Raw genomic sequence first — 72,089 nt, 5'->3', positions numbered from 1 at the left:
ATTTTTTCATAGTGTAACGGCAAATCCTGGGAGAAAAAACCTATCTAATTATGAAAAGAAAACCAACCATTGAGTTGATTCAACTCAGCATCATAGTCGTACCTCAATAAGGTATCTAGGTAGCTAACATGTGGTTGCAAGCCTCTTGCTTTTCTTGTAGCAACATTCGTGAAGCTGTGGGATTGTAGTCCGTGATTGTGAATCACTTGCCCAGCAATTGTAGCTATTCCTTGATTATCCACAAGCCAAGCATGTATCATCCATTTGTGATCAAGTCGCTATTCATGTTCAAAAGTGTTTCATGCGACATTCAGAGAGTGATAGCTTTGCATTAGTCACCATGAGAGCTACTCCCACTCAGTGTAGTCCACCACCTTGATCATGAAATCACCCCAAGGCATCTTCCATTGTTCCCCATGTTTGATTGGGTATGTATAGAATGTAAACCCATTGCTCATAGTAGAATGTATCATATCCATACAAAGATCAACTTGGCATTAAGCATGTTTATGCTTTCATGGAACATCATATGCACTTGTTATTGTGCATGAATCTCATTTTCATAATAACACACACACACACACACACATGTGTGTGTGTGTGTGTGTGTGTGTGTGTGTGTGTGTGTGTGTGTGTGTGTGAGAGAGAGAGAGAGAGAGAGAGAGAGAGAGAGAGGTGACCTATTGTCTCACCTAGTGTGTTGTACCCTACTGGGGCAAAGGTGGGTACACACACATAACTATCCCTTTTTCCTTTTGACCATACTAGTTACTTTTCCTTCCCTTATAATCCTTCGAAAACCCTTTTAAACTACCTCTCCCCAGAATTGTTCCCTCACTCTCTCTTTACCCTTCTCTCCCCTCTCTTTTTCCTTAAATTCCATGTTTACCATCATTTTCCTATTTTCTCCTTAATTTCTTTAAAAAATTTTACTTATATCCCTCCCCCTAAGTTCTCTTATTTTCTCCCTCCTATTTTTCCCTACTTTTTCCTAATTTCCCCCAACTATTTCTTATCTTCTTCCCAATTTTCTCCTTTATATTTTCTATTTTTTCTAATTTCCTATCTTCTGCCCAATTGTGGGCCTCTAAAGGAGCAAGATAGCTGGCACGGCAATGAGACAGTCCAGGTAGCTGGACAGCCAGGGAGTATGAGTAAATTAGCAGGAGAAGGCAAGGTTTTTAAAGGATGGTTAAGGCTGGTTGAGGATGTTAGTCGGGGGGGTTTGGGTTAACCGAGGGAGTTAGTTAAGGAGATAAGTTCCGTGTAGTTTAGTTTGAGGTGTGTAATAAAAATAGAAAAATAGGGAGAAAATAGCTAAAAAATAGGAAAATTAGGGAGAGAAGACGGGGGTTTGGGGAAAAAATTAGGGAGAGACAAGTTAGAAGAGATGAAGGAAAATAAGAACCATGAAAAAATGAGAAAGTAAGGAAATAGAAAAAATGAATAAAAGATAATTTAATATAAGGAAAATAGTACAATTAATTAAGGATAGATTGTAGAAATAGAGAATAAATTGCGTAGATAGGGGAAAAGAAGGAAAAAGTAAAGATTAATAAGAAAAAATTAAGAGAAATTTAAGAAAAGATAACTGAGAAAAATATAAACAAAATCGAGAATAAGAGAAAAAAATTAGAAGAAATTTAGAAATTGGGAGAAAATTCAAGAACTTAGGAGAGGAAACTAGATACTTAAAACAAATTAGAGAAAAAGAGGAAAATTCAAGAAGAAAATAGGGGATAATTAGGAAAATTTAAGGGAAAGAAAACTAGGAAAAAGGGGGGGCAGGAAGGAAATAAGCAAGATATAAAAAATTAGGAGAAAAAGTTAGGAAGAAAATTAGAAAAAGTAGGAAAAATAAAGGAGAAAATTGGGCAGAAGATAGGAAATGATTGGGGGAAATTAGGAAAAAGTAGGGGAAAATAGGAGGGAGAAAATAAGGGAACTTAGGGGGGAGGAATATAAGTAAAAAAAATTTAAAGAAATTAAGGAGAAAATAGGAAAATGATGGTAAACAGGGAATTTTAGGAGGAAAAGAGGGGAGAGAAGGGTAGAGAGAGAGTGAGGGAACAATTCTCGGGAGAGGTAGTTTAAAAAGGTTTTTGAAGGATTATAAAGGGAAGGAAAAGTAACTAGTATAATCAAAAGGAAAAAGGGATAGTTATGTGTATGTGTGTGTGTGTGTGTGTGTGTGTGTGTGTGTGTGTGTGTGTGTGTGTACCCACCTTTGCCCTAGTAGGTTACAACACACTAGGTGAGACAATAGGTCACACCTCTCTCTCTCTCTCTCTCTCTCTCTCTCTCTACCAAGTGGTCCGTGGGATGATGACTTCAATATCAAATATGGAAGTATAAATTTCAAAGAGATGGCTATTTTGAGCAACCAAGTTATAACAGATAAGAATAAAGCCTTAACGACATGGTAGGAAAGGGTTTCTTAGTAGGAAAATGTAGTCTTAATATGTTGAATACCATAATATTTGGTGAAAATGTTTATGTTATTTTCAACCCTAGAATTCTTAACATAGATTTCTTTTCCACAAAACCATTGACCTCAAGAACTATGTTTGGTAGGGGGAAATGGGAAAAGAGATGAGGGACAACGTGTCAGTTCCCATTACAATTCTAATTCCCACAAAACTATCACGCTATCATAAGGCCTTAAGTCAATAGGATAGACTATCTATTCATTTTTTCCACTCCCATCTCAACACACACACACACACTTTTTTTAAGAAGTGAAATCCATGTAGCTTTATATTACAAAAATACTATCTCCAAAGTAGAGATCAGCCAATACAAAATCAAAAAATCTCAGTATGAGACATGTAGATAGCATAGTCTATCTGCTGAATAGACAAGAAATCATAGAGTGATTGCTTGAGTGACATGCAACAAAAGAAAAAAAACATGGGTGAGGTTTTGAGATCATTAGCATAGGAACAATATCCAAGGCCATCCGAGCACCACCAGCTCAAGATGGTGAGCTCTCAGCTGCTTGCCGAGCTCCCTCCTCTACCCGTGATGGCTACTCTTGGCTACTCTACCCACTACCCCCCTTCCGCCTTTCCTCGCCCTTGCCCCCCGCTCTGCCTAGCCTCCTCCTCTGCCTTTGCCTCACCTGACCTCCTCTGCTCCACCGCCTTGCCTTCTCCCTGCTCTACCTTGCCTTCTCCCTGCCCCACCTTGCCTTCTCCCCTCCTATGCCCCCCTTACTGCTGCTCCGCCCCTTCCTTATCCTGCCTCTCCTTCCTGCCTCATACCTCCTCTACCCTATCCTTCTCCTGCCTCGGACCTCCTCGCATTCTCTTGCCTCTCCTACCAGTATGCCCCCCTGCCATTCTGGCTCCCCTCGTCTTTCTCCTCCTTCTCCCGCCTCTCTCGCCCTCCTTCCAACCCTTCACTCCTTCCTCCTTTTCTTCTCCCTTCTACTTCCTTCCTCTCTTCCCCTCTTCCTTCCCTGCCGCCCTCGCCACCTCTCTCCCCCACCTCTTCGCCTTGCTTTGCCTCGATGACCTTCCTCTCTCCTTTTTCATTTGCCTCCCTATAGAGGGAGCATTCGTGCTTGTTACAATGAAAGAACATCTTGGTGGTGACCCTTGGTCTGGCCAGAGGGCCTCTATAGTAGCACCCTCGACTCCTGAGAATAGCAGCCATGAGAGGGGAAGGGGGGGATTTAAGATGGGCTAAAGTAAAGATCCATCTGCTGCTGTCCAACCAATCTCCCCCATGAGAAGGGGTGCAAGATTAAATGTTGCGTGAGAAAAAATCCTTCCAAGGCTCCTATCTAGGCATCAATCCATGTACTACAAACTTGCAGAGCAAGGCCATACAGCAAGGCCATACACTGCAAGGTCGGGTCAATAATATTGAGACCCCCTTCTCCTGTGGGGAGAATGAGGGTCTCCCTAGCCACCCTAGCTATAATATTTGAGGTGCCATCTAAATTGCTCCATAGGAAGTTCCTTAGGTCTCATGAGCTGAGTGATACAACCTCTAGATCTGCACCAACATGAGCAAACAAATCAAGCAGTGGCCAACAATACCCGGTTCACGACCACAACTCTGGATGCAAGGTCAAGTCTGGCTGAACTCCAAAAGATGAGTTTCCTCCTGATACTCTCCAACATGAGAGCGAACTGCTGTGCCAAAAAGATGCCCAACCCAACTTGGCATCCGAGATATCTGACGGAGATTCCCCTCTGAATCCAAGTGAACCTTATGTCAATCCCCTAGACTGGAGTGTCCTCATCACTGATCCAAAAGCCATTGCATTTGTTCCAATTAATGTGTGCACCTACAACAATGCAAAACAAATCCAATGCTATTCTGAATGAAGTCAGTGTTTGTGGAGTGGCATCAGTAAATACAATCGTGTCATCTGCCAACTCACTGTCTAAGAGCTCATCCTCCTAGCTTAGAGGAAGCCTGAGCCCTACAATTCAGCTTGAGCTCTAATGTAATAGCTCATAGCCTCAGCCACAAAAAGGAATAAAAAGGGGGCTAGGGGGCATCCCTGGCGGATTGGTCTGGTAATCTCAAACTTGTCTCCCTTGACTCCACAAATAAGAACCTAGCTGTGGGCTAATCTGTAGAGGGCTGACACCCCTCTGATCCATACATCTGAGAAGCCAAAACGAGTAAGTGTGCCCTCCAGAAAGCCCCAGTCTACCCTATCATAAGCTTTCTCAAATTCCAAGAGTAGAATGGCTAACCTATGGACCTACTTCAATGGATGTGAAGAAGAGGAATGTATACTTAGGAGCAATGGTAGGAGTACCGCATCTCCTGCACCCCAGTAGTCTAGAGGAAAATGAATGAAATTTGGCAAATATATGTTTGACATGGAATAATAAAATTTTAAAGCATTAATTAACCAATTTAAGGTAAGAGAGGAAGGTAAATATGATAGTAATAATATTTTGCGCACTGGTTCTATCGTGTGGTCGGTGGCCTATTTTGGGACCGACCCCCAGTCGACCGTTTTGGGCAGACTGGGTCGATCACCATATTGGGCCTAACCGACTACGACTGGTGGCTATATAAGAGCGAGCCCGTGAAGCCCATTTCATCACTGGCTATAGCAACCCTGATTCCTTAGCATCCAGCCTCCATCTTCTACTGTTTCCAACACGCCATCGAAGCTTCCTTCACAGGAGCGCATGGTTGGGAGGTAGCGCCATCTATTGTATCAGTTCTACAGTAATCAAATTTTTGATTCTCCATACTATCTGGTTTTGTACGAGATCCTGTTATCTTTTGAGCACATACGTATTATTTTCTTACATGGTATCAGAGCTTGGACTCTAGCAAGAAGATTTGGTAGTGTGTTTCTATTTGCGAGCAAATTGTGAGAGATGGCCCAGCCCGCAAGACTGCAAATCCCACAGTTCGGCGAAAGCGAAAAGTTGGACGGCTCTAACTATCCTCTCTTGAAGTTCAAGATAAAGACCATCCTAAGCGCATTTGAGCTTTGGGACACTGTTACTGGGGTGGACATGAGGCCAGTTCCGAGACCGGATCCAACCAATGCAGGACAACATATAGTACCAACTGCAGATGAGATTCTTGCGTGGACAAGAAGAAATGCAGATGCGTTGTGTTCTATTGTCTGCAGTGTAAGTGATTCCATCATGGCATTAATTCAACATGTCACCACAGTGGAGGAGGCATGGACGGTCTTGAAAAATCAGTATGAGACCATGAATTAGACGCGGATTCAGAATTTGGAGACTCAACTCGCAAACGAGAAACTATCTGAGTCTGAAGCGGCAGAGAAGTTCATCACTAGGGTGAAGAATCTGCACGATCAGATGACTATGATTGGCACCACCATCACCAGCGAGAATCTAGCACGAAGGTGCATACGGATTCTCCCACCAAAGTACGACGGTCTTGTTACGGCGCTGAATACGCAGAATAGAAATCCGCCCCTCAACTTTGAGGATTTCAGTGCGGTGCTTTTGGAGGAGGAGATGCGTCAAAAGACGAGGACTGGAGAAGATTTGGCTTTCTGGACTGGATCAAAGAAGGGTAAGGGTAAGGACTCTGGTAGCCCATCTTCTTCTGATGATAAAAGGAGGAAGAAGAAGATCAAGTGCTTCTATTGCAACAAGGCAGGGCACAAGCAGAATGAGTGCCGAAAGAAGATTGTAGATGAGAAGAATGGAGTAAAGAAAGAGTCCAACAACAGCGCGCAGGCAGTACCAGTAGAGTTGTTCATCGCAATTGAGGAGATTTGCACGGAGGCAGTTCATGTACCTGCAGATGAACCATGGATCATTGATAGTGGTGCATCATGCCACATGACCAGTTGCAAGGATTGGTATACCTCTCTACAGCTGGTAGGGAATGACATCTTAGTAGCAGTCGGCAATGATGCAAAATGTCTAGCAAAAGGAAAAGGTACGATTGCTCTCAAGTCAGATGGAGTTGTAAAACAGTTTTCCGATGTTCTTTACGTGCCAGATATCAAGAGGAACTTGTTGTCCATTTCTGCGATTACGGATTGGGACCTCAAAGTTCAATTTGATAAGAATGGTGCACAGATTTTGGATCTTCAAGGGAAGGTCGTTGGTAAAGGTACACGGCACAACAACATCTACGAACTCTCAGCTTTCAGTGCTCGAGTGGATGTGAAGAACACTAAGCTGTGGCATGAGAGGTTTGGTCATCTAAACCTTAGTTCTTTGAAGGAAATGCATAAAACTGGAATGATTGCAGACCTACTAGAAATTCCAGATCTGCCCGATGTATGTGAAGCTTGCATGATGGGCAAGCAGCATCGGCATCCCTTTCCTAAAGAGGCCAGCAGGGCAAAGGCTCCTCTAGAGCTCGTTCACATGGACCTCTGTAGAACGATGGAGACGGAAGCTTTGGGTGGTTCCTACTACTTCATGACGCTGATCGCGACGACTACAGTAGAAGGATATGGATATACTTCCTGAAGACTAAAGACGAGGCTTTTAGTAGGTTCAAGGAATGATATGCAATGGTCGAGAAAGAATTGGGGAGGAAGGTAAAGAAGTTGAGATCAGACAGAGGTGGAGAGTTCACACGATTGAATTCGAAAGTTACTGCAAAAAGTCACGGGATCAAGAGGCAGAAACCCCCGCCACATACATCACAGCAAAATGGAGTAGCAAAATGCAAGATGCGTGTCATCTGCAAAATGGGCCAGAGTATGATGAAAGGGAAAGATTTGCCAAAGACTTTCTGGGCTGAAGCATGTAACACTACAGTTTACATCCTCAATCGTAGCTACACGAAGGCTGTGAATGGGATGACTTCACTGCAGGCCTTTTCTAGTAAGAAACCTTTAGCTACACATTTCGAGTTTTTGGATGTGATTGTTTTGTGCATGTCCCTGATGCTACTAGGACCAACGGACCAAATGGGAACCGAAGAGCCGAAAGTGTATTTTCTTGGGCTATAGTGAAGAGGCGAAGGGTTACCATCTCTATAACCCTGTTACCAAGAAGGTTATTGTAAGTCGCAATGTGGTCTTCTCAGAACAGCTGCATCAATTGGAGGAGGATGCTTCCTTCCCAGACAACCAGGACTAGGATATCCATCGAGTACCGCCACCAACAACAGACCGAACTCCCCCAATGGTGCTTGGGAGGATTAAAGACAAAGAAGATGAAGAAGAGCCTGCAGAACCACAACGGCAACGGCCATTCCCAAAGTGGGTAAAGCAGCTTTTGGATGGCAGAGAACCTCCAACCATTGAGGAGGAACCATCCGAACACCGCCAGCCCAAGAGATTAGAGGAGCAAAGAAGGGCGCAGGAATACTTGGTCAACTACGCGTTCATGACAGAGGTGATCCATGCTGAAGAACCCAAGTGTCTTGAAGAGGCACAGGGTGATGATAGGTGGATGGAGGCTATGTAGACGGAGTATGGCTTGATAATGAAGAACAACACTTGGGACCTTGTGGATCGACCACCAAAACGCAAGGTAATCGAAACCAAGTGGGTGTACAAGACCAAGTACAAGTCCGACGGCACGTTGGATAAGTACAAGGCTCGGCTCATGGCAAAAGGATTTGCATAGGTACATGGTTTTGATTATTAAGATACTTTTACTCCCACAGCTCGACTAACCACAATTCGTAGTGTTTTGGCTTTAGCTGCCTAGGGAAGTTGGCCCGTGTTTCAGATGGATGTGAAATCCGCCTTTTTGAATGGAGATCTCAAGGAGGAGGTATATGTAGAACAACCACTAGGTTTTGAGATCCTCGGTTCAGAAGGTAAAGTCTGCAAGCTAAAGAAGGCACTTAACGGGCTGAAACAGGCCTCACGAGCATGGTACCAGCGAATTGATGCCTACTTTCTGCAAAATGGGTTCAGGAGGAGCCCATCAGATGCAAGTTTATATATCTTCAGAGAAGGAGGCAAGTGTATGATCGTGGTCCTTTATGTGGATGACCTTGTCATAACATGGAACCATGAAGAGAAGATCTCGCAGACGAAGCATTTGCTAGGAAGAGAATTTGAAATGACAGACCTCGGACTGATGCATTTCTGTTTGGGGATTGAAGTTTGGCAGGAGCCGAAATAGATCTTCATTTCACAACTGAAGTATGCTGGAGAGATACTGAAGGCGTTTGGCATGGCTGAGTGCAAGATAGTTGGTACCCCTATGGAGGTTGACATGAAGCTCTCAAACGAGGATTCATCACCACTGGTGGACGAAGCGAAGTACAGAAGGCTTGTGGGCAGCTTGATCTACTTGTGCAACACGCGACCGGACATCAGTTTCGCGACTGGTGTACTAAGCAGGTTTTCCAATAAGCCCCGAGAGAACCATTGGAGGGCAGGGATGCGGGTGCTGAAATACATCAAAGGCACACTTAATTATGGCATCACCTATACCAAGGGCAACATCTTGACCGGATTCTGTGACTCGGATTGGGCAGGAGACGTGGACAGCAGGAGATCAGTGATAGGTTATTGTTTTTCACTTGGATCTGGAGCTGTGTCATGGGTCAGCAAGAAGCAACCTACAGTTGCTCTTTATTCTACCGAGGCTGAGTACAAATCTGCATGCTTTGCTTCTTGCGAGGTAGTGTGGTTGAGGAGGATTTTGGGGGACATGGGTGTAGTGCAGAACAAGCCTACACAATTATCATGTGACAATCAGAGTTGCATGGCGATTGCAAAGAACCCGGTGTTCCATGGTCGCTCAAAACATATTGAGATTCAATATCACTTTGTACGCAAGCTCATCATGGGATGGAGAGGTCGACTTGGTGTACTGTCCGACTACAGAGAATGATGTAGACATCTTCACGAAGGCTCTTGGAAGAGACTTGCTAGAGAGGCATCTTCATCGACTTGGGCCGAAAAAGTAAGTTCACTTGTGGGTGGACATTGGGGGGGGGTGTTAGACATCAATGCTCCACTCTCGTGTAACTACGCGGGAACCAGCTAACTCTACTTGTAAGCCCCCCATATGAGGAGAAGGCATTTGAGTAGCTCGGTTATCTGGTAGGTCCTGGTTTACACCAGATGGGGGCCATGTGTGGCCTAATGGCTGGACGGCTTCAGATAGAGTTGGCACACCACCAACTAGGCTACATGCAAGTGCAGGAAGGCATCCCATGACTGACCGCATTGAGGGTAGACAGAGCATTTCCCGAGGCAGCTCACTCTCAGGTTGCGGGGCCCGTTTGGAGTCCCAGATGATCCCGGATGGCTGTGGGCCGAACAGTGACCGTAGGTCTGTTGCTCTATTTTGCGCACCGGTTCTATCGTGTGGTCGGTGGCCTATTTCCCGACCCTCAATTGATCGTTTTGGGCGGACTGGGTGGGTCACCATATTGGGCCTAACCGACTATGACTGGTGGCTATATAAGAGCGATCCCGTGAAGCCCATTTCATCACTGGCTACAGTAACCCTGATTCCTTAGTATCCAGCGTCCGTCTTCTACTATTTCCAGCACGCCATCGAAGCTTCTTTCACAAGAGCGCACGATTAAGAGGCAGCGCCATCTATTGTATCAGTTCTACAGTAATCAAATTTTTGATTCTCCATACTATCTGGTTTTCCCTCTTGCTTACGAGATCCTGTTATTTGTTGAGCACAGATGTTGTATTATTTTCTTACGCATGGAACCAGGACAGGGATGTCTCCTACCTAAAGAGACGGGTCTGCGGCCCCATCAGTGTTAGCCTGAGGTACTATCTCACCAACTCTGACAGGCATCCAACGGGGGACGATCGAAGGAGGATGTGCTGACTGTCTTGTCCGCATTGTAGAAGTACTAGGACGAGAGGCTGATGGTCCTAGCTATAAAGTCGAAGGTCTAGCAGTGTGTGAGGCAATAGGAATTGGTCATGAAGAAGGTCCAGGTCGGGTGAAGCTATGAGGTGCACCCATGGATCTTTTTTGTCTTTTCTTTTTCCTTGGGAAATCTCTAGCAAAGTGCCCAAGCGTCTTGCAAATCCTACACTGATCCTGTCTCCCTGCAAATCCTACACTGATCCTGTCTCCCTGCAATCTCGACTCTTTGTTTGAAGAAGGAGCCATCTGGACGCTGAAGCATATTGTGGTCATTTGAGATGTTAGGGTCAGAGACAATGACCCTAACACGTGGTACCCCATCGAACCTGACTGCCTCTGCTGTTCAAGTAGGCATCTTAAGGAGAGGGCGGGATCTTAGTAACCACTCCAAAGGCAGCTCCAATGGAATGTAGCAGTCAATGGTACACCTAAGGAAGGCCTAGAAATCTGATGAAGAGTGACGTCGTCCGACTGTCTTCCTCGACAGGATCAAACCCCAAAGATAAAAAAGTAAAAAAAATCCTCGTGGATCTCAGTGCTAACGGGCTAGCCTGCAGCACTGTATGTGCTAGCTCTGGGAAGGTAAAAACAATATGGAAGAGACCTCGCCCAAGCAGACCACTATCATTGAAGTGCCGTACGAGGTCTCCAGGTAGAGTGGCAAGCAATCTAGTCCCTGGCCTATAACCTGGAAGGGTGGGACCCATGGATGCGAGCAAAGAACGATGTTGAGCTCTCCTGCTCAGTATTTTTTTTGAGCTGTTGCAACTTGTCTTTTGAGAAAATGATGGTTTTCGCAGCCGGTGGAAGCAGATGAGGTTGGCTGAAGGCTAGGCCATCATCAATGAAGGTGTGAATGCCGATTCGAACACAAAAACTCCATCCGACCAACAGTGCTACTAGGAAGGGCCAAGAAAGAAGAGGATAGCATGGAGGGAGAGGGAGAGGGTGTACATCAAATAGTGCAAGTGATTTAAACTCTTTATATTATTTGTAACCTCAAGTTGAATTTCTTCTTCTAGATTGATGTTACACAATGGTTTGTCTAGTAATTTCTTTTATTGGCTGCCATAACTTAGTATATTTTACATTTGTATGAGGTTTTTGAGTTTTATAGGGTTGTTCATGGAAAAAAAACGAGAAGCAAGAATCTACTATTGTGAACTATTGTGAACGAGAGAAGTGAAAATATTCCTGAGTGGGTATTTTGAAAAGATTTACTATATGAAGGATCACACTATACTATATAGAAGCTAATTCAAAGATATGTCTTTTATTAACCAATGAAGTGTGTTCCAATGATGTTAAGAAGGTTGGGGAGTGATTCAAAAACCCATAATTCCTTTCTAGGGGTTGCTTTTTCAATGAATTAAAAGCTATAAAACTTCTTACATGAATCTTTCAACTGTTAAAAGGGTGCTTATGTGATCAACCTCACCTTTGTAGAATGTAGAGTCATAGATTTTCCATTTTGCATAGCAAATTATGAGGTGAGTATGCCCCCCCAAAATTTTATAGCCATACAATTACTATAAGAAATTGTTAGAGTTTTGAAAGGTACATGCAAACTAATGATCTTCTCCCATAAATTCGAGTTGAATTGTGAAGAGATAATACAAAGCCCAATAAAGTGAAGGAAAACAATTCAAAAAATGTGTGACAACTAATGCAAGCAATCCAAATATTATATATTCTCTATAACACTAAGTTGCATTTCTTTTTGTAGATTGATATCGCATATGAGTCGGTCTATCAATTTATTTCAGCGGTTGCCATATTGTATTTGGCATAATGTCTTTTAGTTTCTTGGGATTATTCATGGCAAAAGAGAAGCAACACTTTTTTATGTGACAATATTCTTGAGTGAGCTATTTGGAAATGATTTGCTATGAAGAATCATGCTATACTAGACACGACCTAATTCAAGGATCATGCTATGGTTTAGGCACAAGCTTAGGTAAAAAGAGTGCTTTGATTAACTAATGAAAGTCACATAATTTGAAATGAATCACGAAAAGACATTATAGTGAACTTTATCCAATGGGCTAGCTAAGTTGTTTAGGAGGTTCTAAGTATGAATTTTAAAGGCAAATCTAACATAACAACGTGTGCCTAAAAGGATTATTAGGCATAATGTGATGTTTATAGATGGGGAGAAGCAAGTTTCTCTTGTGTTGAGCCACTTTTAGAGGCATTAATATCTTTTACTTTAAGAGGACTTAACTTTTTCCCCTGAAGGTCCTCTAGATCTTTCCATAATTCAAAATCTAGGATGAAAGACGAAAGATTAATAGTTTCAAGGGGAGAAAGGTACAGTTTAGTTTTGCATTTTGGCATATTTTGTTTGCGTGTTTGAAAGTGGACCTACTTCAATGGATGTGAAGAAGAGGAATGTATACTTAGGGGCAATGGTAGGAGTACTGCATCTCCTGCACCCCAGTAGTCTAGAGGAAAATGAATGAAATTTGGCAAATATATGTTTGACATGGAATAATAAAATTTTAAAGCATTAATTAACCAATTTAAGGTAAGAGAGGAAGGTAAATATGATAGCCATAATAATGTAGGAAGAAAAATACATTTTAAAGGGAGAGAGGCAAGTCAAAAAATGGCAAGCGAGCAAAGCCCATGAGTGGGAGAGGTGATGTGAGCCCCTTTACCAATCTCAAAGTGTTGAGCTGCTAGCTTTACATCCCTTATGTTAGCTTCCAATCAAGAATCTTGACAATTTAGCTTGCAAATTGCACAATTTAATATTTCTTTTATGTAGGTTTACAACTTTAACGACACAGATCGAGCTAGATAGAAAACCTATATACCTAATACCAAAAGCATTCGTGGGCTAGTACTTTGCCACATGTTAGCTCCACTTTTAATAAGGGCTTTACACATAAGCATATTTTAGCTTTTTCAATTCACTCTATTGGGTCTTTGCATCAAGGAAAAGAGGGGAGGGGGGTGGGCTGATGACATTTTAAAGGCTTTATTGACCCCTTTACCTTAGATGAAAGAGTTTTGATCCAATCGTGAGGATCAAGACTTTGGTGGTGATGCTAGTCAAGGTGCATGTACGTGGAGAGTGAACAAGATGCTCAAGGGCACAGTGGAAGACATCATTGAGAGTGACAATTGGAGCTTCGATGAATGTGAGTATTGAGAGAGTGAACATTACGCTCACGTGCATAGTGTGAGATATCTTTGAGAGTGACAATTGGAGTTTTGATGAATGTGAGTATTGAGAGAGAGTGAACATTATGCTCGAAAGCATCAAGTCAAGATTCTAGTAAACCAATCATCAGCACCCGTCGCTAGACTGCTTTGCTACTTCACCAAGCTTTGCACCGAAAAACACCGCCTCGACTCTTCTCCCCATCGCCGAGAACTCTAGTTGCCACAAGGTACAATTCTGTTGTGCCACAGGAGCAAGCCAGGTCCCCGAGTGTTTTTGACTCGAGAGTGAAGATTAAGCTCAAGCATTGGTCAAGATTCTAGTCAACAAGTCAAGATTCTAGTCAACGAGTCAACAAAAGGTGACTATATAAGTCATCAATTGAAGCTTCGTCTCTCTCTCTCTGTCTCTCTCTCTGTCTCCCAATTTTTGCAAAAAGCCTTTGCTTCATCGCTATTTGTTGCTTGCAGCTTCTCAATCCTCAACAGCTCAACTCTTCCACGACCAGGACTGAGAGATACGCTTCCTGATCCCAGGTTCCATGGCGTATCAACCAGACAACCTCGATCACGTCCAGCTTGCCTCCCTTCTCAGCCGCAGGCACTCCTCCACATCCAGCTTTCCCTTTCATGCAGCCACTCCTTGATGCATTTCATGAATTTGCATTTTGCGCACTTCATATTGCGTACTTCGGCTCGGCCGGAAGGGGAGGGGCGGGGGGGCGGCAGGAACTGAAAAGAAATTAGCGATTTCTTCGCGTTCAGATCTTGAACGATCGGCTAATTCTGCTGAATATCTTCGTTTCTGCAGCTGCGTCTCTCAAAATTCACGGCGCACCGGTGCGAAGGGCCGCGAGGTCCAAGTTTTTGGAAACTTGAAGCTACAGCTCAAAATCTCGTTAATTATGTGGAGGGTAGTGTCGGAATCGGAACAGTTTCTGGTTACCAGTTTTTCACGACAAGGAAGACTGACAAATCAACGGGGTCGGCGATTGTGGAGTTAAAGACGAAGGCAGCAGCAAGGTTGTCATGCGAATCCGGTCGCAAGGGTGAGTTATGGCTCAAGGGCTCAAAGCTTGTTATTAAGCCAATGAAGTCTAAACAGAGTAAGAGGGATGCTGCAGACCGTATCGGAGAGACGACGCTGCATATGGGATGTCTTGTTAGTGGCGTTATTTTGCATGAGCTTTGGGCATCGGATAATGTCACGCTCGAAGTAGACTACCTCGCCAGACGGTTCCAATTGCTTCTGACTACACTGGGGAAGAACTACAAATTAGAATGGAGCTTCGGAGACATATACCAAGTAAATACGTGCATGCTTAGAGAAAGACAAAGCTGCAACGCTCTACTGATCAAGGTTTTCACTTTGCCTTCTTTGGTGCACCCACACTCTGTATCCAGTCCACTTTTTCACAATTGTTGATGCATAGATAGATGATTTCTGGGAATACTTCTTAACCACTCAGTTGTTCGATGAACTGAATTATGAAGTTTCATTACGATGCTTCTCTGTTTCAAGTAGAAGTTTTGTCGCAATCTCAACTTTGACAAGAAAAAATTGTGCGCCTGAATACGGGCGTGAATTAAAAGAAACCGCAAATTCCAAACTTCATGCACATCGCGTATCCATACGTAACTCATCGGCTTTGTTCGTGCGCATGAGCAATCTTGACGGGAGGAGTAACATCATTAAATTGGAGACAGGCGGAGGGAGATCTCAACACCCGTTCGCCAAATGGCAACAATGAGCGTCCAATCGGCAGCTTTCAAAGGTCAAACCTGGAATTGTGCAATTCAAAATAGCTAATCGAATACGATCAACTGACGTTTGACTAACTACTACCCCAGTCGCTACAAATTGTAGGTCTTATGTGACTCTTGGATGCTCGCCAGCCGGAGCCTGTATGCAGAAAAATAATCACAACCGTTCCGTTTGCTTTTTGGTGCTCGTGACCTTAATGATCCATAAGGACCAGGTCGTATGGGAAGGGCTGTGCATCGCTTCTCAGAAGGAACGTGCTCAGTTTGGTGGGACGAACTGCTCTGGACTCTGGAGACCTTTCACATTTGCGCATAGAATGGTCACATGCCTGAGAGCATAGGCAACCTGGCCTTAAAAGGCTGCTACCATACCCAGTACCACAATCCACTGCACAGCCGATGAGCTAAGAGCAGCTCCCCACGCTGCTGCTGGGCTGCTATAGGGGCTAGAGTTCAGCAGTTTAACCGTGAGTGACATGCATCCCCACATTTCGCTGCCCATCCGCACATTTTGCTGTGAGAAAGAGATATACGTAAATACTAATCCTTGGCTTAGCGGACTTAATCCAGCAGAGTTAGGGAGCCTTGGGATTAAGGGAAGCAAGCTAACTTGGGACTAGAGGAATTGAAAATTGGAATGCTCTTCTATAGAAGAGTGGTCAAGGCTATTGCGTAGAAAGAAAGAAAAAGTTTATTAAGAGTCTTTAAAAGACTGAAGGGTCTATGGGCTTGAATGAACCAGATAAAATGAGTTGAATGGGTGGAGCCTCTAAGTGGGCATCAACACGCAAGATAGATACAACATAATCCTAGAAACTCTAATACATAAAAAATGTCTGAGCTCATGAAGAGGATTGGGAGCTATGGTGTGGCATCACTGCAATGATCCTCTAGAAGCTGGCAGAGATCAAGCCCAAGAGGGAGCCCATGGTGGACGAGGCTGCAGTGGCATAAAATCTGTGATAGAGTGCTGCTGGTGGTCGGTGTGTGTGGTATGTTGTGGTCTCCTAACTATGGCCCTGCGTCAGACAAGTGCCTTTGTCACCCCCGTTAGCCGTGGCTTTGGTCTGGTGAACATGGAGGGAAGATCCCCAAGCCTGATCTGTGCATTAACCTGCCGGCAAGTCTATTGTGTCTCTCGCTTTGAACCTCGGCTCCCTCCTCTCCCTGAGGCCTGCTGGTCCCTGCTATCTAGCTAGAAAAACTCAGTGATCATGCTCTAAGTGGAGTCTGGCTGTACACCTTGATCTCACCTACGTGTCCTGAGCAGATGCTCTCTGTGTTGAACTGCCTCATGAATGAAAGTCACCATGCATCTTATCTGGGTAAGATATTCTGCTGATTTCTATTGTGTTTTGCTGATCGTGTTTGGAGTGTCTTTAGGATTACATTTTAGTACAGTTGGTATCATAGCAACCCTCAACACAGTGAATGATGCAAGGTATGCAGTCGAACGGCCCCAGATATGTGTTCTGGTAGTGATATGTGTTTCTGCAGAATGCTGAAGTGTCATGAGGTAATATTTATGAAGCATGGTGTAGGGAGCAGTTTGCAGTAGAATTCTGTACTAGAACCTGGAAGGAAGGGGGGACTAGTTGCAAATGGAACAGGGCAAGTTTGAAGTGCTAGCTAGGAGAAAGAGAGAGAACTGCTGTAATGAATTCCCTGAGCAAGAAAGTGGACGAGGACAGTTTGCAGGTGCCTGTAGGGGTGGCCTCTAGGTTCTGGGTTGGTGAAACGCCTTGTGCTTTGTTTGTTGAAGTTTAACCCCCTCGATTGAACGTGATGCAAGAGGGCTGTTAGAACAAGCAAAAAACAGGAAACTTTGCTGTACATACTCACCCAGGATGGGGCTGAATGTTAAACAGGCCATCAAATAAGGTTTGCAGCTAGAACAGGTTGTGAAAGCGGGGTGCAGGTGCTGCTGGTGCTTGTCCCAGTAGATCACAACTGCTTCAGGGACTGCCTGGAATACCTCTGACCATGTGACGTAGGTCTGGCTTGTTTGTGCGATGAGTTTCCAGGTTAGATGCTATTAGTAAACTGTGGATTGCGCATAGAGAGAGGTGAGCAGTGCATGGGCACACCTAAAGAAGAGTTCCTGCAGATCACAGCTCTTGGATAGTACTTTTTTTCTTGACCCTACAGGCCTAGTACTTTTTTGCTTGACCCTAGGTTGGAAAGCTAGGAGATTCCTTTTCCAAAATCTAGGGGATTGATTTGACTCTGCTTTTGGACAGCTTTCAGGACCGCTTTACCAAGAAACCATAGGGCCTGAATTAAGGGGATCTGGGCCTTTTATCTAAAAACATCTACACTAGGAGCAGCCGCAGTTGCTGTGAATTGAATCACAGCCACACCAGGCCAGTCCCACACATAATTGCAAGTCAGTGGCGGCTAGAAAGATTAACAAACATGTAGAAGTTTGCCTTTGAGCTGCATCAGAATTTCTAATCTGTTTGGACAGCAGCCTACTGTTGCAGTTTGCCATGAAGATTTAGCATAGCTGCTGGGGTCTTCTGCGAAGGAATATCCTCTGCAGAGCCTCCCTCTTCCTGTCTCCTTATGAGCACATAACTCTAAGCAGAATTCCAGCCTGCTCTCTCTCTCTTCTACTTGCTGAATCCTTGAATCCTTCCTTGCTTTCTATCCTCGGGACCCTCCCCTACTATCCTACCATGGCTGAAGGGAACTGTATGCTTGAAGACCCTACAGCCAGCATGCCTCCACTCGAAGAGCCTTACAGAGAGGAGGAACATGAGATTGATTTTGAAGCAGACAACCTCGTGACAAAGGAGCAATGTGCAGAACTGAAACTGCTTCGACACACAAACTGAAGCCTTAATATAGAAAGTCAGTTGGAGTCCACCGGTGACTTAAGTAAAGGCATTAATTGAAGCCATATCTAAGTTTTCCATTTCTCGATCAGTAATTCCTGTTATAAAATTACCAACTCCTGTTCGAGGCATCTATCTCTCAACTTAGGGAAACCTCGAATATTTTAAAGGACCTAAATCCACCGATCTATAACGGGGAGGAGAAGAAGAAAGAAAGAAAGAAAGAAAGAAAGAAAGAAAAAAAGAAAGTAAGTTTATTAAAGTCTTCGGAAGCCCGATCGGTCTATGAGACTATGAGAAACTGGATACAAACAAGCTGAAAGAGTGGAGCTACTAAACGAGCATCAACACCCATACTAAGAAGCTAAATGTCATATAGTCATGAAGAACATCAGTGGTAGCATCATATCAATATCAATATGGCCATATCCATCATCACCCTCTTTCACCTGCTTATGAGGAATAGAAGGGGCAGGCATAGATGGCACAGAGGTAGGGACAGGGGAAGATGGCACATTGGAGGGGGCAAGGGCAGCTGAAACATTGTAGGGGCCAAGCGCAGCAGAGGAGTTCCTAGTCCTCTTTTGATGGCAAAGGCATCCATTTCTCTTTGTAAAACTGATCATGAGCATCATTGTAATTCAGGATCATTGTAATTCAGGATCGCTTCATCAATTCTGTCTTGTTCATGTCCCGCCAAGCAGAGAATAGAAATTCAGCATTAGAGTCAGTCTGACTAAATCGGTAATTGTTCCTAGCAGTCCAAATAACCCAAAGTGCCCGAGCTCTAATCCACACTCAAGATTTTTATTTCACTCTACAAGCATCACCAAGAAGGATTGCTTTCCATTTTAAGGGTTCCCCTACATGAATTTGTACAAATTTCCAGGCTCTTCTAGCATGGGGGCTAGCCACAAACAAGTGATATACATCTTCTCTGTCACCAAAGCATCTCTTGCCATTTCCACGTCCTCTGCCTATTCTCAAACCTCTGACATTTGTCCACACAGCCATGTGAAGGATAAGCCACCTGGAGTTAAGGACTCTAAAAACTTCATCAATGGTGGAGGTGGGTGTAGGTATAGGGAGAAATGAGCTGACCCTATCCAACTAAATTCCATCTTGTAGACCAGAGTTGGACCCCCTTTCCCACTGAGTAGCTGCCTTCCACAAATAAATTTCTACTCATGACAAGGTCATGAGAGGCATTAGTGAGAGCCTCATTCCCATTTTTTCCACCTCATGTTACTTTTGTCCCAGACTTGTCCCCAACATTGGAGTTCTGCACCATCAAAAACCTGTACACCTGCTCGTCGAGCGCGTCGTCACTGGAGAAGTCTGGCTTTCTCAAAATCCAGATCTGACAGTGGATTTTCTTTAAAGATGACAGAGACCCAAATGGAGTCAAAGTCCCATGAAAGATCCCTTACTTGTGAACAAAATTTGACTCTTTATGACTTCAAAGGATTTCCAAAGAGATTAGGTCCAGGGTTGCATAAGCAAAGAGTTGAGGATATATCTTCCACTTGGGGGCTCTAAATGGCCTGATATGTTTAATATTTCTCATCAGAATCTGAGCCCAATCATTATCCAGGTTTAGAATTGACTTTATAGTCTATGTGGCAGAGAGCTTCTTAGCAGCTTGATCTATATTAACTACACCTAAACCACCCTCCTCTTTGGCTTAGTGTAGAAGGTCCATCTCACTTTAGAGACTCTTGTATCCCCTCCCCGGATAAAGAATCTACAGAGTAATAAATCTATTAAGTCCAGATTTAGTAGAGGATTAGCATTAGAGGTAAAAAATGCCAATGGGGTAAATGCAGTGGCTAAGCACCAACTTGCTCCTAACCAGGTTAGATTGGAAACCTCTCCAATTGTCTAACTTCTACTTGAATCTGTCTAAAAACCAATCCACCTCTGCTTTGCATTCTCTAGTATGAGCATTCCACCTCAAGTAATTGCAGTTCGAGATATACATGAGGGTGAATGCCAATGGGGTAAATGCAGTGGTTAAGCACCAACTTGCTCCTAACCAGGTTAGATTGGAAACCTCTCCAATTGTCTAACTTCTACTTGAATCTGTCTAAAAACCAATCCACCTCTGCTTTGCATTCTGTAGTACGAGCATTCCACTTCAAGTAATTGCAGTTCGAGATATACATGAGGGTGCCCTAGTTTTTTATGTGTATTCAGGAGGCGTACTGTCTAGGTATTCAAATGACATCTTGCTAGAGAGAGCATTTCAGCCGGTCAGAATTGTAAGCTATGTGGAGATTGTTTCTGACTTTCAGTGGTCTTGACCCTCTTCTCATTTCCCTGGGATCCTGCAGATTATTGCTCTATGGAGGTGTCCCCATAAAGTACATGCAATGGGACCCAAGATAGTGGGAGTGGATTGACGAAGGGCACCGAGAGAAGAGCCTCCTCTTCTTTCGTTACACGGTTAGGAATGACAGGAGATTTCAGCTTAGTTGTAGAGGGATACTGTGACATGAAGTTGGGGATTATAAACTTCACGCACCTCTTCACTTCCTGTTGCTTTCGAACTGAGTGATAGAGATATTCATCACTGGGAAAAGGACCTTAAAAGGAAGCTTTTATACCAAGAGACCACACCATACTATCATCCCTTATATGAGAATGAAGATGGTAACATCCCAAGCGATGTTGTACTCAAGCATAGGGAGAAGGAAAGGATCAGTGGAGGCCATAATCTCAGCAATCCGGTCTGCGTCAAAGAGAAAAGCGATACGTTGTTGAAAGAAGATCTTGTGGCTCAACATGACATGAACTGATATATATCGAGGAGTTTGAAGGGGCTGATTGGGTCGGATGGGTAGGTTCCGAGGAAACATTGCACCTCCTTCATAGATACCTTTACAATTAGCTCAAAACACTCTGCAAACTGTCATTAGACATAGAGGCCTATAACTTTCAATGGGGACATCATATCAAGGATTCAAACACATATTCAAATGCACCTTGAAATGGGCTTCGCTCTGATATAAGTTTCATAAGAAATAGAGAAGCGGTCGAAAAGATATGGCCAGTTTACTAGACGGGGTAAAAATTGTCTGGAAAAAAACGGTCACATACAAAGAGTCATAGATTTTTGATTTGACATCTAATACAATAACTAAAGACATAGGATGATGCTTGTTGAAGAGATATTCGTGCTGATATCAGTTTCATCCAAATCGGACCACCGAGCGAAAAGTTATGAGCAAAATACTGACAAGGGGTCAAACTGTCATGAAAAACACCTACTCCTTCTACTGGTGCCAACTTAGAATACCATCTTCATGCTTAGACTTCATCAACGATCCAAGTCTCATAGAGGTCGCCTAAGAGGGGAGGAAGAGCCCCCTTTGTGGCTTGGGAAATAGATAAACTATGTACGCTCAATGAGCAGCCGAATAGACAACACTTGTGAGCACTTTGGAAGAGAAAGCAATGGAAAAAGGGAAGAGACACTCAAGAGAGAGAACTTGAAGTGACCTTTATTACCAATAGAGACTTCGCTCCAATGCAACTCAAAATACTACAAATACAAGGGAGAAGAAGAGGTTTCATACATACAATAGGGAGCGACCATGTATGCACAATGAGCAGCCGAATAGACAACATTTCTGAGCACTTTGGAAGAGAAAGCAATGGAAAAAGGGAAGAGACGCTTAAGAGAGAGAACCTGAAGTGACCTTCATTACCAATAAAGCAAGACGCCACTCCAATGCAACTCAAAATACTACAAACACAAGGGAGAAGAAGAGGTTTCATATATACAAGAGGGAGCGGAAGCTCCAAGACTACTCATAGAGAGAGAATAAAAACTAGAGAGAGATGGACTGAAGAGTCTACATAAGAGAATATCTACAAGAGGGAGAGAAGGCTCATGGAAGAGGCTTGAGGAGACTAGAGCTACAACAATATGAGGCCTAATGGTGGAAGAGATGTTGAACAAGGGAGAGGAGGGCTCCTTTTATAGAGATTTTGTCACCCTCCTTCACCCATTTACAATTGCTGCCTGTAGATTCCTTTCCCCATCAATCACATAAGCCCATATGTCACCATCCATGTCCTTTTTGGCTACTCTTGCCATGTGTCCCATCAAAAGATGCTCAAGACTCTTGAAATATTGAGAAAGTCAAGAGTCTCTCCACATGGAGCCCATAGGGACCCTCTCTTTTCCATATGTCCACATCCTCCTTATTCCACATAGGAATTCTAGAAGGATTCCTCTTGACTCCACACTGCTCCACATGCCTTCCACACGCTTGGCATGTGGCCTCTCTTATATTATTGGAACACATGGGCATGAGTCCACCTCTTTATATGACTCACTCTTCCTATTTTCTAAAAACCCCATAATATCCCATACACAAATAACTCTCACCCCATACCAAGGTATTTATCATTCATACACATGGTATTTACAATGATCCATTCTACTCATCCTCTCAATCCCATACAATATCTTAGAAAATAGAAATAAGTGAAAGCCGCTAGGCTATCACTTGATACTCAAACTCTTATCAAACATATAAGAAACATAATCTCCTCTTACTTTCAATTCTTTAACTTAACTTTGAAGACAACCCTCCAAACCAAGAATCAAAGCATTATACTCAGCTCCATTGTTAGTTGTGATACCTGGAAGTTCTTGTCCTCTTGCCCACACCTCTTTACCTTTAGAATTCATCAAGACTATCCCCCCAGCTCCTTGTTGGCGTGAAGGACTAAAAGCCCCATCAAAATACAAGACAAAAGCTATTGGTGGTGTCTCCCTTTCATCATTAATGTCCTCCTTATATTTCTTTTCTTCTCTTAGATCTTGCCGTCCTGTGAGCAAATCTGCCATAGTGGACCTAGTGGTATTTTCAGTGACAAAAGAGAAAGAGAACTCTTGAAGCTCTGACAACCATTTTGCAAATCTCCCCCCAGGATTAAGCTTGCGAACTAGATATGCTAATACAAACTGAGAGGTAAGGAAGAAAAATGGCCGAGGTAATAAATAGGAGCGAAACTTTCTGACTGAAAACACCAAAGAAAGGGCTTGCTGCTCCATTTCTTCATACCTTGTTTCCACCTCTGTAAGTTATCGGCTGGCATAATAGATAGGTTGCATTCTATCTGCCTCTCCTTTTTGTAGCAATACAACACCAACTGAATGCAAAGATACACTTGGATTTACATAAAAGTCTTGAGACCAATCAAGGGGCTTCAATATTGGGCCCTTACTCATGGCCTCCTTAAGTTGTTGAAAAGACTCTTGTTGCTTCACACCCCATTGGAAAGAAACACCTTTTCTTGTCAACAAGTTCATGGGATGCACTATCTCTGTGAAATCATCACAAAAGCGTTGATAATACTTGCTTTTTCCTAGAATTCTGCCAACACCAGTGACACTCTTAGGAGTTGGCAATGCCATGATTACTTGAACCTTATTAGGATCCATTTGCAAGCCTTCTTCAGACAAAATATGCCCCAATAAGACTACTTTTGTTTGAGCCAAATGACACTTGCTAGGATTTAGACACCCTTTTGCTTCATCAATCCTAGCTAAGGCCATCTTTAACTTCTCCATGTGATCTATGCGCTGAGAATAAATGCAAAAATCATCCAAAAACACCCTTATGAACTTTCCCAAGTGAGGCTCAAGCACTTGACTCATGAACCTTTGAAATGTAGCTGGTGCATTGGTCAACCCAAAAGGCATCACTCTACAAGGTGTGACAAATGATGTTTTCTTTTGATCTTCCTCCCAAATACGAATTTGAAAGTACTCAGAATACCCATCACATATAGAATACATCTCATGCCTTGCTACTTGGTCTAGTATTTCATCTTGGAATGGCAAAGGAAAACGATCCCTCTTAGTGCATGCATTCACAGGATGAAAGTCCACACAAATCCACCACTTATTTCCTTTCTTTGGTGTGACAACTACAGGAGATATCCATTTGAATTATCAACAGGAAAGATGAATCCTGCCTCAAGTAGTTGTGTTACCTCTTTCTTTAGTGCCTCAGCTTGGATCACCCCCAATCGCCTTAAGCGTTGCACAATTGGCTTGCTTTCTAGCTTCAACTCAATCTTGTGCTCCACAAGAGAGACTGAATCAGCATATATAATGGTCTTCTCACTCATGACATTAATCGATGCACCTCATCAATGTACACATTAGAAATCACTTGACCATCAATGATCACATCAACCACAGGTACATTATCACCAACATCTATATCTACCTTTTGAACAACATGAATGGTACTTTTCTTCTTTTTCTTCTTTGACACTCTTGTGCTTGCTAGCTTTCCCCATTCCTTCCATAGTTTTAGAGACAAAGCAAGTAATTGACCAAAGGTGATATGAGCTTCCTTTTCTTTAAAGTCAGACAACAAGTCATAGCTTCCAATGCCTTGTCCTAAAGGAAAGTCTGACTAGCTAATTCTCCTTCTAGATGCTAGCTTTTTCTTAATATGGCGTTCCTCTTCCTAATGTTCATCTACTTCTTCCTTGCTTTCTTCTTCTTCTTTTGCTTTATCATGCCCCCGTTTAGCCATCATTACCTCTCTTTCCTCATCCCCTAAAGAAGCTTCTAATAAGGATACTTGTTTTTCTTTTTTCTTTCTCAATCTAGGACACTTGGGGTGATAGTGACCTTTTTCATTACATTCATAGCAATTGATTTCACTCTTATCTCGAGGCCTATCTTCACTCTTTGGTGCTCTAGGTTGTGCATTAACCAAATGCAATTTCAAATCAGCAAACTCCAAAGCCATAATAAATTTGCTCATATTTAGGTGCTCCATCCTTACGAGACTTTGAGGGGCCACTGATGCAGATGCCATAGCTTGCAAAGCTGTCCTTTCATACTTTGTCCATAAAGTTTCATATCGGATTGCCAATGTAGAGACCATCTCACCCTCTCCTTGATAGAACTGGTCTAAGTGCAACATCAAAGCATTTGGCAACTTCACTGTCCCAAATCTCTGCTTCATTGTAGCCACCACTTGGTCCTAGTCCTCCTTAGTAGATCTGACAAGGCCTCATGCCAACTCAAGGCTACACCTTTGAGAAAATCAGGCAAAATCTCCACCCGATCCTTCATGGACCATCCAGAAAGACGGCATCCTCAAACAAAATCCCAAAGTTAAGACTCCGCGTCTTCCCCTTGGGTCCCTTGAAACATTGGAATCTTCACCATGATGAAACACAAAAAGGAAACACCAAGATCTAAATAATATCCCAAATAAGATCCAAACAAGATCCCACAGAGCCTTAGTATACCAAGACCAACTTATTATGCATAACCACTTGTTGAAATCCCTCCACAATGTGATCCTCAACAAAATCTTCACAAATAAGTGACCAACCAGCACCATGAAAACATTGTGTATACATGCATTCAAGAATCACCCTTGTCACAATTGAAAGTGCACATAACAGCTTCAAGATATTGTACTCTTCATCATTTGCATAGCAAAAGAAGTTGAAAGTATTAAGAATCACCACTCCATTGTTATAGTCAAAAACTATCGAAAGACTCAACTCTTCTTCACATCAAGCTGCCAGTGCATGAAACAATCCCCAATCTATCATTGTGCCTGCTGACGGCATTGTCGATTCACCAATATATTCAAGAGTGCAAACATAAAGGATATAATCATGATGACCATTTAAATAGCTTGAGCATCACCTTCACAATCTTCTAGTTCTCTTAAACGGGATTCAATCTCTTCTAATGGAGTTCTTCCAGGCATCTTCTTTAGCACAATAGAAAAAACACATGCCTATACTAGGCATAACATGCAATCAAGTTCACCCGAGACCGTTTAGTAAGGTGGGATGAATCCAATACCAAACGTACCTGGTCTCTCCACCAAAAGATGTGACATGTAGTTGGGGGTAATAAACTTCAAGCACCTCTTCACTTCCTGTTGCTTTCGAACTAAGTGATAGAGATATTCATCACTAGAAAAGGGACCTTAAATAGAAGCTTTTATATCAAGAGACCACACCATACTATCCTCCCTTATAATAGAATGAAGATGGTAACATCTCAAGTGATGTTATACTCAAAGCATAGGGAGAAGGAAAGGATCAACGGAGGCCATAATCTCAGCAAGCCGGTCTGTGCCAAAGAGAAGAGCGATACGATTGAAAGATCTTGCGACTCAACATGACATGAACTGATATATATCGAGGAATTTGAAGGGGCTGATTAGGTCTGATGGGTAGGTTCCAAGGAAACATTGCACCTCATTCATAGATGCCTTTACAATTAGCTCAAAATACTCTGCAAACTATCATTAGACATAGAGGCCTATAACTTTGAGTAGAGACATTATATCAAAGATTTAAACACATATCCAAATGCGCCTTGAAATGGGCTTCGCTCTGATATAAGTTTCATACGAAACAGAGAAGCGGTCGAAAAGATATGGGCAGTTTACTGGACGGGGTAAAAACTGTCTGAAAAAAAGAGACACACACAGAGAGTCATAGATTTTTGGTTTGACATCTAATACAATAACTAGAGATATAGGATAATGCTCCTTGAAGAGAGCTTCACGCTGATATAAGCTTCGTCCAAATTGGACCACCGAGCGAAAAGTTATGAGCAAAATACTGACAGGGGATCAAACTGTCATGAAAAACACCTACTCTTTCTACTGGTGCCGACTTGGGAGAATACTACCTCCATGCTTAGACTTCATCAACGATCCAAGTCCCATAAAGGTCGCCTATAAGGGAAGGAATAGCCCCCTTTGTGGCTTGGGAAATAGATGAACCATGTATGCGCAATGAGCAGCCGAATAGACAACACTTTTGAGCACTTTGGAAGAGAAAAGGGAAGAGACACTCGAGAGAACCTAAAGTGACCTTCATTACCAATAGAGTGAGACTCCACTCTAATGCAACTCAAAATACTACAAACACAAACTCAAAATACTACAAACACAAGGGAGAAGAAGAGGTTTCATACATACAAGAGGGAGCAGAAGCTCCAAGACTACTCATAGAGAGAGAATAAAGACTAGAGAGAGATGGACTCAAGAGTCTACATAAGAGAATATCTACAAGAGGGAGAGAAGGCTCATGGAAGAGCTTTGAGGAGACTAGAGCTACAACAACATGAGGCCTAATGGTGGAAGAGATGTTGAACAAGGGAGAGGAGGGCTTCTTTTATAGAGATTTTGTCACCCTCCTTCACCCATTTACAATTGCTGCTTGTAGATTCCTTTCCCCATTAATCACATATGCCCGTATGTCACCATCCATGTCCTTTTTGGCTACTCTTGCCATGTGTCCCATCAAAAGATGCTCAAGTCTCTTAAAATATTGAGAAAGTCAAGAGTCTCCCCACATGGAGCCCATAGGGACCCTCTCTTTTCCATATGTCCACATCCTCCTTATTCCACATAGGAATTCCAGTCCTCTTGACTACACACTCCTCCACATGCCTTCCACACGCTTGGCATGTGGCCTTTCTTATATAATTGGAAGACATGGACATGAGCCCACCTCTTTGTATGACTCGCTCTTCCTATTTTCTAAAAACCCCATACTATCCCATACACAAATAACTCTCACCCCATACCAAGGTATTTATCATTCATACACATGGTATTTACAATGATCCATTTCACTCATCCTCTCAATCCCATACAATATCTTAGAAAATAGAAATAAGTGAGAGCCATTAGGCTATCACTTGATACTCAAACTCTTATCAAACATAGAAGAAAACAATACCAATGCCAAATAAAAAATATCAATTTTTGGCGTCACAGATATCTTTCACATTTCTTCTGATTTGCAAAAAAACTTTTGGAGGAGACTCGGAAATTCCCATAGCAATAGGAAAATAACTCTCTCTTTTTTGTGTTCTATTCATGGTGGGATTGTAGTGAACCTGTGGAGATCCAAGTTCAAGGCTGACCCTACTTATCCTTGTTGCCATGCTGCTATGGAGATATTCAGCATTTTCTATGGGATTGGAGCTTGGAAGGAGGTTGCCATGATTTTCAGTTTTTTTACTCCTTTCCCCTTCTTTATGACTTGGGGTTTAGTTTCTTGGCTTTCCCTTTCGGGGCCTCATATCTTTTTTGAGAGACATGACTCATCATGGGCTATAGCTATCAAACGACACTTGGTTGAGCCATGTTCTCTGGATGGTGTTCCTGCCTCACCCTTGACTCTTCTTGGGAGATATTAGCGAGCATTTCAGCATGGCACATTTGGAGAGCCAGATGCATAGAGGCTTTGGATGGATCCCAAGTATATGGACAAACACTATACATGCACTTATGGTCATCTGGATGAGCATGAAGGGATCCTCTCGAGCAGCTTCTACTAGGAGGGCTGCTTTCCTCAGGGAATAGAGGGACTCTCCCTTCTTCTATTAATCTTCCACAGGGTTGACATGGTGTTTTCAGCCTCAACCTTGTTTGTTTTGTACATCTTCTTGAGGAGTATTTTCATGCATGGCATGATATATTACCTCCTCGAGCTTGCTATTGTAGGATTTATCCATACTTGATGGAAGTCTTTTTTTGCACAAAAAAAAAAAAAGATTTAGCAGCCAAATATGAGTCCTTTTTTAGGAGAGGAGCTTTCTCATTAAGTATTTCCTTCTAATGAGCTGGAAAGTGACTTTATTGGGCCTAACCATTTTCCCTCCCCACTAATCTTTGAAATAGAACTTGGCTTCACTTAATTTGATCTGCTCTTAGCATCTAAGATCTCTCTTGGCCCTTATGAGACTCTCCTAGGCCTTAATGTCTCCTTGCCTAGCTAGTAGCTCTAAGTTGGAGATGGTGAGTTGTATTTGGTCCATCCTTTAATCTCTGATTTTCATTCTTTCCTTTCTAGCTACTCTTAGAATCCTCTGAGTGGATTCCACTACCATTTTCTAGGGCATTTTTGCTGTTTTGATTTAAAGAAAATGGCCTTTCACGTGGTTGTGATCTAAGCTTGAAAAATCTTCAAAAAACATAGTTTGGGGTTTGCCTTGAACCAAGACAATGATTTTCTCCCTAGCCCAAAGTCATAGAGTAGGGTCACTTGTTTGTGATCATAGAGGAAAGTGAAGAATGGATCTGACCCTGAGCAGCCTGCTGCTACTAGTCCTGGTCAATAGAGATCCCAAGCCAAGTATATCCTATCCAATCTTGCCTCCCTTCTATTCTTAATAGTTTGATTGTTACTCCAAGTAAATACTACTAGGAAAGAGAATCTACAAGATGAAGAGTGTCCTTTAGATCCTTCAAGGACTAAAGCTCTGCTCCCCCAAGAACTGAACCCTAGCCTGACTATCTATAATTTATGTCTTTAACCATATTAAAATAATCCAACACAAAACAATTCCTCCAATCTCGGTTAGAGTCAAGTGAATTTGCAATCTGCCAGAGCTTAAAGGAACAAAAGCTAGGTGGGTTGAATTAGTGCGAGAATTTGATATCAAACTGACAATTTGAGAAGAAAAAATTTAATGTGGTAGTAAATTCTCTAATTCCAATGCCAATGGTTAATGAATTGAGTTTAATCAATTCCGTAGAGTCCTATTAAAAAATGATCCTTACTTTTTTGAAATATGGAAAGCAATTAGAGGAGGGATCCAACGGGTTAAGGAGATTTTATTGAGGAGACACATCGTAATGTTGACACACCAAAGGTTGGTGATAAAGGAATCAAGTGGAAATAATATAGTATTGAAGATGGCTACTTGCTCTACAAAGGTAGAATATGTGTCATGGTGGATAATAATGACATTAGGCACCAAATTACGTTTTAGTGTCATGATAGTCCTAGTGGAGGATACTTGGGAACTCAACAGACGTATGCACTTCTAAAAAAGAACATTCTCTTAGCTCGGAATAGATAACAAAAAGGGCAGGTCAATAAAGCTCAACGTCTTAAGGTAGGAGGTCAACTACATCCTTTGGAGATCCCATCTGAAAAATGGGAAAGTATCTACATAGTGTTGGATTACCTAAGACACAGAGGGGGTACGACTTTGTGTGGGTAGTTGTGGATCGGTTGCCAAGATGGCTCAATTTATTACAACCAATGAAGATGCTAAAACTCTCGAATTAGCAAAGCTATTTGTGGAGCATATTTATAAATTGTTTGGGCTACCCTTGCTTATCTGCAATCCCATAAGCAATGCGGAATGGATTCCACTATAGAGTGGCAATGAGAGTCTGCCTCAAACATAGATCTCCACAAGTTAACTGCAATGCTACCACGAATAGAAAGCCAAAAGAATAGAGTAATATTTCTATTCCTAAGGGATTTCCAGAGTCTCTTTTCTACAATTCAAACAAAAATCTGAAAATTCTCCCAATGAGGGGCTCTGGAGGGTCTCTAACCTCTGTAACTAATTGGAAACCTCTTGGCATTACTTAGAGTGTAACAAAAGAAGGGGAGGCTGTTCTCTCGGTGCCCTTCATCAATCCATTCCCACTCTCCTGGGTCCTACAGTAAATACTTTATTAGGGCATATGATCATGGCAAAGCAATAACCTGAAGTGGAATGCCCAAACCTGTGAAAGCTCCCATCCAAGTGGAACATAAAATAAGGCATATCATCAGTCTCAATCAGTCCGCTAGAATGGCTGCATCAATCTGTTGAATCCTCCCTATGCTTCCTTTGAGATGACTTACTACTTGCATTTTATGGTCCTCCGGAAGCTTTTTGAAGGCTTTCCAGGATCCTAGTGAGGAGGCGGGGCCTCTCTCCCATCTAGACCACTGCATATAATGTGAATGGCTTGGTGGTCTGCCATGCTCATCAAGTATGCTATCATTCCAGCAGATAACAGGCTGCCTATCAATCTCTTACAGAGAAATTGGGAGAATTCTTTGAAGAGTATTTCTAAAGTGGTTGGAGACCTAAGGGGGCTCAAGTAAAAGCTGCCCACCCAATCTCTGCGTGAAGAAGGGTACATACCTGTATGCAGTGAATAAAGAAATCCTTCCAAGACGCTTGGCTAGGAGAAAGTTCCCTTACACAAACTTGCAAAGCAATGCCTTGCACTGCAAGTCTGGGTCTATGATATTGAGGCCCCCTTCTTTAGTGGGAAGGACCAAAGTCCCAAGCCATCCTAGCCATTGTGGCCACAATATCGGAAGTGCCATATAGCCCATTCCACAAAAATTTTCTTACAGGTCTCTTGAGCTAAGTAATGCAATCTATGGAGTTGCACCAACAAGAGAAAACATACCATGCCGTGGCCAATAAAACTTGGTTAACAACCACCACCCTGGAAGCCAGGTCCAATTTGGATGAGCTTCAAAACATCAGTTTCCTCTTGATGCTCTCCAACACTAGAGCAAACTATTATGAAGAAGACATACCCATACCGGCCTCGCATCCTAGATATCTGATGGGAACACCCCTCTGAATCCATGTAAATCCAAAATCAACCCCTCAATCTGGAGTGTGCTCATCACTGATTCAAAAGCCATTGGATTTGTTCCAATTAATGTGTGAATACATCTAGTTTTTCATGTAAGTAGGCTTAAAAGGAAGTTAGGAGATGATGAAAATCTTGAAATCCTAACTGACTCATTGAACTAGCAACTTTACATATGAGCAAGAAAAAATTTAGATAAACAAAAAAGAGAACAAGATATACAATATATCAAGAATGTTTGATAAAGTTAAAGAATAGATGTGAAGAGAGTTCAACATGGGGAAGGGTAATCAATCTTCAGAGAAGTTTTTCAATTTTATTTCCTTATAAATTATTATGAAGAGGAAGGGAGTGTTATGTTAGCCATAATCATGGAAGCCTATGGCTTGGTTATGGGGAGGCAAAAAGCCAAGAGGGCCAGCCAATGCTTGCATATGTGGGATTAAAGGGTTAGGGTATAGGGGTACTTCTACCTTGCAAGAGAAAATACAAGTAGAGTAGTTTGAGCTCATGTAGGAACTAGTGACTGGGTGGTGAAGTATGCTTTTGTCCCTCTCATGATAGGAATGTTACAGCCCCAATGGTAGCAACAACGTCATCATCATCATCATCAATGTGCCCCTTCAGCCCAAGCCTACTACCACAACTACCCCCCCCCCCCCAAAAAAAAAAAAATATTCTTCCTTCGTGTCCCTCCTCCTCAGCCAACCCTCAACCACCTCCTAGCTGTTTCCCCCTCCCTACCAGTCCTCTATCATTTTCGATTCCCTGCCCCTACTTTCTATACCTCTCACTCAATCCCCTTTCACATCGTCCCACACCCATGTCTTCACATCCCTACCCTACACATTCCATCAACAGCTCCAATTTGGATGAGCTTCAAAACACGAGTTTCCTCTTGATGCTTTCCAACACTAGAGCAAACTGTTGTGAAGAAGACATACCCATACTGATAGTACTTTGCTTGGTTATATATTTCTTTCTCGCATTATTTCATTTCCATTATGCTTTCCTTGTCTTGCATCTTCATTTGGTATCAGAGCTAGACTATCTTCCAAGAGGTTGAGGTAAGAGATGGAGGACATTGAAGCCTCTCTCCCTCATTCCCCTTGGAGGAATGGCTTCTCCGATTCCATCTTGAGCTCTACTCTCTCCACCTTGAGCCTCACCAACAATGGCAACTCAACTCAAGGCTCATGGCAACTCCAATGGTGTGAGGCAACTCAAGTCCAATGATTCATGGCAGCCCCATGCTCCGCTCCTAGGTGCCATTCTCTTGGCCTAGGGCCCAACTCATAGCAAGCAGCAAGCTTGGCATTCTACCTGCTTCTTTGTCCATACCAGCCATACAAATAGTCGTACAAGAGTACGGATTGTTGCACCGTACAGTCTGCCTGTACTCTCTGCCTGTACAGCCTGCCCGCTCCTCTTCTCTACTTGTTGTTGTTTTGCCTGCCATTTCTTCCTCTCCTACATCTCCATTATGCTCGCCATTTCTCTCATTTCTTCCATTTCTTCCTTTGCCCGCCATTTTTTTCATTTCTTTCTCAGCCCTCGGTTTCTCCCTCAACTCATTTGTGCCCTTCATTCTATCACTCTTCTCTCTCCTAGCTGCTAGCTTTATGGGTTTGCTTTCCACCAACTCTCTCCTTGTTGACAAATTCAAGGGGGACGGATTTCCCACATGGCAAACAAAAGTGCAAATCCTTCTCATGAAGGAGAACGTTTGGGATGCCATCAAAGATGATGAAGTACTTGAGGCATCAATGAAGCCTCAAACACAAAAGATTTGAAAGCAACACAATTCGACGGCCATCGCAATCATTGGGCTTTGCCTAGATGATTCATTGATTCATCACATCGACTTCAAGTCCAAGGCAAAGGAGATTTGGGCATGCCTCAAGAATATATTTGGTAACAAGATCACCAACTCCAAGGTATTTCTGAAAATGCAAATTTATAAGTTGAAAATGGAAGAGTCTGATACTTTGAGTGCGCATATAGTAAAAATTTAATCTTTAGTTCAACAACTCTCCAATTTGAAGTGTTGCTCGGATGACGAGGACAAAATGGCTGTCCTGATGATAAGTATTGAAGGGATTTCTCACTTTGAGAATGCCCTTGAAGTACTTTGCATTGCATCGACTACATTCGAAGATATGGTGTCTCTTTTGCTTGAAAAGGATCGTCGCAACAAAGAATCTCCATCCTATTCAACGGATACTACACAAGCACTTGCCTCCACCAGCAAATGGAAACCTAGGCCATTGACTCCACCAGCACGAGGAAAGACATTCAAGCCATTCAAGTGCACTTACTGCAACAAGCTTGGTCATACGGAGGACAGGTGTTACCAGAAGCTTGCTCAACAATAATTGAAGGATCATGCCAGTTGGGTGGCATCTGCCACTAGTGATGATGCAGACGAAGATGACCTGCCGACATAGGATCATGCTCTTACAGTTTGTCTACCGCATCTAGAGGATGATGGAGATCATGATTTTGCTTTCTAAAGCATAATATATTTGGGTACTCTGCCCTGAGGGTGTTTCCCAAAAATGAATGCAATAAATCATGTGTGTTGAGTCAATAAAGGTCCTCCGCCTTGGATAGTCCCCCTAAAACGATGTATTTCTTTTATATTTTTGGTGTGTGGCTCCATGTTCCTCATTAGTGTTTGGAGCCAGGTGGGGATGTACTGTGGGAGCCATGTGTTTTTGGCTTTGATAGGTCTATTTGTTGGTGCATTGGTCTCCTAGACCTCTAAGTTGATCATGCATCCATGCATGATGAGCCTCTGAGCCATGCTAGATGAGATTTCTATGTTATGCTCACTAGCCTCGGAGCCATGCTCACTTGCCTCTGAGATTGTGTGGGAACCATGTCTAGTTCTAGACCGGCATGCACAGTTTTGATGACCATCATTGTCATGTTCTGTTCTTGGTTCCATTCCAGTAGTCCCTCACCTTTCCTCCATGGGGGGGTGTTAGGAAATCTCTATCACCAGAAAATGTGTTTCGGGCAGTAGAAAGCGGGGTGTTAGGAAATCTTGACAAAGTGAGGATCCTACTCTCCTAGTCACTAAGACTACATCCTAATACAACACTAATCTACGGAGGATGCAACCTAAGTGCAAGCATGATGAAGAGAGTGCTCATGACATGTATCTCAAGTCAATTAGGTTCCAAGATAGATTAGCTTGGACTCATAAAGAGAATCTTGAGATAGTGCAAAGTGCTTGATTGATATTCCTTCAAATGAACCTCCCTTTTATAGGTGAGGGTACTTACATCCATTTTGCTTGCTCACATGTGGGATATCTCCTCCATGCCATGTGGCAGCTTACCCTTTGCTCATACCTTTGCTCTACATGTGCTCATGGCACCACAACTCTCAACACCTCCCCTTGGTGCCATAATCCTTTGGCTACTGCAAGGTGGTCAGATGTGAGTTACAAATCCATCACCTCCCCTTAGTGCATACATTGCTACTTAAGGTGGTCAAGTGTGGTTTTTACATGTCAATACCTCCCCTGGGTGCTTTCATAGCTACTCTCAGGTGGTCAGGCTTGATTACAAAACATAATAGGCAAGGTTGGCAAGGTTTTTGCTTTTCAATACATTCCATTGATGTCACCTTTTGGCTCATGGCTTGATGACGACTCCACGTAGTTGACTTGTTGATTCTTCAATCTGCAATCTTCTTCCTTGTGTCCGAGCTTCTTGCAATGGTGACACTTTGGTTTGTTCTTCAATCTGCAGTCACTTTGATAGTGACCCATCCTTCCGCAATGGTAGCATTTCACTGATGTTTTACTGAATAGTGCTTGTTCTTCATTATAGCTGTTGTGTGTTGATGCCGATGTTGATGTCGATGCCTTCAACTCTCTTTCTTTTTCGAGAAGAGAGGATACACATTCTTCAAACTTTGGATCTGGCAAATTCTTCAAAGTGGTTGTCAATGCACTATACTCTGTAGGCATGCTTTTAAGGAGAATTGCAAGTGCATCTTTCTCTCCTACTTTTGCATTTATGCCCTCTAGTTGAGTCATAATGCTTTTGATTTTGTTGACAAATTGTGCCATGGATTCATTGAAGCCCATGTGCATACCATAGAATTCAATCTTAAGATGGATTTCTTGGTTTTTGGCTTTTGCACCAAACACTGTGTTCAACTCATCCCATGCATCCTTGGCATGATCTTTAGAGTCTATATGATGAATTATGTTTGGACCCAAGTGCAATCCAATGAGTGATAGTGTTGCTTCATCTTTTTCCTTCCAAGCATCATTTTGTGCAGTGGGTATGTCTTCTTTTACAATCTTCCAAAGCTTTTGGTGCATCAGGAGATATCTCATTTGTGTAGACCATGTGTGAAATCCTTCCCCGGTGAACTTCTCAACAGTTGGAGTGCGGATTGCCATTGCAAAGGTCTTACCAGTTTGATGATACTTTCAAATCTGGCAGTGTCTAATTGCATACAATGATTCTAACATGACAGGCGCGTAGAGCTCGAAAAGACGATCACTTTTCCCTTTTGGAGCGTGTGCAAATTCTTCCTGGATTGCAAGTTATGGCTTGTTGAAGCTTTTTGTGAAGAAAAGGGGGCCTTGATGATGTGGCTCAGGCATTCACATGCTACATTCAGGACTGTGCTTAGAAAGGGGCTGTGTGCTTAGGTAGCCCTGTGCCATGTGGCAACCTTCTAACCCAAGTTAGTTAACCCAAGTCTAGATTAACTTAACCATGGTCCACGCAACTAAACCTAACCATGGTGATCATTAAGGTAACCACAGTTAAGTCCTATCTTGACACGTGTCAATCAATGAAACCTTGGAGAAAGAGAAGAAAGAGATCTCTGAAGCTTCTGTGACGACGGCGACGGAAAAACGCAGGAGCTGCGAGCTGCGGACGGAGTGAGCTGCGCGTGCGTTGCGACGCTCAACTGGATGAATTCATCCGCAAGCGGGCTGTGAAGGCCTTGGAGCAGTCCGATGCAGAGAGCTATGAGCCGCGGCGCTGGAGTTGGCGAGGGAGCTGCTGAGGCTGTGCACTTATAATGTTCCGTCGTCACCGGTTCCTTGTCTGGAGGAAGGCCCTTTGTTCTGTAGACTGCCTGTTGTTGGGGCGACGTACGCTGAGGAGTCGACAATTCGCTTGAGTCACCAGTCGTTGGGAGGCTGCAGTTCGTAGGATAGCCAAACGTGGGCAAGGCTTTTGGAGCACTGCTCGTTGAAAGAGGCGAAGACGAAGAGTTGCTGGTCGTGGTAGAAGCAAAGGTTCACCGTAGGGACTCAAAGGCTTGCTAGTCTATGGAAGGCACAGCTGAGCTGCTGTACTATGAGCCAGGAGTCGACCTTTTTGCAGACGGAGTTGCTACTGCTTGAGTGAACACTCAAAAAACTCAATATCTCATAGAAGAGAGAAGAAGAAGTTCTAGTTCTCACAAGAACGGAAATATCTCAAATTTTCATGGACGGAATTCTCTCAATCTAAAAAACTAAAACTAACCTAGAAGAAAACTTGTGCTCCTAATGCAACCTACAACTAATCTAGGAGACTAGACCTGAGCTCTGATACCATGACAAAGTGAGGATCCTACTCTCCTAGTCACTAAGACTACATCCTAATACAACACTAATCTACGGAGGATGCAACCTAAGTGCAAGCATGATGAAGAGAGTGCTCATGACATGTATCTCAAGTCAATTAGGTTCCAAGATAGATTAGCTTGGACTCATAAAGAGAATCTTGAGATAGTGCAAAGTGCTTGATTGATATTCCTTCAAATGAACCTCCCTTTTATAGGTGAGGGTACTTACATCCATTTTGTTTGCTCACATGTGGGATATCTCCTCCATGCCATGTGGCAGCTTACCCTTTGCTCATACCTTTGCTCTACATGTGCTCATGGCACCACAACTCTCAACAAATCTTTATCACCAGAAAATGTGTTTCGGGCAGTAGAAACGTGAAGAAACGTTTTGGGCAGAAACGTGCGATTTTTTACTTTTTTAAATAAAAGATACACTATTTTTATTATTTATATAAAATAATTTATATAAAATGCACTAGTTTTACACGTTTCTAGATGAAACGTCTGTCAAAATCTCGAAACGTTTCTCGAAATATGATTATAGAAACGTTTCTTGTGACACTGTAGGAAATGGAGTCAATTTGAGTGACTTTTAGTGTGTTCTAGAGTAGTACTATACTACTTTATATCCTAGAGTGCCACGTGTCACTATGGGACTTATCCCATATACATTTGACACTTAGAGTGTGTGTGCCTATCTTATAAATGGCATTGTACTTTCATTGTTATAATCATCAAGCATCATGCCTTCCTTGATCATGTAAGTACTTTACTTGGTTGTATATTCCTTTCTCGCATTATTTCGTTTCCATTATGCTTTCCTAGTCTTACTTTTCCTTCCCATTCCATTCCAATCCAAGTTTTTCATGTAAGTAGGCTTAAAAGGAAGTTAGGAGATGATGAAAATCTTGAAATCCTAACTGACTCATTGAACTAGCAACTTTATACCATATGAGCAAGAAAAAATTTAGATAAACAAAAAAGAGAACAAGATATACAATATATCAAGAATGTCTAATAAAGTTAAAGAATAGATGTGAAGAGAGTTCAGCATGGCGAAGGGTAATCAATCTTGAGAGGAGTTTTTTCAATTTTATTTTAGTATAAATTATTAGTAAGGGGAAGGGAGTGTTATGTCAACCGTAATCATGGAAGCCTATGGCTTGGTTATGGTGCCAAGAATGCTTGCATATGTGGGATTAAAGGGTTAGGGTATAGGTGGAAGAGAAAATAAAAGTAGAGTAGTTTGAGCTCATGTAGGAACAAGTGACTGGAATGTTAGAGCCCCAAAAGTAGCAGCAGGGACATCATCATCATCATCAATGTGCCCCTTCAGCCCAAGCCTACTCCCCCAAAAAAAAAAATTCTTCCTTCGTGTCCCTCCTAGGTGTTTCCCCCTCCCTACCAGTCCTCTATCATTTTCGATTCCCTGCCCCTACTTTCTATACCTCTCACTCAGTCCCCTTTCACATCCTCCCACACCCATCTCTCCACTTCCCTACCCTACACATTCCAGCAACAGCTCCCACAAAGGCCTTGGAGTGGATTCTCGTGGAGGTTCATCGTCTTCGTGCACGCAAGGACAAGTAGGATAGGCTCACTTAGGAGGTCACAAAGCTAGGTAAGGAGCTTACCGATATATGACATTAAGTGGCGATAGCCCCACGTAGCAGAGAACTATCATGGGAGGAGCAACTACCCACCATTCAATTGGCCATCGAGGGGACTACCAGATGTTTGGACGTTGCGAAAAGGGATGTTTCCGGTCTTAATTTCTCACCAGTGAATCCGTGTTCAATACTAGGTGTGTGCACAATGCATAATATGAAGATACTCTCTCTTGCACTCCTTTGGTTGCTCATTGTGCAGTAGTAGCTACACGCTCTCGAGACGTAGGATTAGACGTCGAAATCTATCAAGGGATTTGTGCTGTGTGGGAAATAGCATATGGAGACAAGTGATTAATGTGTGCCGTGAATACAAGGATGGGAAGATAACTACACTTGTATTAAGAATTAGAACCACTCGCATACAAACAACCGTAACTGCAGATTCAATGCTCAGACACTCTTGATGTTCACCTCGGCTAAGGCTCCACACCCTTTGAAAGTAGCTAGAGTCAACTCCCTCTAGCCTATGTTGATCCTACCAAGACGAAACTGGAGGATCTAGAGTGATCCTGTTCTAACTCCGACTCATTCTCTAAGTACTTAGAGGCTGAGGCAGTTGAGATGTACCACCTTCCTAATCAAGATCTCAGAAGTCGCTGGACCGCTACTAATGATTGGTCTTTCCTGTTAACTTGGAGACACACTGTTTGGCTGGTCGGTTTGAGCCAGATTAGGGACACAAGTGACGGGGGCTACAGAGGCTCTTGTCCGATAGAGCTATTGTGAGGAGACCACGACAGATATAGATATACCGCAGCACTGATCCTTGCCAGTGCCTTCATCCGCTGAGACCCTCCTATCCATTCGTAGGTGCCCAATGGACCTGGTTCCTTAGACAGCATATGAATTACGGTCACTCACCTTGCAGATCTGTCTTTCACCCCTTGGGCTCAGATATCTAGTAATTGTATTCGTATTTGTCTTAGGTGTAGATGCCTGTTTCGTAGCTCTACCCATTCAGCTCATTGTATCTGGTTTTTTTCAGTCTAATACACCCTTAGGTCTTTCGAATACTTTAATGAACTTACTTTCTTCCTTTCTGGGGTTATGCCAGAGAAAAGGATGCCAAATGCATACGTTCCTTCTTATGATATGCCTTATGCATGTGGCATTCAAGTCCTTGTTGCAATTGATAAGTTCACCTGTCTACTGACCTTGTGATAGACATTACATGCAGCATAAGATAATTGAACTGTGGGAAACAGATAGTAGGTGGCTGAGATGGTACTCAAACAGAATACGGCTCCATTTAAATTTGATGATATATCTTTTGACAGGTATGGCTTGCACCTAAAATTTTTGAGGCAGACCCCTATCCAGAAAGGGGTACTGAGGTAGTGTGGGTTCGCACAACAGACTTCTCACCTGGCTCTAGCATTGGGCAAACTTTTATCTTTTGTGTTGAAATTCCGGAGATACAGAATGAGGCACTGGACTTGTTGCTGTCTAAGCTTTCAGATTTCAAAGTAGACATGTTCCCCCTGGAGGAACGTGCTCTGTCTATCAGAAAAGAGCTTTCTTACAGCAGCTCAGTGATAGTCCCGATATTATCTTCCCCTTATATCAAGGGGCTTCCTTTTGAGCTGGTTTTTTTACTGAATTCTCTGGTACAGCATGGATATCTTAGTGGGCCTAGCCTTGGGCTGGATTTCTTTCAGTGGCTTCAGCCTTCTGCAGAGATGCCAACAAAACACATATGCTACTTGTTGGATGGGTTATGGAGAAGGCAAGATACATGCTATGAGCCTGAGAAATGGATAAAATCTGAGGTCCATAAGTTTGCTATGAGCCTGAGAAATGGATAAAATCTGAGGTCCATAAGTTTCAACAAAGCATGCATAGGATTAAATTGAGTGAGCATCGCTTGGATGATGGTCTTGTGTGGATTCGCAGAGTTTATGTCACTCCTACCAGAGCTTATTTCATGGGTCCAGAAGCTGATGTGTCAAATCGTGTGACACGGCACTTCATAGAAAGTATTGACAATTCCCTGTGAGTATGTTTTGTAGAGGAGGATTATGACAACATCGCTTCAACTGCACTCATGATTCCCAAAAGAAGTACTGTTCCAGGATCATCTGTGCAGAATGATCATACAAAAGTATATGAGCAAATCCTTTCTGTGTTGAACAATGGTTTGCCTATAGGAGAGAAAAGGTTTGAGTTTCTTGCCTTCTCTACGAGTCAGTTACGGGAAAACGGTGTCTGGATGTTTTCATCCAATAGGAGGATCTCCTCAGAAAGCATTTGTAACTGGATGGGGGATTTTTTACTAATAAGAAATGTTGCAAAGTGTGCTGCTAGAATGGGACAATCATTTAGTTCCTCTACCAAATCTCTGGATGTGCACCATTATGAAGTTGAAAAAATCCCTGATATTTGGGATAAAACACATACTTACTGCTTCTCCGATGGAATAGGAAAGATTTCTGTAAAATTTGCCATTGAAGTGGCAAAAAAGTGCAGGTTAAGGAGGTTCTGTGGAAGAGTGCCTTCATTGTACCAAATAAGGTATGGTGGCTACAAAGGTGTTGTAGCAGTTGACAGAGATATTATTTCCAAGCTCTCTTTACAGCCAAGCATGGACAAGTTTCCATCGACACAAATAAGTCTGGACATCCTTAATTGGAGCCACTTAAACCCCTATTACCTAAATCGTCAGATCATAACTCTCTTGTCAACTCTAGGTGTGCATGATGCTGTTTTTGAGAGAAAGCAGATGAAAGTGATGCAGAGGCTAGATCAAATGTTGAAAGATAGCCAGAGCATATGCATAAGTCTGAACCCCTAGCTCAGCAAGATGCTGCCCACCTAGCTGCTCCTGCGAATGCCCCCCTCTCCCCCGCTCCCGTCTACCCCCCCCTCGCGCTGCACGGCCCCTCCCCTCCCCCTCCTCCTTCGCCATCGCCTCCCGCCGTGCCTCTCCGTCCCCCTCTCCTCCCTCTCCGCCCGCAGTCCCCCCCCCGCTCCGCTCCTCCCCTCTAAGCTCTCCGCTCTTTCCCCGCCTCCCCCCCCGCCCCCTCCTCCCCCCCCGCCGCTGCGACGCAACGCTACCAACCCCCGCCCCCTCCCCCCCCGCTGCGACGCAACGCTGCCCCCCCCCTCCCCCTCCTTCCTCGCCTCTCCTCCCCGCCCCCTCTCGTGCGGCGCTGCCACACCCCCTCCCTTTCCCTCCTCCTCTTCCCCGCCCTGCGCTGCGCTGCCCCCCCCCTCTCTCCTCCTTCCTTCCCTCCGCCACCCGCTCCCTCTTCACCACCTCTCCCCCCCCGCTTCCCCGTACCTCTCCACCCCTCCCTCTTTCCTCCCCCGCCTCCGTACCACTCCCCCCCTCCTTCGTCTCTGCCGCTTCCTTATCTTTCCCCCGCCTTTGGAGCGTTCGCAGTTCGTCGGTGCGGTATGGCAGCCAAGAGCCGGGTATGGGGACGTGGTATCTTCTGGCTCAAGCTCTCCTCAGCACAGGCTGCGAGCGATATGGTCAGGCGATCCCCTACTTTTGTGGGTGGTATGATCATCCTTATGGTCCCATGGTATAGGGGTTTCAGTGTAGCGGACTTCGATGCCCGCTTCCGCATTCCTCGCCATCTAGTTACCCTCATTTTCCCAGGCCTCGCAATCAAGCTTCGCCCGATCATCAAGGACCTAGGGGTGCACTTTGGCTGGCCCATGCAGGACACCTACGTTGATGCGGCGGCAGCCCAAGGGGTGCCACGTGTCAAAGTGGCAGTCCTAGATCCGCAGAGTAGTCCCTCGGAGTTTGAGATCGAGACGGACACAGGTGTGGTGACGCAGTGCATTATGGTCAGTGGTCGCCCAGATCAGTGTCTGAGATGCCACGGCTTCGGGCACCAGGCGCACTCCTGCCCTTGCTTCACGAGGACAGAACCTCAGAAGGTCCCCATCCAGGCAACTCAGTATCCCCCCCGCCAGGCATCGACACCCCCTCCCGAAGGGGAAGGCTCGACTAAGGTCAAAAGAAAACGGAAAGGAAACAAAGCAGGACCAAAAAAGCCTTCCCATCTACAACAAGAGCCCCCCCCTGTGGTCACCAGTCAGCAGCAGCCCGGTAAGGGGAAGGAGAAAGGGAAGGAGAAGATCTTCGCCTGCGCCACCTGCAGTCCCGAAGCCAGCGCAGACCTCCCCTGCGCCTATCCCTCCTGGCCCGACGGAGGGGAGAGGCCCTTCCCCACAGAAGGCCAGCACCACTCCAGCTTGTTCGACAGCGAGCACCCCTCTCTCGGGTTCAGACTCCTCATCCTCGTCCCCACACCCAAGGGCTGCTCCTAGAGCTCTATCTTTGGAGTTTTACCGAGCAGGACCTTGGGATTATTTGGATGCAGCGGGTATTGGCTCCTTCCCTGCATGCCTAGACATCAGCATCTTCTTCCTCCGTAAGGGGGCGGAGGGTAAGGTGTCCGTCCTTGCCCCCCCACGATGGTCCTAGCTATTACTTCACTATCACCAGTGATGGGAATGAGCAATGGACAACGCTCAGAGTTCTCGTTTCATGCTTCCAAGTCCTTCTGGGCTAGGAAAGGCGACAGGATGTACAGAGAGTTCTTCAGGACTCATGGCCAGAGGTCAACAGGGGAACAGCTCCGATCTCTTAGAGCGCAGGATGGTAGTGTCAGGACAGATCCAGACGAGGTCTGGGACTTGGCGACAGATTTCTACAGATCCTTGTTCCAGCAGGAGCTCCCAGACCCTCGTGCCCGCCCATGCAGGGAGGAGGTGTGGAGGTATACACCGTTGCTCGTGCAGCCTAGCATGAGTGATTCCCTTCTCGCCCTTTCACCGTGGCAGAGATGCAGGATGCGGTGAGTGCTATTGATGGGCAGAAATGCCCAGGTGAGGATGGGCTCTCTAGAGCTTTCTTCACCACCTTCTGGGAGTAGGTCCACCAGTCCTTGCTCGTAGCCTTCCAGCATATCTTCTCCAGCGGACAGATGCCAGAGAGCCTTGCAACAGGCTTGATTTGCCTCATCCCCAAAGGGGGGGATCGTCAGGAGATAAGACAGAGGCGTCCTATCACCCTCCTCCCGACGGCCTACAAAATCCTCGCCAAGATGATCAGTAGCCGCATCCGCCCCTTGCTACGTGACTTGATCCATGACACCCAGACTGGTTTTGTCTAAGATCGCAGCATTTTGGACAACATTTTCACTTTCTCAGAGGCGACGGAGTGGGCCTAGCACAGTGGCCAGCACCTTGCCATACTCCTTCTTGACTTTGAGAAGGCGTACGATAGGGTAGACTGGTTCTTCTTGGAAGGTACACTCTCTCGGTTCGGTTTCCCGGACGAGTGGATCAGAGGTATTGCTAGCCTCTACAGGTCGACCTCCAGCCCGGTTATCATCAACGACAGGATGGGGAAGAGATTCACCCTCGAGCGCTCGGTGCGTCAGGGCTGCCCGCTTGCGCCCTACCTCTTCCTATTTTTTGCGGAGGCCATGACTCACTACGAGCCCATACCACTGGTCTTCGCGGAATGCGCCTTCCTATTCGAGACGATGCAGAACTTCTGGATTCCGAGTATGCAGACGACACAGTCCTATATGTGCAGGATGATATCGAGTCACGGGAGCGAGTGAGACTGTCCTGAGAGGTTTTTTGCCTAGCCGCTGGGGTGAAAATCAACTGGCATAAGTCAGTTGGTTTTCTTACGGATCTGGGAGCCAGCTCACAGTGGGGTATTTTCCTAGGGTTTCGCTGGATCCCTAGAGGACAGACGACACGTTACCTGGGATTCCAGGTAGGCCTGGACATCATGTCGGCTCAGCAGTTCTTACCGGTCCTAGCCTCCATACGACGGAAGCTAGCCTTCTGGAGCACGGCTCGACTATCCTTGGCAGGCAGGGCTCTTGTGGTCAACCAGGTCCTTCTTGCCACTGCTTGGTATGTGGCCTCTTGCTGGTGTTTCTCGAGATCGTGTGTAGTCCAGTTGAGGAGACTGATGCGGAACTTCCTTTGGTCTAGCTCAGATGGTTCTGGCACCACCAGAGCCCGGGTTGCCTGGCAGACAGTCATTCTCCCCCAGACAGAGGGCGGCCTTGGCATCATAGATCCAAAACTGCAGAGTCAGGCACTACTTGGCAAGTTAGTCATCTGCAGTCTGACCCCAGGAGGGCAGACGTGGAAGCTCTTGCTTCAGCATGGTCTCAGCACGTGTACCCCCCAGAGAGGGGGTGATTGGCAGCCATCTATCCGGTGGATCTTCACTTCTGCCCCATTGACTCAGCCATGTTTCCCCTTCCTCCCTAGCCTCGTCTCAGTTTGAAGGAAGTTGCGACACAGCCTCTCCCAGGTTTCCCCTAGCTGCCGAGAGGAGATAGACAGACAGCCCCTGATCTGGAGCAGCCAGGTGACAGATGATACAAGTCGCCAGCTTGGAGAGAGATCCCATATCCCTTGGACGCTCTGGGCGTGTGGGCCCGCACGCTGGCTCCGGGTTTGGAGGGACATCTACAGTCAATTGAGCCCAGGCGAGCTGGCAGCAGCACTAGGTACGACACGTGGGATCCAGGCTCGACGAGCGGAGATCGATGCTGCCATTCTTGCAGGTTGGAGGATTCCCATGATCACCAGATAGCTCTTCCCTGGAGATGAGAGGTGGCTAGGACAGTTCACACCCTGTGGCATTCCTTTGGTGGTTGTAGGCCTTTTCTCGGACTCCTTGATCCACTTCTTCTCTATCGCCAATGATAGCCGCCTCTAGAGCAGAGAGGTCGTGATCGACCACAGCTTCTCTGGCAGCGCCTTCGCATCATAGGGCTGCAAGAGGGAAATTGTGGCATATAGACCCCCTGATTATGCAAGACCAGGACTGGAGACTGTGGATATGGGAGGGCCGTTCCTTGACAAAGGTGGAGTGGGACCCAAGGGAGTGGCGCTGGCCACCATTGGAGACCTCAGAGAACCCTACCCCCTTCTTCTTTTACAGTGCGTGTACTGGTAGGCGTGCTCTTGGGGCTCTCCAGCGCGGGCTACCCACACAGGCACATAGTTGGTATGCCCGAGGGATATCTCTGGTCTTTCTTCGCACATTCTGGAAGACTCTTTGGGCAAGCTGGCGGCCGAGGAAGATCTCTTACTTTCTTTGGATGGTGGCACACAAGGGGCTACCAGTTGGCAGTTGGCTGAGGCAGATGGGGCTGGAGGGGCACTGCCAGATGTGTTTTCAGGAGGAGTCGTCCCTAAAGCACTGCCTTTGGAGCTGGTCGCATGCTCAGACAGTTTGGAAGGGAGTCATGGGGATCTTAGTGAGGGCTGCACCTGAGCTAGGACCGGTCACTTGGGGAGCCGTTTGCTGGTGCAGCACCGAGATGGGACATCACTTGGCTTATGAGTTCTCTAGGCAGGATCCAGTCTTCTTCATCACGCAGGCCACCTGGGCATACATGGAGAGCTTCCCTTGGCATCTGACAGAGACAGACGCAGGAGCGATGACTCGGCACCCAGTTTGGGAGATCATAGGGAGCATTGCAGGCTGGCATATCTGGACTTTCAGATGCGCGCAGACCTTAGGAGATCAGGCTTCTTCTGCTACCCAGACCCTAGCAGACATTTGGAGCACGATCATTCACACGCTCAAGGGTCAGTGGGATCAGATTCAAGGGGAGTCCCGGGTAGGGAAGGAGAAGAGACGGCGCTTCCTCTGCGATTGGGACCACCGAGAGCTGTTCTTCCAGCACTCTGCTCAGAGTCTTCAGTGGCATTACTCCCCCCCACCATGGCTGTTTGTCCACTCTTTGATAATTATGCCCTGAGAGGCTTGTAATTAGTATTTTGGCTCCTCGGGCTGAATCCATTTTGTGATTGCAGCCCGCTTGCCTTTAGGCCCTCTTGTACTCTCGTTTTCAAGTAATATAACTAGCACTACTTTTTTGCGAAAAAAAAAAAAAAAGTTGAAAGATAGGGACATTGCTCTTGATGTTTCATAGATGTTCTGTGGAGGTGAAAGTCACAAGGTAATGGTAGAAATGCTCTCAGCAGGTTATGGCCCAAGCTCTGAGCCATTCCTAATGAGGATGCTGCATGGTTTTCGAGCAGTACAGCTTATGGATCTTCGCAAGAAGGCACGAGTTTTTACTCCAAAGGGTCGAAATTTGATGGGATGTTTAGATGAAACAGCAACATTGGATTATGGGGAAGTATTTGTCAGTGTTTCACCACCACCAGGAAATCTACATAAGGTCTTTGATGATGGTCTCAAAACAGTTTCCGTTCTTGGGGTGGATGGGATAACTCAAAATGTTTGTATCGTGAAGGGAAATGTTCTTCTGGACACAAAGTTTGAACTTGGATAAGCATTCCCTTTTAGATTCTCGAAATTCTTTCGTAATTGACATTTACGTACATGGAGATAGGCTCAGCTGGACTCGCGAAAAAAAGATCTCAAAATTGAGGGCATATATCAGCGAATGAATAAGAGGGAAGTTCCATAGATTGTAGTGCACCAATTAGTGTAAACGAGCAAGGAGTCACAGACTGTATTGCAGCTCACAAAGAATTGTTAGAACAGATACAAAGAACAAGCTAGTTTAAGTATTTGGATCGTTATGCATTGGCTTATTTTATTTATGATGCTGCCTGAGGCTTCTTTTGATGCTTGCAGGCAGATAGTAGGAAAGCTTTGAGGTTGATAAAAGACACACTACATGTTAAGAATCTACAGAAGCAGTGTTCAAATCAGCTCTGTTCAACTGCATACATACAGAGAGAGCAAATTGGCCAGAGAAAAGAGAGTTTTTTTTAATAATTATTATATTCATAAGATTTGTACGATCAAGTCCCTGCCATACAAAATTTCTTTCCAGAGAAAGAGCTGAGAAACTCAGAGTAGCAGATCACTCAACTGGCTCCTCTTTAACTGGAAAAAGGGAAGGGATAGCATGTGATTGTAGATTCTGAAGTGTATTGCTACATCTAGTGAAGACCCCGTGGTGCTCTTTAGGTTCCTCCTGTAACTGAGATAGTTCAGCATTGTAGTTATGAATGTCTTGGTTAAGCTGCAGCTTAGCCTGAGGCAGACAAGTAAAACATTAGTTCTGAGTAAGATGAGCATTGTTGAAAAACCAGTGTGCAAAGAGATGTTCAACAACGATAGGCTCATCATTAAATTGCAAAGCATCCCTGGCAATCCATATAGCTCTGGTCAGGGCCCATGAAGCGTAAGGTATCTTGAGTGCATCCCCCAGCAGAGCAAAGACTTCTAGTTCAAGGGTTCTCCTACATGAAACTGCACAAATTTTCAGACCTTTTTGGCACCTGGGCATGCAATGAAGAGGTGGAAGACATGTTCTTTGATATCAGGGATCTCTTGCAAATTCCATCTCCTTTGCTAGGATAAGCCACAATAAGGTAGACATTTTTTCAAATATTTTTTTGTCTCAGATCAGCAAAAGTTCTGCTTTTCCATTTAAATAAATTATTAGAGAGATTCCATCTGCCATTTAAAGTTATAACTATTCCTTCTATACCGGTTGAGGGTGTTGGAATTGGTAGAAAAGGAGGGTTCCCAACCCAACTAAACTCTCTGGTATATATTAAGACCCTACCTCCTTTCCAAGTGGGATCATTGTTCCACAACTACAGTCTGCCCATCATTAGAGTCTGATATTGATTTGATAGCTTGAACTCTGTCCTTATCTCAGGCGGAGATTTCCATTTGAGCCCTTTTTGTCCAAGTTGCTCCCAAGTATGAAGGCCTTTTTTAAATAAATGCCAAGACCTAAAAAGTCTAGGTCATTCATAGCTTGACTTTTAAAATAAAACAGATACCCAAATGGAATCTAGTCCCATAAAGGACCCTTTTCCAGAGAAAACAAGCTATCCTTTTATTTGCTCAAAGGCAAACCATAGAGCCTTCCACAATTGGCTTCCCTTAGTCAAACAAGGTTCAGGGTTGCAGATTGTTGACAACATAGGATAATTTTCCCACTTGGGTGCCCTCAAGGGTCTGACAAATTTGAAGTTTCTAAGCAATAAATTGGCTTAGTCCATGTCAGGCTGTACAATAGCGTTTATAATCCAACTGGCTGCAAGTTTGAAGGATGCTTGTTGGATGTTTACTACTCCCAACCTTCCTCTCTTTTGGCCTGGTACAAAATGACCACCTGATCTTAGAGATTCTCCTTCTAGTGAAAAGGATCTGCATATCCAAATAAATTTTTCTAGCACTACTTTAGAGGGGCTCCAATAGGACATATAAAAATGGACATAGGATAAATACAATGATTTAGTACTCTTCTTCCAACAAGATTGGCCTGATAGCCTCTCCATTTGTCAAGTTTTCCTTTCAACATGTTCAAAAACCAATCCCATGTTTCCTTCATGCTTACCTTGAAACCCATGGATATTCGGAGTAGTCTTAAAATTTGTCCATGTTGAATTCTTTTGCATCCAACTTGTCTTAGCCGATGATCCTGGTCATTCCCTGACAATACTGCATATCCTATCTTTGCATGGTTTATTTTGGAACTGAGGCCGGACAGAAAATATCTAGGCAGAGCATAGCATTCTCTATGTTTTGAGGAATGTTTCTAATAGTTAAGCTTGTGTCATTTGCAAATTGCTAAGTTGCTAGGTGCTTTTATGAGGGCAACTCAATTCCTTTAAGTGCATCCTTGCAAACTTGGTCTATGGATCCCTCACCCCAACTCATTTACAGCTATTGCAAAGAGTAGAGGAGCTAGGGGAGCCTTGCTTGATTGCTCTTTTCAATAAAAAGACACAGTTATTTTCCCATTTACACAAATTTTAGACCATTTACACAAATTTAGACAAGGAATTATAGAGCAACAATGCCACAAAAGATGTGAATTTCTCCCCTCAACCCAAATCTTGAAAGGATTTTATTATAAAATCCCATCTTAACCTGTCATAGGCCTTGTCATAGTCTATCATAATAAATTTTAGCATGTCTTGATTTGTCTCCAGACATGGTGCTAGTCTCTTTTTTTTGTCTTGGATTCTTCTGGCTCCACTTTTGTTGTTGCTTTCCCATGTTTTGTAAATGGCACTTGTGTTATCCAAACATGAACGAGAAAGGTAATCATGACAATATGCCATCTTATAACTTCTCATAGTAGGACAAAGCTCCCAAGCTGCTGGTCCTAAGCAAGTACCACAAATGACACGTGTTATCTTGAATTGGGAAGCTGGACCCAAGAAACTTTTTCAACTTTGCATGAAACTACATGTTTGGAGCACACCCCTCCCACAAGTTGATTATTGCTTCCAAAAGGTGTCTAAGCTTGATAAAACCTTTTTGCTCCCGTAAAATTCATTTATCCATCTTGTTCTTAAGCCTCAAAGCCAAAGCATTGGCCAAAAAAATTGCCACGGGTTTTAGAGCGAAGGCTTATGCTATTGTAGGTACTTCCCTAGTATAGGAAAAAGTTCACTTACTTCTATTTTAGTGGGATTTGTTGTTTAAACAAAAAAAACCCAATCCAACGCTAGAAAAGAAACCAAAAGAATTTGTACCCATGGAAGGGAATAACCACCTAAAAACAAAGAAGATGATACTTCACGTGTAAACCCCATAGTATTGGAAGTTCAAACGATATAGTAGACATCACGGTCTATGGCACAAAAACCCTCTCATTAAATGTTCCGATCGAAAATTCAAAGGATGCTTTACAATAATTGATGGCATAGTAGTCGCATGCCAATACAGGCCAAGAAGAATTATGTTACGGTGTTCATACTTTCACAGGTAGACCTCTAGGGAAGAAAAAAGAAAGGACATAATAGAACCTAGGTCCAGTGTTCATATCATGGAAAGGGTAAGTTAAAGCTGCCTAATATAGCAAGCTATAGGCCTAGGAAATAAGCTACTATAATGGCTTATACAAAGTCAAATATACTTGAGGCATGTCTTCATAAATGGGACGAAGTGGTTGTATTGTCATTAGCTATCCTATGTCTAGGTTCCAAGGGTGTTGGTCACGTGTTGTTGCTCATTGTAGCACATGTGTTCATAAGTATAGCATAGGTCCTTAGGCTGTATTTGGGTGAAAGGTGTAGGCTAAAGCGTGAAAAGCAGATCATGTGCGCGTGAGTGAGAAAGAGGGCTAGATCACAATGATGAATGGAGAGAAGGGGGTTGTAGGGTTCAAAAGGTGGATAATATTGAGAGATCTAACTAGGAGTTATAGGGTTCAGAGAGGGTTGTATGGTTTAGAAGGAGTTCAAGTTTGAGGAGTGGAGAGTTAGTCTTCTTCGCTACTTCAAGGGATAAAGGGTTGAGGAGGAGGGACAAGGAAGGAGGGAGGAGGTAGGAGGAGGAGGAGGAGGAAGGAGGAGGGAGGGGAAAGGAGGAAGGGGGAGGGGGAGAAGGAAGGAGGAGGGAGTACAAGGGTAGGGAGTGCAAGGGTAAAGACATGCTAGAACATGATAGTGTAAGGAAGCATGGATGCAATGGAGATTAACCGCATGAACACAATAATGAGCTTGAACACCGAACCCCAAAGAGTGGGAGCTTCATTGCATTCAAAGAGATTTATTCATGTTGGTCTCTCCACAATTGGTAGGTACCTCCAGGGTGGGACCTCTTGGACAAGAGTCCCTCCACTTTTTGGGGGGACCTCTTGGGTCTCTACCCAAAGTGGGTGAACCTCGTGAGTCCCCCCACAAAGCGGGGGAACCTCGTAAGTCCTCTCACAAAGTGGGGGAACCTTGTGAGTCCCTTTACAGAGTGGGGGAACCTTTTGAGTCCCTCCACAAAGTAGATAGGCTTTTATTCTTTCTCTCTCTATATCATGATTATCGTCATCCTTAAGATTCATCATACCACTTTTCAGGCTCAAGATATTACAAGTAGAGCTTTGCCGCTACTCTACGCATACAATCATCTCATCTTCATTGCTTTAGACTGCGCTTCTACCCCTTGTTGCCACAGGGTTAACAACTCCCTCGGACCGATTCGATTACCCATCATTGGGTTATGGTTGAGTCTGTAGACGATCTTGTGTTGTGGTGGTTTTTACCCAATGAATATGGTAAAGATGGCGTATGAAGAGAGGAAAGGAGAAGAGTGGAGATCAGGAGATTTTGTCACTAGATTTAGTTGAAAATGTAGAAAATGTAGAGAGATGAGGAAATCTCCAAGATGCTGACCACAAATCTTAAAAATATAGAGAGCACACCACAAATGACTAATTGTATGACTAATTGTACACTAGATTTAGTTGAAAATGTAGAATATATACAAACTCTTTTAGGGTTAGGATTAGGGCATCTAACCCTTCCCTTTATAGCACTCTATGTGTTAGTGCTATGGACAATATCAAACACATGACGTTGAGATGGTTTCTCAACACCTTCCCTCAAAATCAACATCATGAAGTAGGCCTTCCCTCAAGATGATAATTCTAAGGAATTGAAGAAGGATTGACCATTACATTCCATCACATCCCTTTAATGGGAATGTCCTTCTTCTGAGTCAAACCAAGACCTTGTCGGTGCTTCTCAAAAAGCTCTTTGCCAAGTGGTTTGATAAAACATTTTCTTGCTATCACAATGCTGCAGTGTGATGTCACCAAGTAACACTCTTTCTCTAATGAAGTGCTCTCTGACATCAATGTGCTTTGTCCTAGAGTGATATGCTGGATCTTGGCCAATTCTTGAGCCAATTGATTATCTCAGTATATTATTTTTTGCTTTGATTCATCAAAGTAATCTGTTTCTAATAATAGTCTTTTGAGCCATATAGCCTCAAAGGCACCTATAGTGAGTACTCTATATTCTGCTTTAGTTGAAGACAAAGAAACAGTTGGTTGCTTGTTTGACAACCATGATATAGCACCTTGACCAAGAAACAATGTATATCTTTGTGTGGATCTCCTAGTCTCATGATCTTTGGCATAGTCACTGTCACAATATCCATGCAACCTTAGCTGACTTCCTTTGTATTCTATTCCAAACTATCATGTTACCTCTGAAGTATCTCAAGACTCTTTTTGCTGCATTCCACTGGGATTGTTTTGGATTTGCCATAAACTGTGCAAGTGAACTTACTGCATAACAAATATCTGGCCGTGTGATAGTCAGATATATAAGAGATCCGATGAACTATCGATAGTACATGTCACTTGGGGGGTGCACTACTTAGAAACCCTATGTATCACGTGGGTTCAAGGGGTATTTAAAAAACCCCTCAACTAAAATTTTCCCCCCAATAAAAAGACCCCTCTTTACTTATGAACTAAGTGATTTTTTCCTAGAGTTGAATTTCCTATTATTGTAAACCTGTTAAAATTTTTCAAAAAGTTAAATTAAAATACCCCTCCTTTTGAATGCATGTGGTACACTAGATTTTTTTGAAGTGAACCCCCTGAGACGTGTCATTGAGGGTAGGCTTTTCTGAACCTTTAGTAAGTTTCAAACTCTATTCCATGGAAGTAGTTGCAATCTTTGTAATCTGCCTTCTTTAGGAGTCTGTCAACATATTTTAGCTGACTCATGAAGGTGTTGTCTGAATCTCTCTAGAACTCCATTCCAAGACAATAGTGTATAAGTTCAAGATCTTTCATGTCGAACTCTGCAGGTAAGTCTTGTTTCAACTTCTTGATGAGGCTATCATTGCTTCAGGTAACAATCAGATCATCTACGTATAGAAGTGCAATAGTAATGTCTTTCCCTTGAACTTTGTAGTAGAGAGTATGATCTGCATTGGATTTCATGTATCCCAAGTTAGCAAAATATTTGTCGATTTCGTTGTACCTTCTGGATGCTTGCTTTAAGCCATATAGACTTTTCTTAAGGTGGCAAACCTGATTCTCTTTCCCTGGTTCAACATAACCTGCTGGTTGTTGCATGTAGACTTCCTCATCTAGATAACCATTGAGAAAAGTATTCTTGACATCTAGCTGGTACATATTCCATCTGTTGAGTGTCGCTAGTGGTACCCTGAACCGTATGGAATCCATGCTTGCTATTAGAGCATAAGTCTCATCATATTCCTGACCATATTGCAATGTAAATCCTTTTGCAACTAGTCTAGCTTTGTATCTTTCAATGCTTCCATATGGATTGTACTTCACTTTGTAAACCCATTTGTTTGCTATGGCTTTCTTTCCTAGTGGAAGGTCGCATAATGCCCAAGTATGATTCTTATACAAGGCTTCCATTTCTTCATTCATAATAGTTTGCCATTCTAGCTTGTCAATTGCATCTTTGAAGTACACTAGCTCTTCTGTAGCCATGATGGTAGTCATAAGAGCACAATTGGTGGTTTCAACTTGAATTGCTTTTCCTTTCTGAGCATACGTTAATCTAGCTGATGGTCTGCTTTCCCTAGTAGACCATTTGAGTTGTTGTTGCTCTTCTCAAGGTGCTTGCGAAAAGTCTTTATCTTCTTCATCAACCTTTTGTAGATGATTGAGTAATCGGTGTGTCTATCTCATGTGCATTTGATGTTTTCCATTCTGATTCCTCATTAAAGATTACATCTCTGGAGATAATGACCTTGCGGTTGATGGGATCATACAGTTTGTATGCTTTACTTTCTTCACTGTAGCCAACTGTGATGCATTTGCGTGACTTCGCATCCAATTTTCTGAGATGGTCATCATGTATGTGGGCATATGCTATGCAACCAAATATGTGGAGATGCCCAATGCGTGGCTTTTGTCCAATGAATGATTCAAAAGGTGTCATACCCTAAATCGGTTCGGTCGAAAGCTGATTAAGTAAGTAGTTTGTAGTGGCAATTTCTTTTTCCCAATACTAATTCGAAAGATGCTTTTCATTGAACATGGCTCTAGCACTCTTTGCTAAAGTACCATTCTTTCTTTCAGCTCTTACATTCTGCTGAGGAGTATCATCACAAGTTAATTATCTTCGAATGCCAATACTTTTGTAAAAATTCATGAATATTGAAGACATGTATTCACCTCCTCTGTCTGATCTCATGACTTTGATCTTTTTGCATGTCTGGTTTTCTACCATGGCTTTGAATTCTTGAAATCTGGAAAAAACTTTGATCTTGAATTCTTGAATTCTTTAAATCTCATTGATCTTTTGCCTGTCTGGTTTTCTACCATGGCTTTGAATTCTTGACATCTGAAAAAAACTTCAGATTTTTATTTCAGAAAGTAGACCCAACAATATCTACTGTAGTCATTGATGAAAGTCAAGTAGTATAGTGAACCATTGATGTTGCTGGTATGGGCATAACCCCATACATATGTGTGAATTAAATCAAGATACCTCTTGCTCGAGAGGTGCTACAAACTTTTCCAAGAAACTATAGCTTAGAAATTCCAATTGCCATATTCTGATTTTTGAGTTCTATCAAGCTTTTGAAATTTACATATCCATATCTCTTGTGCCATATTGCAGAGAGTGACATTTGTTGTTGCAGTTGACCTGACATGGCATGCAAATCTGGTACTGACACTAGCATTCTGAACAAGCGTCCTTTCTTGAGACTGCTTTTACTAGGTGATATTCTTTGGATTTGTCTCTCATTGTGCATTCATCTCCAACAAAGATGACTCAATAGTTGTGTTTTGTAATTTGACCAACTGACAAGAGGTTCTTGCGGAGCTTCGGAACATAGAGTACATCTTTCACCAATCCTTTTGTACCAATGAAATTGTTCATAGGGACAATGCCTTTCTCTTGAACTGGATTTGATGTGTTATCTGCAATGTAGATAATGTTCTTCTGTCCTTCTAATGGTTTCATCTCTGTGAACCATTCCTAATGTTTTGTCATATGAGATGATGTACCGCTGTCGATGTACCAAGGATCCTGATATGCTTGATCGACTTGATAACTGTATTTCCCTTTTGAATTGCAATCAATGTCAAGATACACTATCTCAATCTTTAGCATATCCTCACTTGCAAGAAAATGTTCTCGGGTTCATTGGCATAATGACCGTGACTTGAATATTCACCGCGATGATTTCCTCTTCCACGAAAATTCCCTTAATTATTGCTAGATTGACTGCCTTGGTTGTACTACTTCTTGCGGCAATCTCTTTCATAGTATCCAAACTTATGACAATAATTGCACTGAATGTTTGATACGTTCGTGGATGCATTCCCTCGTCCTTGGAATCTTCCTCTGTTGGAATGATTTCCTCTTGGTTACTGATGTTGATGTTGCCAAGGATAATGCTAATGCTGACTTTGCTAATGACTGTTGTTGATGATGACAAGTTCACCGAAATGATCTATCTTTGATTCTATCTGAAGTTATGAGTGCTTGATCCTTGGAATGACCTTTGCGTGCATAAATGGCTTGTGTCCTGGGTTCTTCACCAAGTAACACTGACTGCATCTCTTCCAGTGTTGGAATTTGCCGTTGAATGGCAATACTCTAGACTTGATTCTCATATCCCTCTCCTAGTCCATTCAGGATGACTTGAACTATTTCTGTGGGATTCATGGTCTCTCCTACTACTACAAGTTGATTGTTGTAATCCTTGATCCTGAGTACGTAAGTATGATCGGTTTCATTGCTATTGCAAAAAATCTGGCTGATTTGGTTTCTCAATGTGAGAATCTTGGAAGTCGTAAAGAGTTGTGAACATATCCCATGCTTCTTTTGATGTCTTAATTGTGTTGAGCTGTCCTAGCATGACATCTTGGACATTCTACTTGATTAAATGATATGCATATTCGTCTTTCTTATTACATTCTCCTGTGCTCGGGCAATGGTAGGATCTACTACAGGTGTGGACACTGGTGCTGCAGCTATAGATCCTACTACTGGTGACAACAATGCGAGTGGAGCTAACTACTGATGGTTGGATTGTCCAATGGTCTAGGTGTAGACCCATCGACATACTCCTATTTGTATTGAAGTACAAGAATGGTCTCCATTCGATATTTTCATGTGCTTACAATGTAATTAGAGGTGTCTATCTTAGCAGATTTCTCCAAATTGAGGTTGCAAGTCGTAGATATGGTGCAAGAAATATACTCAAAGTGTTTTTGAAATCAATGTCTAAATCAACTGCAAAACACTGTCTGTCTCAAATGCTTTGGAGTTCTCTCCACTATGGATGATCTAATGTACTCTGAACTAGAAGATTTCGTAAATAGAACTTTGTAGCCCCCGATTGTGAAGCTGCAGGTCATGTGGTCGCGTTATTTGTAGGCGCCCATGAGCATTATGCCAATTCTGTCAGCTGCTAGTGGAGTGGCCTAGGGCTATTGGAAGATGGTCATTTGCAGAAGGTCAGGGTCGTTTGCTATGATCGTGTGTTGAGCCTTTGCAGTTGTTGCTAGATGCCTCGTTGGAGTGTTGCTAAGAGTCCATGAGTCGATCGGCTCATTGGAGGTGACTGCACATGCATGTAGCCGCTTAGTGCCGCTTGTGGGTCATCGGCCCCGGCTACTTATGCGTCATTTTTGTTGTTAGAGAAGTTAGCCGTCAAAGTAATTGGAGCAAAGTATGGCAGGTTGTGTGGAACTTTGTTGGGCATGCCACAATCCACTTTGAAGCCACTTATGTGATCTAGTGACATTGTAGTTGGCCGATGTCGTGGCCATTAGGTGGTTGTAGTAGATGTAGGGTTGCCTTTGTGAATCAACTAGATGGCTTGCTAGAGTTTGATGGAGGTGGATGATGGTTGTTGGTGTCATTTGGATGTGAAGTAGTTGCCTTAGCTTGCGAAAGCCTTGTGCTGGTTTGTTATTGCAAAAAAGTCGATGTTGTAGCCCGTTGGCTGAGTTCAAGGAGCCCTATTGTGCTTGAATAGGCGTAGTAGATGAGGCTCTCCCCATCTCTTGTAACAAGGATCCGAGAGAGAGTAGGATCTCTAAGTCCTCTCTCAATCCACAAGTAGAACAATAGGGTAGAGATCTATCTCTCTCTTTCTCTCCCAAACTCAATGAATCTCTCTCACAAAGGAAAGAACATAAGAACAGAAGTCTTCTCTAAGAAATGGATACAAATGAAAGGAAACTCTTTCATTAATGGAATGAAACATGAGCTCTCAATCTCTCAATCAATCACACTCTCTCAATAATCATGATGCCTCAACGAAAGGCAAGGGACCTCTGATACCATCACAAAATATGAAGAGAGGAAAGGTGAATAGTGGAGATGAGGAGAGAGAGCATAGCTAGAGAGCACACCACAAATGACTATTTGTACACTAGATTTAGTTGAAAGTGTAGACTATATACACACCCTTTAGGGTTAGGGTTAGGGCATCTAACCCTTTCCTTAATAGCACTCTATGTGTTAGTGCTATGCACAATATCAAACAAATGATGTTGAGATGGTTTCTTAACAATATATGGCTTGTTTTTAATATTTTCCTTGCAATCCACGAATACTATATATTGTTTGCTCAATTTGTAAGAAGCAGTGTCAACCATTTCTTCAAACGAACACACATACTACCCTTGAAGAGATATAGCTCTTAGAAGAGGCTACTGGTTGTTTGAGCATCTATTTGTTGATTTGGGTTGAAACTAAGCATGGGTAGATGGTCATCAATGGTGGGGGGCATCTCCAAGATTATTGCTAAATATTCATTGTATTTGGAACTCTCCTTGATTGTTTTGTCATAATTACCTCAGATCTGTGATGCATGTTTGTCCAAGGCTCTAATGAGTGTTTCTTGTCTTGTCTATTTGACCTTGGAGTATCTATTGATTAGGGGCCAAATTGCAAGGAGCATCTTCCTCATGTGGATCATGCTGATTGGCATCCCATCGGTAGTGATAGGGTACTGCATCAAATGTGGGATGCATTCCAAAGGAAGATGGAGCTTGTAAATACTCAATGAGATTCTTTTCTTTGAGCAATTTTAGTCTATGCTAAGCAAGTTGTGGCTCTAATTTCTCTTTTAATTTTGTAGTGATTTGCACTTGGCAAATGTGCATGGAAATCTTGGAGAGATCCCATTCTCCTGTTGACTGCATGTCTTGTATTGCCTCCAAAATTCAACTATGGAAATTACTAGGCATGTGAATCCTGTCTATATCCTTATTCAACTCTTGGGTGGGTGCTTGATTTGGATTATCCAATTGGTGAAGTTCATTGATGGAATCATTGATGGCATCTTCCATTGAAAATTCAATTGAGATATGAGGAACATTGGCCATGAGGTTGGCCATATAGTGTGGGCACCATACATTCTCTCTTCTTGGGTACTATGATGGCTGAGAGACACGTATTTTTTTCTCTATGGTTTGCATCATTTCTTCCTTCACCCTTAAGGCCATGTCTTTCGCTCGGTCCTTGGTGGTGCGATCCTTTGTGAAAGTGGTTCCCTTCTTGGAGGATTTCTCATCACTACGACTTAATTTATAGTCATCACTGTCGTCTTCAAAGTAGTCGATCATGCCATCCTTGATGTCAGTTGCATAGCTTCATGAGTGTCACTAAAATGCACATAGCTACTGCTGACTTTTTTCATATCTTTGCAAATGGATTTTTTCAACCCAAAGATGAACCATGCAATGAGGTACTGGTCGTCACAACGGGGAACACACTTGGCTATTAACCCCTTCATTCTTCCCAAATATGTTTGAACCTTCTCTTTTTTTTTCATTTCAATATTTCCCAATTGGAGGGTGGGGTCATCTTGTAGCCTTTCGGTTTTGAACCTCCTTCTGAACTATTCAGATAACAGTGTGGCTCTTTCTCCTACGAGAAGGTCTAGGTACCATTTCGAGGCCTCATCGGTTACAGCCATGGGAAACCAAGTAGCTTTAGTTTCATTTGATTGGTTGCCACTTGCATAACACTATGCATCGATTTGATTGGTTGCCTCTTGCATAACACGTTGCTTCAATTTGATTAGTTTCATTTGATTGCACAACACGCTGCTTCAATTTGATTAGTCTCATTTGATTGGTCGCCTCTTGCACAAAACACACTGCATCGAAGAGTTGAAGAAATCTAATAGGATCCCCTCGTCCATTGTACTTTGGTGTTTCCAATTTACCAAAGTGCCTTCTTTCATTATTTTTGTTGATGTTGTTGTTGCATCATTGATCGAATAAATCTTCAGGATGCATAGCATCGTTTACTATTTCTTCTTTAGGCCTTCGATCCTCCATGTTACTTGTCAATGGGGAGAGGTTGAATTCTTGGAGAGCATCAAGGGTAGAAGAAAGATATTGAAATTAGGCAAGTGTTAGCCTTTTGACAGGTATGGCATGGCTGATGGGCCGTCACCACACACTCCGGGCAAGCTTGTGTGGCCATCACCACCACCTTAAGGGCGGATTCGAAGGGGGGAAGTTAAGGAGGTAGGAGGGGGGGTTAAGGGAGTTGGGCGGGTGTAGAGAGAAATTAGAGAGGGGGTGTAGAGTGAGTATGGAAAGAGGCAACATGGGAGGGGGGGGAAAGAGAATGGATGAGAGGTGAGGAGAGGAAAGGGGGGTGTGAAAGAGGGGTGGTAGAGTTGTAGAGAGAGGAAAGAGGCGACAAAGGGTATAGAGAGAGGAAGAGGGTGGTGGGGTGGAGAGAGGTAGGGGGATGATGGAGGTAAGGAAGAGGGTGTAGAGAGAGGAAGGGGGTGGTGGGGTGGAGAGAGGAGGGGGGATGGTGGAGGTGGAGAGAGGTAGGGGGATTACCTTTAGTGGTGGAGGTGGAGGTGGAGAGAGGAAGAGGGAGTAGAGAGAGAAAGTGGGTGTAGAGAGAGGAAGGGGGTGATGGGGTGGAGAGAGGTAGGGAGATGGTGGAAGTGTAGAGAGAGGAAAGAGGTAGCAGGGTGAAGAGAGGTGGAGGGATAGCGAAGGTGGAGTAAGGAAGAGGGTGTAGAGAGAGGAAGGAGGTGGTGAGGGGCAGACAAGTACGGGGATTACCTTGAGTGGTGGAGATGGACGGGGGGGAGTTTTAATAAAAAAGTGGAAGTGGAGGGGATGGATGATGGAAAGTGATGGTGGAGAGTATGGGAGGAAAAAGTGGAGGTGGTGGGGAGGGAGATGATGGGAGGTGGAGATGGTGAGTGGACGTGGAAGGAATGGATGACTGAAAGTAGTGGTGGAGGGGGGACATTGACAAAAAAAGTGGTGGTTGGGGGGGGTGGAAGGAAAGTGGAGGAGGTAGGGGAGGAGCTCGACCGAAAAAAGTTGTGGTTGTGGTGGTGGATGGAAGGTGGAGGACTAAAAATGGAGGTAGATGGAAAATATGGAGGCTTGACGAAACTAAGAGATGGAATTGGCTTGCAAAAGTGAGGGGAGAGAAATAAAGGGCAAGTGGTGTTGCTTTTATAGGATGTGTGGGGTTTAAGGGTTAATTTTTTTATTAGTGTATTAATGTGCTTATGTAACTCAACATTTTTTAGGATGTAAATCCAATCCTTTTGTACCAATTAGGATACATAGTCTGAAGGTGCTTCCTTTTCCACTAGAGAAGACTAAGATCTTGAGGACACTATCTACAAAGGCGGATGGACATAGCTGTAAGGAAAGAAAAAGGGGAATTACATGGCCAAGAATGTTAGAAAACAAAGATGGAAGTTGCTTGGTATAACCGACACTTCTCTAGTCCCTTTGACTCATTAGACTATCTCTCAATGTCATAAATCTCCATACCTAATCTCGGCAACACTTGGAGTTGTCACCCAAAAAAGCTCTCCCGTTTCTAATACCACACATTAGCATCTTGATTTTACTCCTCCTTGTCCTTTGACTAGCTTTCTTCTTTTGGCAGTCCTTTGCAAAATGCCTTGGCTAGTCACAGTAGAGGCATCCCTTCTTTTTCTTGCTTCCATGAGATCAAGAGTCCTCCTCATCATTAGTTTTGTAATCCCTTCTTCTTGTCTCATACAACAAAGGCTTGTTACTGGATCTATCGAACTTCTTCTCTCAAGCTTCTTCCTGTGGAAGTATGGACACTAGCTCCTCGAAAGTAGATGGAGGTTGCTTGCTATAGCAAACACTTCTCTAGTCCCTTTGACTCATTAGGTCTCTCAATGTCATAAATCTCCATACCTAATCTTGCCAACACTTGGAGTTGTCACCAAGAAAGGTTCTCCCATTTTTGCTACCACACATTGAAATCTTGATTGGAATTCTTCCTTATCCTTTGACTGGCGTTCTTCTTTTGGTGGTCCTTTGCAAAATGCCTTGGCTAGTCATAGTAGAATCATTTCTTCTTTTCCTTGTTTCCACTAGATGAAAAGTCCTTCTCATCATTAGTTTTGTCATTTCTATTCTTGCTATCGGGCTTGCCTTTTCATGTGCCCTTCCTCTTGTCTTGTGCAACAAAGGCTTTGTTCTCCTAAAGAAGATTGAGCGAAAAAGATATCTTCCTTTACCTTACATTCAATTAATTTTCCAATCACTGGGCATTAGTAAGATTGTTGTGAGTACTTGATCAAACGAGTGTTCCTCGATTGCCCAATCTGTCCTGCCATGCTCTCTAGATTATGTACCAAATCTGGAGCGTAGTGGTTGGTCAAGTATTACAATATGTGGCTAAAAAATCTTATTTCTACTTTCAATGTCCCTAACAGATAATGCCCCATAGATAATTCTATCTATATTCTTTAGCTAACATTCTCAAACTCCCAGGCATCGATCTCCCTTCATCTCTAGATCGTTCTGCATGGGAGATTGTATCTAAACCACCTTTTGGAACATTTTATGTCCAATGTGGCAAGTCATTGGCAGAAATCAAAGTTGCACGAAAAGTTCCCATGCAAGAAACGTGGTGGTTCAGAAACATTTTTGAAACGCGTTTGAATTAATAGGAAATGGCGGGGATAGGCTAAGAAACGTACATTTTTTATCACATACAATTATTGGAGAGCACTAATCAATCAATGGTCAAACAATTGGATTCTTGGGAGTTGTTTCCATGCTACCTAGGTGCATGAGCACCCAGGCGCGTGACAGTGACAAGGACTTCGGTGCTCAAACAAGACCACCGGTGGCTCCAAGGATTTAATTGGCCACCGATGGCTCTCCTGTCACTGTCATGCGCCTGAGGTAGCATGGAAATAGGACCTTGGAGGGAATAGAATAAATGATTAGTGCAGTAATGATCAATTGTCAGTGGTAGATTGTCTACCTCGCGAGAGTCTTGTGTCACATCCGCCTTCGTTATGCACACACCACGATGAATGTGTTACATGTGTCACCATCATAATGCAGAGCTTCATTGATGCAAGACCCGCCATCATCTCATGTCAATAACTTGCCCTTGTTGCCTTTTTGTCTGGCGCACTTGTATATTAGGCGTTTCCAAAATGTTTCCGTGTTTCAGAAATGTCTTGATTTTGAAACATCAGGAAACAGGGTTTCCTAAGTTTTTAAGATGTTTCCTACAACCAAGGCAGAAATTGACCAAGACGGCAGGAAGATCCTATCATTGATTTGACGGTAGTGATTTGCATCTATGCAGTGAGTGGGACAGATGCTCCAGCAATTCATATACTGCGAGAGACTAAACAGACTCTTGATGTTTGGGATGTACCCTCTTCATCTTAAGGATGTGGATGTTCTCCTTCCCACGATTGTTTGGGATACTTCTTAGGATGGGGTCCACCATTCTTACTGCTCCTTGATGTGTTCAATTAATCCTTGTTCAGTTTAATTGGTTAGTCCCTTGGTGCTTTTCTTTTAAATAACAAAACTGTTGTATAAGTCTCTCTCTCTCTCTCTCTCTCTCTCTCTCTCTCTCTCACACACACAAACACACACTTTTTTTGTGAGAATACACACACGTGTCACACACATACATACATACTTTTTTTTTGGGGTGAAATCCATTTAAGCTTATATTACAAGAAAGAGTCCCAAAAAAAGGGACAATCGGCATGAGAGAGACACTCACACACGGCCCCCCCCCTCACATGAGCATACCAAAAGAAGAAATAGATTATGTGTATAAGGGCGATAACAAGCCGTGATTAAACTGTGCAATCATTTCAGGCCTCATCCAAGTGATTGTTCAGGTAGTGATCTTGATGGAGACCTCTATTTTGTAAGCTGGGATGAGGATTTAATTTCTCCTTGAAGTAGATCCACCAATGGATTACCAACCGCCTCCACAAAAAGTGCAGGCTCATCCAGTAACGACTCAGGTGTATATTGGAATGAATGCAGTCTAGTTTGGGTAGCTTACGTTCATTTGTTCTGTTATGTACACTGAATAAAGTCGCATTTCTTTCTAATCTGGAAAAGAATGCCTTTTTTGTATAAAGGCACGGCAGTTAGCTAGGCTAGTTTCCAATATTTCTTTGTTTCCTTTTTACTAACGGGATGGGATTTGTGCACAGGAAATTGAAGAATATTTTGGGGACTATATGCTTAACGACAGTCTAGGTGTAATATCCAATGCACATGTTGTGCTTGCGGATAGTGAGCCTGAAAAAGCCCGTAATCAGTGTCTGGAACTTGCAAAGTTATGCTCCATCGCTGTTGATTTTCCCAAAACTGGAGTGGCTGCCATTTTACCTGCAGACCTGCGACCCGCTCAATACCCTGACTTTATGGAAAAAACTGATAAGCTTACATATATATCCGAAGGGGTACTTGGAAAGCTGTATAGATCAGTTGTACAGAAAAGTGATGATACAAGAATCTCCTCTTTTACAAGAAGAGAGGCAGCGAAATGTTATGATGATGATCTGCAATTTTGGGGCTTTGAGCATTATCTGGAAGAAGCAGAGGCACTGAAAAGTTGCTATGATGAAAGCTGCTTGCTTTAATGTATCAGTATGATGTTAAAACTGAGGCAGAGATGTTTACTGGTAATATCTTAAGCGTGTCCAAGTGGTACCAGAAGAGGCCAGGTGACGTGAAAGAGAGGATTCAGAGAGCTGTGAGCTCTTTGAAAGCATCAGCTAGAAGCTGGATGAAAGGTAATCAAGACAGCATAAAGGAAGATGGTTTTGATCAAACAACAGATTTTTATAAAGAATTAGCAAAGCATCAGCATGGTTCCACGTGACATACCATCCAGATTATGTTTGGAGGACGATTCTGAGCATGGACACCTGTTAACTTTCCCCTGGGTAGTTTATGACAAGCTTTTGGAAATTAATAAGATTAAAAATGGTCTGTGAATAATCAAATGAAGATTCAAACCGAATATGAACCGTCTGATAAACCTTTTTAAAGTGAGGAAGGATGGAGGTAACAGGCTGAAAGTCGTGTATTGTAGAATTCATCCAGATTGTTTTGAATGAGGCTACTGCAAGATGGGACACACCAAATATAGAGCAATTTCAGGAGGAACATCGTCAAGAATTGAGCACTTTGATTACAATACAGATATTTTCCACCCTGTAACAGAGTACGGTAGTTGCTATGAAAGGGGCGCAGTGGCAAGTTTGAGAGAAGAATGTAGAGTGTTGTTTGAGGGGACATGTACAGCTGGGCCAGGCTTGGAATAGAAAAACGTTTCTTGCTGTAAGATCATTAGCCAACGGTTTGCAAATGATACAAACCTCACCCCTCAAAATGATCCGCAGTCAATTGAGGCGATGCTCCAAAGGTTAGATATCTTCTACCTTGCCTTAGGGCCTAAGATTAATTATAAGAAGACCAGGTATTGTGAGACAAAAAATGAACCCCCAGAGGTCTTATTGAATAAAGGGTGTCAATGGATCAAAGAAGGTGAGGTATTCGTGCTCCTGGTCATTCCTATGGGCTTCAAATGTTCAAACAAAAACAGATGGGATTGGGTATTTAAAAAGATTCGGGATAAGATTTCCAAATGGCAAGGACTTCAACCCTCTTTGTCTAGAAGGAAGTTTGTGCTCAACCACTTTATGTATCCCTCAGTGATCTACTTCATTTTTTGTTGGTTTCCTTGCAAAAAGGTTGTAACACATTAATTTGACGTTTTGTACTTTCCTCAAGGGGGGGGGGGGAGTTGGGACAGAGGAAACTGGCCAAAGTAAGATGGGATTTCTGCACTATGCCCAATGGCAAGGGGGGTTTGGGATTTCTAAATGTTGAACTCTCCTCTACCTGATTCATGGCACAATGGGGTCATAAAGGCTATTAACAATCCGAATTCTCTCTGGAGAACTTTGATCAAAGGTAATATAGAAAAGATCAGACCAATTAGGTGTAAGTATTGGAGACTCTACCAAAAGGGGTGGCAATTTTTGTTAAGGAACCGTATGTGGCAAGAGGGTCTGAAATTTGGTTGAAATTTGGAAGTGCATATGGAGAGACTAGAAAAACGTGAGGCCATTTATAAGATGGAAAGGAATCTTGAGTAACACGAGTACCCTTGCAGTAAGGACCCCATCTAGTTTTCCATCATTCATAGTGACTTCCCAATTGAGGATCACAGGATCGAGGATGCTGTAAGATTAAATAAAAAAGGACGACAAGTTTGGTAGGATATTTGGGATAGGAATAGACATAGATGGACAGATGATATTATCTTGCAAAGAGAATACAAGATTAACAGGTTCGATCTTAATCTAATTCAGGCATGAAGAGATTTGTGGGACAAAGACATGCTTGCTTGGATGGGAGGTAGGCTTCAACCTTCACCGAGGAAATTCAAGGGGGCTGAGCAGAGCTCCTTGCTCCCAATACTAGTTTTTGCTGATAAATAGGAGTTGATTGTGGAACTTAACAGGAAGTGGCTTGAGATAGATAGCCCATGGACATGGCTTAAGAGATTCGATAGAGTCTAGCAGAAAAAAATACTAGAAAAGTAGTCTTGTCTTCTTTGGCTCATCCTACATAAAGCGGTATGGACATCAAATAGGGTTAGATGGATTGGCCTAGGGGATGAGAAATGCTCCCATTGTCAGAGAACGCTTGTGGACATTCCTCACACTTTCATGAATTGTGCATACTCGAGTCAAGTCTGGGACTTGTGAGGAGGAATATCTCTTTCTTCCCCTCCCATTATGTTATAAACTCTTAGAGATATTCCTTAAGAAGTCATTGTTGACTGGACATCTCTTAGAAGCAATGTATTGTGGAATATTTGGGTTCAGAGGTTTAAAAAGGTGAAATTTTTTACGTTGGTTTCTCCTTGCTAACGTGGCAGTTGACCTAAGGCTCGCATTGAGAACATGGAAAGAGTTGACTCTCCATTCCAAAAGGTTCATGATTGTTTGCAAAAGGATGCAACGCTCATCAAACAAATGCCAAAAATGTGGCAGAAAGTCACAGAGGCCCTGACGGATCTACAACCCTAGGAGTCAACCAATCAAGCAATGGATGACACTAAACAACTACCCCCTAAGCCTTGTTTGCAGGTTTCTCTCTTTGAGCCAAGCCCTCATCTCAACTCCTCCCCCCAAAGCTGGCCTTTTTTGAATCCGGTCATTCCATTTGTCCTGGTTTTGGTTTTTCTACCATTGCTATTCCTAGAAGATTTCTCGGAAGCGAAATTGAAGTCAGCCCCTTCATCCTTCTTGCAGAAGGATGTGCCTCTTCATGTCTTAAAGACCCTGCCACCCTATAAGCCGATGTGCTCTAGGCTTGGAACACTAGTTTCTTCTCCAATCACACTAGAAGGGAAACATAACTATCATGTCCTACAAAAGACTTGGGCTCCACAAACGCTTGGCGGCTCAAAACGCGCAAAAGGAATTCAAGGGAAGCTAGCAAAAGAATCTTTTTTTCTCCATCCACCATGGAATTGTTTTCTGGCCTTCAGCATCTACTTTAGCCTCATCTTTAAAGATTGCTCTCACCACCACAGCTCATATGACTACATCTTTGGTACTGCTCCACCACGGTCTCAAGCTAAGGTGATATAATCTGTCCATTTTGCCTCGCCCAATATAGAAGAGCTTGGAAATAGGCTGGCGCACCGATTCAAAGAAGAAGCAGTGTGATATTGGTGGATGCCATGATGCGTGACTCCCCTATTTGGTCTACTAAGGGGCAAGAATCTTGATGTAAAAATTCTCTTTTTGAAGTTAATATAAAAGTACACCCTTTTTCCTCAAAAAAAATGAAGAATGTCTTCAAGAAATGTAACATTCTAATACTAGTAGGTAGTAGAATAAATCATAAAAGAAAGCAACAAGCTCCATATCCTCTGCTGCCACAAGACCAAGTACACATCTATGTCCATGTACTATGAAAACCAAAGGTGGTCTGAAAACCAGCATCATCTAGCTGACCCCCTAAAATGAGACTCTTGGTCATCTTAGGCATATGTCTCACATTTTTCAGAACAAAAGTGGACCCATTTGCAAAAGAAAACTTTATGTCACCTACTCCCACTATGTTACATGCATAGTTATTTCCAAGATGCACACAACCTGTCTTTCCACTGTCATAAGTGGAGAACCATTCCTGATGGGGAGTCACATGGAATGAAGCACCAGAATCCAAAATCCAATCCTGGGAATATGCATCATCTGAAGTGGTAAGCAGCAATCTTTTTTCATGTGACCCTTCTTGCCACAATGGTAACACTCAATGTTCGGTGCCCTGGATTTGTTACTAGACTTTCCTCTTTCTTGGGACTTCTCCCTGAACTATGATCTGCCCCTTTGCACATTTAAGGCTGCATCCTACTTGTTACCATCCATAGACTTCTATCTAATCTCCTTGGCCAACAAGCTGCCCACAACATCATCAAACTTTAGTACTCCACCAGCTGCAAAGTTACTAATAGCTGTATGAAAGGTATCCCATGAGCACGGCAATGAACACAAGAGGAATATTGCCTTAGTCTTCGCATCAAAATTTAGCTTCTGAGCTTGAAGTTGGTTGAAAATAATATTGAATTCATTCAAGTGAGAAGCAATGGAGATCCCTTCCTTCATCTATAGCTCAAGTGAGAAGAAATGGAGACCCCTTCCTTCATCTATAGCTCAAACAACCTCTTCATGAGGTAAAATTTATTAGAGGTAGTTTCCTTCTCATAAGTGGCACATAATTTCTTCCACAAATCTTTTGTAGTCTACTCATTTACTAATGTGAAATAAACTAACTCTGTAAGATGAAGTCTAGCAGTAGCCTTTGCTAATGCATCCAACTCATTCCAATCATCCTCAAACATAGCTACAGCCTTAGCCACAATCCCTTCCAAGGGTTTAATCTGCTTCTTTTGAATAAGCATATCCCTTATCTATTCTTTCCATAGAGAAAAGTTTGTCCCATCACCCATCAAACTTTTTAATGCTAAAAAACTCCTTTTCAGACATGGAAGAGGATGCCATGATGTAAATAAAGCAAAATCCAAAATGCTAGTGCCTACAAGAAAGAATCACACCATATACAAGGTGCATCCAGGGATGATTTTTTCACGTTAGTTTTGTTAATAAGCGAAAGTTTTATATGGCTTGTGAAAGTTTATATGCTTTTATGTTTCAGAGTCTCCATGTGGATATTTTAAGTGTACTTTAGAATGGATCACATTGGTGATTATCACTATGCATCTTCTCTCACCACAATGTTGGAAATGAAACATGTTCATATGATCAAGACTATAAATTCGTCCAAAGGTGATCACTTCATTATTCTTGTATATCACCACATCAATACCCTCTCTAAGGGTGAATAAAGTTTTTTGAAAAAATAGATTAGAAACTCTAAAAAAAGTCCCAAAAATCTCACACTTGTAATTACTTACCATTAGAAACATTTAACTTTTATACCAAAATAAGCAAATAAAACATTCCCAAACCTAAATCCTTAGTTATAGACCCTAAACACTAGAACTTAAACCCTAGACTCAAATCCTAGTCCTAAAATCTAAACCTTTGGGCCCTTGATCCTAGACCCTAGACCCTTGCTGCTATATCCTAGGAGATCCTAAATCCTACATAAATAGTAAATTGCAATAAAATATCTTGATTTGTGCAACAGGTTGGGAGTCCATACAAAGAAAATTTCTTGATTTGTGCAGTAGTTTATATGCACTCCCAACTTGTTACACATGCAATCGGTTCGGGGTGCACCCAACCTGTTGCATAAATTATCATATTTTCTTGATTTGTGCAATAGGTTGAGTGCACCTCCAACCTATTGCACATGCAACAGATTGGGGCTATAGCCAACCTATTGTGCATGCAATAGGTTGGGGGTGCACACAACCTATTGCATAAATCAAGAAAATTTGATGATTTGTGCAATAGGTTGGGTGCACCCCCAACCTATTGCTCATGCAACAGGTTGGGGGTGCACAGAATTGATTGCCCCCTTATAGTCCTTTTTTTTCATTTCAAAGGACTTATTTGAGAAAATGTTATTATATGCCATTTGAGCCTTAATATATATTCTCTTGGAAAGCCTCATTTTCAAGGAAGTTTCCTTTCTCAGCTCAAGGTGAAATATTATTAAAAGGGGGAGTTGTTCTAATATTTTTAGGTTCTTATGGCTCAAGATTTTTTTCATGGCAAATGTTTCTATGTATGGCAAGTATTCACTTAACATCTCTTGTTAATCAATAGTCTCTTGCTGTATATTTTTGGGAGAATTGTCGATCATATGAGTGCAATTGATTTGGAGGAGGATGAGGGTGCTTGTGCTCACATGTTGCTACATGTCAATAATAGGCTTCTTTGCCATTTTGGTGAAGCCTCGATAGCAAAATGTTTATGGGATCTATGGAGAAGTCACTTTCATAGTGACATGTATTTTTTGGCTTTTATTATGTTTGTATTCTTATTCAAATGATATATCTCTTGTACAAGAAATGTCATATGATATTGGTAAGACCTTCCTATAAAATCATATATAGATTTATGTATGTGATTAGTATAGACATTGATGCAACGGATGCATTACATCTATAGAGTCATTCTCATTAATCAACACACTACCTCATTATGTAGTGAGGTGCATCATTTTACCACATGTCTTCTTTAAAATCCAACACCTTGTAAAATCCTATTAAACTGATAAAGGCTTTCCCATTTTATCATTTGATGTTAGGGCAATACTCTATGTAGTATTGTGGGGAAGTGTTAAGAGTAGTACATCAAGATGATCAGAGGGGTCTAAAATACACCTTCACATGATCAAGATGGTCAGAGTGGATTTTTGCCACCCTCATCTCTCTTGTCAAATCTTCTTTGTATATGCCCCAAACGTGGCTAGAAATAGAGCTTTGCTATGGGAGTTAGTCCTTCTAAATGACAATGTGCTTCTTCTCGGAGATTATAACATGGTTGAGAGCAGAGGTGATAGATCGGAAGGAATAGGCAGTGTTATAAGAGGACTAAATACATGGTCAAACTTCAAAGATAGGGCCGAGCTCTTGGATGTTTTAGGAGACACTTCCTACACTTGGACAAACAATCAGGTGGGTTCCCTCCATAGGAAAGAGTGGCTTGATAGAGTGTACTGCTCCAAGAGAATTGTGGAGGAGTTGCTATGCATTAAGTGCAAAGCAATTGGCACCCTTCCCTTCTTGGATCACAAACTGATCATCGCTGCAGTTTTTCAAAAGGAAGAGAGGAGAAATGGCCGATCATGGTTCAAAGCCAACCCTTTTTTTTTCCAACTTCCTTATGTCAGGGACAAGATAGACAAAATTTGGATAAATTCCTTTGGGGGAATAGCCAATGCTACTGACAAGTGGATCAGAGTGATGGAGAGGACTAAAACATTTTTACAAGCAATCAAATGGAGAGCAGATAAAGCTAGAGCCCTGAGAACCCACAAGCTCGAAGAACAAAGGACTTGTTGAGAGTTGTGGTGCCATGAGCACATGTAGAGCAAAGGTATGAGCAAAGGGTAAGCTGCCACATGGCATGGAGGAGATATCCCACATGTGAGCAAGCAAATGGATGTAAGTACCCTCACCTATAAAAGGGAGGTTCATTTGAAGTAAATCAATCAAGCACTTTGCACTATCTCAAGATTCTCTTTATGAGTCCAAGCTAATCTATCTTGGAACCTAATTGACTTGAGATACATGTCATGAGCACTCTCTTCATCATGTTTCCACACAGGTTCCATCCACCTTAGAGTGCTCCATAGATCCTGAGGCACGCATGTTTTGTCATGGTATCAGAGCATAGGTTTAGCTCTCCTAGTTTAGCTCATTAGTAGTTCACTAGGATTGCTTCCATTCCTAGATTAGTTGTAGGCATGTGTTAGGAGCTCATGTTTTTTCTCCTAGTTTAGTTTTAGTTTTAGATTGAAAATTTCCGTCCCTTGAGAGAGAAATTTTCCGTCCATCCATTTCATGAGAGATTCATTGTGAGCTTGAGTGTTCCTTATTCTGTGAGAGCAAGAGAGTCCCTTGAGTATTTTCTTTGTGAGGATTCATGTGAGAGAGATTTCTTCTAATGAAAGAAAGAAATATCATTGAGAGCTTTCAACCTTGCATAGAACTGTGGGGACTCCCACAAGAGACTCAGCACGAGTGAAACGGCGACCACGCAGCGAGGCAGCCCCCCCTGCAGCTAGCCGACAACCAAATTGGCCCCCTGCATCTCTTACAACAAGCAAGGCACAAAGCAAC

General features: G+C 43.0%; 1 pseudogene across 1 annotated transcript; it reads left to right on the top strand.

Moving 5' to 3' along the window:
* The first annotated feature begins 13,883 nt into the window (after window positions 1-13,883).
* LOC147890102 (putative RNA-dependent RNA polymerase 1) lies at window positions 13,884-65,013 on the top strand (annotated as a pseudogene). Its single transcript, XR_015542702.1, has 6 exons — window positions 13,884-14,817; window positions 40,028-40,531; window positions 40,573-41,498; window positions 46,663-47,037; window positions 63,611-63,762; window positions 63,958-65,013. The product of XR_015542702.1 is annotated as a putative RNA-dependent RNA polymerase 1 (transcript).
* The last annotated feature ends 7,076 nt before the right edge of the window (window positions 65,014-72,089 follow it).

This window comes from Dipteris shenzhenensis, chromosome 19 (genome assembly GCF_047967505.1).
Source record: "Dipteris shenzhenensis isolate YYH24624 ecotype China chromosome 19, Dip_SZ_1.0, whole genome shotgun sequence".
In the NCBI taxonomy this organism is placed as follows: domain Eukaryota; kingdom Viridiplantae; phylum Streptophyta; class Polypodiopsida; order Gleicheniales; family Dipteridaceae; genus Dipteris; species Dipteris shenzhenensis.
The sequence above is the reverse complement of the archived record's forward strand: the minus strand, read 5'-3'. Positions and strand labels throughout refer to the sequence as shown.